Source organism: Anolis carolinensis, chromosome 5, assembly GCF_035594765.1.
Source record: "Anolis carolinensis isolate JA03-04 chromosome 5, rAnoCar3.1.pri, whole genome shotgun sequence".
NCBI lineage: Eukaryota > Metazoa > Chordata > Lepidosauria > Squamata > Dactyloidae > Anolis > Anolis carolinensis.
Genome location: NC_085845.1, coordinates 183,763,299 through 183,835,387, shown reverse-complemented (window position 1 = coordinate 183,835,387; position 72,089 = coordinate 183,763,299). Strand labels below are relative to the sequence as shown.

The 72,089-nt window shown below is 39.7% G+C and overlaps 1 protein-coding gene across 2 annotated transcripts; it reads right to left on the bottom strand.

The window, feature by feature from the left end:
• Positions 1–13,392: 13,392 nt before the first annotated feature.
• mtpn (myotrophin) lies at positions 13,393–47,329 on the bottom strand. Of its 2 annotated transcripts, none has more exons than XM_008121775.3 (4): positions 46,919–47,329; positions 22,861–22,974; positions 21,701–21,784; positions 13,393–16,153 (listed from the first exon to the last, which is right to left on the bottom strand). In XM_008121775.3, exons 1-4 carry the CDS (start codon positions 47,003–47,005, stop codon positions 16,067–16,069), a joined length of 372 nt encoding a protein of 123 aa, XP_008119982.1. In that variant the 5' UTR covers positions 47,006–47,329; the 3' UTR covers positions 13,393–16,066. The 2 variants fall into 2 exon arrangements, with proteins under 2 accessions (XP_008119982.1, XP_003228247.1); XM_003228199.4 differs by having other exon boundaries at positions 46,934–47,317.
• Between the last annotated feature and the right edge of the window lie 24,760 nt (positions 47,330–72,089).

Below are 72,089 nucleotides of genomic sequence, written 5' to 3'. Positions count from 1 at the left end.
ATCAAATAGCTCCTAAAGTTGTTTTAATTTCAGTTCCATTCCCTCTGACATTTCATAGGTGAAAACCAGGACAAATATGGCCAAGTTATGGTATATTATAGTGTGGTCATGATGGCAAAAAAGAAAAAGGACACATCAACTAGTAGAGGATGCAGCAGTTTGCTTTAGTCTGAGCCTACAGGGAAGGACAAATTTTTGCCCTCTTTCAACTGAGTCAATGGAGTTGGAGTTCCTTTTGTCTTTCAATTTAGTTTGCACACATTCAAACAACTGGAGGGCAAATGGGAAAAGTGGGAATAGAAGAAAGATAGGGAGGCATTTTAAAAGTAGCTGAAAATGTGGGATTGCAAGACTATCAAACCGGGACAGTCAAATGGGGTGTAAAGGTTGAGTATAGGGGGAGGGAAACCAGTAAAAATTATGCAGGGGTCTGAAAATCTCAAAGGAGGCCTTTCTATGCTGCAAGAGAACAGGACTGGGACAGGAGACCCAAGTGAGGGAAAAGAAGCCATGGGTGAGCAAAGAATATGACAATGCCAGCAAGTGAGAGGAAAGGAAAAAGGGAAAAGGGAGTGGATTAGGGTTCCACTCCCTAGCATCAGAAAAAAAACTACATGTGAAGTGCAAGACCTCTAATGATGACAACACAGATCTGGGGGTAATAAACCAACTAAAGCCTCTGCTGCTTGGGATGATAAAGAGCAACCTCCTCTTGGCCAGTCTGAACTACCCTGTCTTTTCTTCCTCAGCTCTTTTGCCTCCAAGAGTGGATCCCAAATATCTTCTGGCTAGCCTTGGTTATCCACTATAGGTGGGGAGGGAGAACCTCTGGGTGGAAGACAAAGAAAAAAGAAAAAAAGAAAAGAAATCGGGTAGAAAGGGTGTGAGGGTGGGAGAAATGGTGTTGTGGGTGGCTAAGTCCTACCAGACTCTAGAACAGTGGTTCCCAACCTGTGGGCCACAGCCTAGCAGTGGGCCGCGAGAACAAAATACGGTCTGCAAACATCCTTCCTCTTTATTTATTTTATTTTATTCATTTTATGCAGTTTCTCAAGTCAATCCTGGCACAAAAAAATATTTAATTTTATTTCCGCTCCTTTCCGCAGAGCTAACCATTGCATTGGATAGAGAATATCAGCTCTAGATTATTAAATATGGTTTTCTGTGGGTGAGCAGATGGAAGCTACTAGATGGCACATGTTCTGTATGAGCTGATGTGCTCTATCCAATACAATTTTCTGAATCAGCACCTCAAATAACCAAACTGAATCTAAAGATGACCAAAAACTGATTCGTAACCCGCTTGATACTAATGTTGCAGAGTGATCCCTGGTCAAATGGGCACTGGTCAAAAAAAGGTTGGGAACCACTGCTCTAGAAAGACTTCAGGGACCCTGAGAAAAATAGTAAGCTTTCAGTTCCCACCCCTGAAAAAATCACTGGTTAGGAGCAACCTGCAAGACACATCTGTTGGGGATGCTATAGAATACCTTCTTGGTGGCTTCCATGACAGGCTAAAATGACCTTTGCTCCTTGTTGCTTTTCTGTCAGCAGGCAAAGACTCCTCTATTCCAACTGTTTTTGAGCCCTGAACATTTTTAAAGGGTTTTTTTTTCAAAAGGATACTATTGCACTGTATTAAACTGTACTTTCATTATTCCTAATTGTATGCTTTAAAATGCTGCTGACAGTTTAATTACATTTTAATATTTTGGCTATATTGTATGTGCTTTAATTGGTAAGCCATTCTGAGTTCTGGGCTTGCAGAAAAAATGGAGATAATAAAAATAATCAATGATCATCTATGCCATTCCACTCTGCTTCTATCTTAAATTGGATTTTTAAAGTCTCAAAACACATATTTAAATGCATATTTTCTCACAAGTGTGCATATTTCAATATTTTCTTCTCAAAATACATATTTAAACTTCCAAGAAATGTGCTGCCACATACTTCAATTGACCAGGGCTAGGCTGGGAATGATTAATTGCAAGACATTTTCCTTCAGCTGCCCTCAAATTATGGAATAACCGGCTAGAAGATATTCACTCGCCTGAGTTTAAAATAACAAAAACCATTCTCTTCCAGAAGGCCTATCTAGATGATTTTTAAATTATAAGTTTTTAAATTGTGAATTGATTCTTTTTACTATGCAGGCTTAAATGATGTTAATGTTATTTTGGAAGAGTATGTATTCTAAATTGACGTTCAAGCTTTTAATTGTATCATATTTGTTGCTGTGTATGAATTTGCCCCCACTTCAATCCACAGGAACAGGCAGAGCTCCAAGATCCCCCAACCTGTTGTTGTTCTACGTTTCTTAATCAGAATATTTTGAGAAATGCTGTGCATATACAAACTATTATAGATTCAGCTTGGAGAGATTTGTTGTTGCTATATGGCTTCAAATTGATTTTGACGTAGAGCAACCCAAGCATAGAATTGTTTGCAACAATTATTCAAAAAAGGTTTACCATTGCCTTTTTTAGAGAGTGTGATCTGCCCAAGGTCGCCCAGTCGGTTTCCACAGCTGGGCAAGGATTCAAGTCTTGGTCTTCCAGAGTCTAGTTCAACACTCAAACCACTATACCATGCAGGATCCCACTTAGATACTTACCTTAAAAGCAGGCCACGTTGCCGTGAGTCAATCTGTTTTAATGTGACACAAAAAGTTTATCGTAAGAAAAAAAAGTGACAAGTGACGACTACATCACTGCCAGCTGAATGACATCTTCTTTTGTTCAAGGAGATGGGTACAAAGAAGATCCACCCATACAGCAGCTTTTGTTAAGTTTGTACAGTGGGAGGTGTTTAACATGTAGTTGTGAAATTATTATCCGTCATAGAGACTTCCTCAATATGCTGATATTGTTGATTTTATACCCATACACAAAAAAATGTGACACTGCTTGCAAAAATTGTGTACCTCCCCCCTTTATCCATGGGCACACACATATATACAGGGCCGAGCCAAGTTATTGTCATATAAAGAACAAGATTTTACTGGTTTCCTGCAGAGAGAAACTAGCTGGAGCATGGCAATGATGATTTTAATTTCATTAACTTCAGTGCCCCAATTTGGGAGGAAGAGTCTTAACTTAATTTTGTCCTTCTCATTTTACCTGCTTTTAAAATATTCCAGTTTATCTTTTCTTCTCTCACTTTTCTACTTTTTTGCTCAGCTTCAACAGTTGCTGCAAAGTAACTTCAAATCCAAAGCTTCTCCCAAAGACCTTAACATTTAGGCTCTAAGATTTACCTGGATTTATCTACAATCAACCTGCCCGGTTTAGGCTGCTCAGAACAGGTTGTGTGTCCCATGTTGTAGTGCCCTTCAACAGAAGGGGACAACGGAAGGGTTTGGATGCTCTTGGCCTGGAACACCCATCAGTTTTACCCAACATAGATGATGATGAAGGATGCATCACAACTGAAGACATGATGGAGACAAAAAAAATTGGATAAAGTTTGTTTGGATTTTTGGAAGATATGTCTTCTCTTACCATTCCCCCTCCTGTTTGCAATATCATGTCCCATGAAACAACTTCAATATTTTTGTGTATTCTTGTTGTGCTAATAAAAAGGTTTTATCTCAATATAGGTTAAGCATTATACCCTGTCTAGCTGTCAAGTCAGCTCCAATGTGTGCCATCTTTTGAGGCTACCACCCAAGAAAGGAAGTCTATGGGTGCGTGATGAGAGGTTAATTGAGACAAATACCTCTTCTCCGTCTCAGTCTCCTCTCCTTCCGAAGACATGGCATGCTTATCCAGTCTCACGGAAAAGTAAATTGTCATCAGTCAATCTTGGCAGTTTAAAGCCTTTTACTGATATTATCTACAACTATTTACATAAAGACAAACTACTAACCACGTCTTGTCTCAAGCAGTTCATAATGGTGACAGAAAGCATTCGTTATCAGTAAAGAAAACACCTTCCACATTCCATTGTCTATGACATGTCTTCCTTCTATGTATGCAAAACGGAAGTCTCCTTCTAGCAGTAAATCAATGCTCTATGCAATTAACTACTTCAGCACTGGAGTGCTTACCAGAGCAAATTTCCACACTTACATTGCAACAATGAATTAAACTGTGATGTCTCATGGGCCTTGTAGTCCCGTTCCTAGTACTATTGTGGCAGACGAAGAGGAAAGCATGGGATTTACACCGTTTCAGCCAGAAACGGAGCCCCTGCACCTGCAGGCTGTTTGCCCTCAAGAAGTTAGCTAAACAAGCCTTGGGCAGAATTCTCCCCCGTTTTCTCGAAAGGACAATTATAATAAAGATAGAGGCGCTAGGGAGGCGAATCGCCGAAGCGCCAGAATCGCAGCCAAACAATTAGCTGATTAGGTCTGCTTCCCTTGGGAAATTCTAAGGAGTCATGCATCTGGACAGAGATGAGTTTCACTTCTAGTTCTCCAGGGAAAGTGTTCTTCTGGCGGGAAACGAGACCCTATTTAGGTGTTTTGCCGCGAAGGAAACCTTGCGGAGTCAATTCGTCAGCTTGAGGAGTGAGATCGTGTGTAGACTTCGTACTCCAGTTCCCTGTTTCCCGGATCAAGTTTCCAGCCTTGCCTTGTTCCACGGACTTCTATGGACTCAGTTCTTGTTTCATGTTTGCCTTGTTTCAAGTTTGATCTTGCCAAGTTTCAAGTCTTGCCTTGCCTTGAGTTTTAAACCACGGACCTTGCTTCCTAGATTCAAGCCTTGTTTTCCAGTTTCCAGCTTGCCAAATAGTGTGCGTTTCGGTCAAGTGGATTATAACTTTGGACTCTAATATCACATATTGGACATTGTTTTCCTGGACTATATTTGACCTTTCCTGAAAGGTCTACTTCTGAACTATATTCTACACTTGTTTTTATTGACTTTATATATTTCCTTAATAAAGATATTAAATAGATTCTGGTCTCTGCGCATGGTTATTGGTGTACTGCAGCCTGGGTCCTGACATAAACATTTCACTACATAAAAACATAACCTTCACAAAGTCTTCCCAGAGCATAGTATACTGGCCCAACAATTAAAATAGTAGCTAATCAGCAACTTCCATTGTATATGAACTTTACAAGGACCCACTTTTAGACATTCTTCCTGACATTCACTTGTTTGCCTGGTAGCCAATGGACAAGGTTGTCCACATATACAGCCTTCTCGGCCACAGTATTGGAGAAGAGCTTGGAAAAGTTTTCTTTCTTGAAGCTATATCTCACCTTTCTATCAAACTGAGATAAGAGGCAACTATAAGTCTTGGATGACAATTCCCAGAATCCTCTCAGCTAGCAAGGTTCCTGGGAGTTGCAATAAAAAAGTAACTTATCCATACTTTGGACTGGAGGGAGAACTATTCTAAACCTGGCTACAGCTAAACTAGGCCTCTGTTGAGTTCATTGTCTCTTGCAGAACACAAAGAAATTGTAAAAATCTCCAGCTTTATGAATATTTGTCAAGGACACCATAGTTTTTAACAGTGAAAGCTTTTGAGGAACTGCATTCAAGGAGAAATACAGGTGTGTTTTGCATATCCTGTGGCTGCTGCCAAAGAATACTGAATACAAGAATCTCTCTGTTTCTCAAGAAGCTTTGATTTTGATGATTGTCATTTCAGGGTTTTGTATTGGTTTAAAAAAAACATGCCCTTTCCAAAAGAAAAATCTGTCACTGCATCAAAAGATACGGGTTCTGTGTATCTAATGCATTTCCTTTTGTTCTCCACCCTAATATCCACCTTATAACTCAAAGAATCTGTAGAGTTTGTTCCAGGTGAGCGGCAGATTGAAGCAAAGTAGTTGTTCACAGCAGATACGACTCAATACTTTTGCATACTGACAATAATTTTTAAAGGCAGCTATTCCAAATCTCTAGGAGAGGGAGGAAAAGAAAAATCCCAGGTGAGATGAAGTTGAAATGAGAAAGAGGGAGAGGAGGAGGAGAAGTGGGGAAGAGAAAGCTACAGGTCAACCCGGAAAGGCTAAGGAAGAATCTGGTTGACAGAAGCTCATCTTTTGATGGCACACAAGGGATATCTCTGACATTAATTTGCAGTGCATTTTGCTCCCCACACCTCTTTCAGAATAGCACCTGTGACAGAGAAACCTTTTAAGCTCAACAAAGCAGGCACCAAAGCCCTCTCCTTCTCCCTAAGCAACCATCCGTTAAGTGAGCCCTGAATTTCCTTAATAGACAGGAGAGAATAACCAATTTGCGAGCCAACTGTTTGCACTGTTTGGTAAATCCTCCTAAGCACCTCATTATTTATACAGGCCAAGCAGCTGGAGAGTTCTCCACAGGCTTCCTCTTGATCACAAGATTATGTGGAATACAGATCAAGCAACGTTAAGCCAATGGCTCTTTTCCAGAATTCAAGTAAATGGTAGACCACTTCTGAGATTATTTAAGGCACATTAGAGCCAGTACACGTCCTCATTACATAAGGGCTTATAGAATGCGAGACCAAACTGTCGCTTCATAAATCTTGTGCCACAGGGAGCTGATTTGGAAGTAAGCTGCAAGAACTTCAGTGGGACATCTCTCCGTTTAAATGGGGACTGCAACTTCAGTTTTCTAATGAGCTATTTGTAGCTACTTCTTGCTAGCATCTTGGAACCTCCCTTTTGTTTCCTATTAAATAAGCACAAACCACTAAAAAGAACTGGAATTAATATTGTAAGTTAATTTCTGTGCCGACCTCCGTTTTGAGTTCCTCTAGTTCACCCTTCCCTAGCTCACTCTGACTTAGCTGGCCATAAGTAATTCTGACTTTGTGCAACCACTGCCAACTCTTTCATACAATGCGGGCTTGATTTTAGAAGTGGAGAAAACACTTCCGGAGTTACATTTGAATGAGATATTGAGTGAAAGGAAAAGCCAGTTCCTGCCATTTTGTCCCATTCTCCAAAACATCATGTAACAGGCAGGTACTGTTCTCAAAAGCTTTGAAGCTATCCAGAAAGGACACTTATATGAAATATCAAAATGGATCCTTGCTTTTGGTAATTTCTTTCTTAACATTTTCAAGCCATGGATGGTTGAGTCTGTGGATGCCCCAGCAGCAACTGTGCACCATTTGTTCAAAGTGGTTCTCATAAATGCAAGAACTTCTCAGCTCATAAACAAAGTGAACATGTTTATCGGCTCTTGGCCTCTCACACAAGAATGAGACCAGCAAAAACTTTGATCTCTAATGGGCACACATTCCTCCCCCTCTTTTTGCATTTGGCCCCCTGCTTCCTACCTCAGATCCAGGAGAATGAAAACTTAAGCGATGCAGACATTGATCCTGTACTTTTGCAAGCAGTTGAAATCTTTTGCCACTTCTTCTTCTTCTGGCTAGTGATCATTAAAAGAACGGACTATACAAACACAAAGATGCAGGAAATCTTTTCTGTCACAAAAAAAGGTGGATGAAAATGGTTACAGATGAAAACTAATCTTTCCCACAAAACATAGTATGTTGTTGCAGCTTTGCAGTTATCCATCCAGCCACATGGCCACACTCATGTAATAAAAGGGACAAAGAAATGCATGGTCAAATTTAACCCAGATATCAATGTGGAATGATACTTCAGGATGAACTGTATGATAGAATTTGGAAGATATATGATATTTGTACTTACCTCAACAAACAGGTCATTCTATAAACAGCCAGTGTGTGCTGTTTCTACTGTCAACTTAAAGATATATTTCTTTAATAAAGTAAACTAATGTCAATTTCTACTCCATTGTTTGATCATGTTTATAACACTGGTATTCTGTATTATTACATTTCTATACAGGTTGAGTATCACAGATTCTAAATGTGTCAGATGAGAACTTGAGACTCAGCTGGGAGTGGCTGCTTTCTTTGCATTTTGAGTACTTCTATTTGCATATATGTACATAACGAGTTATCTTGGAGATGAGACCTTAGTCTAAGCACAAAATTCATTTCTGCTTCATATACACTGTTTGAAGGTAATTTTATATAAAATGCTAAATAATTTTAAATAATTTTATGAATAAATGAATTTTGTGTACACTGAACCATCAGGAAGTAATGGTGTTATCCTCTCAACCAGCTATGTGCACGATTTCAGATTTTTGAGTATTTTGGAAAATAGTGTTCAAGGTAGCGAACACCATTTTAAAACTATCACTGATATACAAGAAGATTTTTCTCCAAAATGGAGACTCAAGGTGCTTATAACAGTGAAACCAAATATAGATACCACAAATATACTTTAAAGTTTTTTTAAATGCAAGTAAACTATTCACAGAATTAAAATAACTTAAAACAAAGCAGAATATCACTGTTAAATTACTGAAAGCTCATGCAGTTAATTTGCTAACAGACGGGCAAATAGGTAGCTACTCTTGCTTTCCTGGGGAGCAAATTCTGACATGCTAGGAACATGTCCTCTTCTGGAAGTCATTAAATGTGTCTGTGAAGGTAGTAAGCTTGAGATACAGGCTTGTACACGCTGAAAATGTCCTTTAGACAACCTGGAGTTCAGCACCTTAAGAACACATTCACAGTAGATAAAACAAAATCCTTACAATCTTGCTCCATGATACTTTACCTCAGTATATGATACCTTTTTAAACCAATGAAAAGCAATATTTAAAGAATTTAAAAATATTAAAATATAAGCAGCCTTTACTACGTTCATCCAGAGAACTCAGCTTTCTGCCTGGTATACTAATTGTATTATCCAGTTGGTTTTGATGTAAACATGTGTTATCCTGTTGGTCTCAATCCATGACAGAAGCATTGCCTAAGGAACTAGACTGACACAAGACATTTGCCAGCAGAACTGGGCAAGAACTGGAAAAAATAAATTGTCCCTCATGATACTCTCTCACATCATTCTCAATGCTTCCCAGATTTGGAGGGTGTGGGGCTGCAAGTGGGTTGGAAATAGCTGGAAATCTCTGCATTCTATTGAAGGATACAGCAGAGGGATACCCACCCTCTGCTGATACTGTCTCGGACTTCTGTTCTTCCCTCTATTCTTTAAACATTTTTATTCCAGAATATGAAATATGAAACAGACTCTTTGCTTCCAAGTGCCAGTAAGTATCATAATCGGAGAAAATTAGAAAATATGACAATTTTTTCTGAGTGCACTTAAGGACAAGTTAGGTTAATTACAAGTGAACTCATCAGGATGTTACAAAAGAAAGTAATGACATACCCTCTATTTTGCATTACAAAGCAAAGCCATAAAACTACACTGTGTCATAGCTTCACTGCATCTCAGGATTATGAAGGAAGAGTGAAGTGTCTCTTCTTGCATAACAGCAGGCGTATTCAACATTAGCTCCGTCAGTGATAAGAAGCTATGCTTGGAAAAGTTTTTATAAAATTAATTGAAACACAAGAGCCTCATAGTTATAAACCTAAATGCAATATTGGCAATCATGTGCTAATGTTGGTAGCTACAATGAATCATTCGGACTAAATTATTTTATGACAATTCTGTTAAGAACTCAAGAAGTTTAATCTTAAACACTTCTGATCTGCACAAATTTGAAATTGCAGATTTCCATTCAGGCAAAGCAATATGTTTGTCAGTTTCTTCAAATCTTATTCATCCCCAGGACATATGGTAGGTCATTTTGCATGTCCTTCTGAACTCCAAGGACTTATTTTTTATGGGAGAGGAAAATACTGCAGTGAGATGGAGACAAGAAAGTCCATTAAGCAGAGATCTGCCTTGCATCTTTTGGACCCAGGTGCTTTTTTCAAAAATCTTCTATTATCTTTTTATATAGCAGTGCTCTCCTTCAACAGGATGGTTCATACACTATCATCTGCTTTTCATTCTGGGCGATTATGTACACTGAATACTTTTTTAAAATCTCTGTACCCAAAGGCAAAATTCTAATTCTTGTACAGGTCACACATACTTGCATAGTTCATTTTACATCATTAAATTCAATGGAAGTGGAACGAGAAATGCAAGAGGGCAAGAAATTTGGTTCCCTAAAAAAAAAAGAGAAAGCTGAAATAGTTCCAAAATCTGTACTCATGCAGAATGAAAGCATTCACAACAACCTACTCAGAGTCTGTTACAATATGGCTATTTATACAAGACAACATTCAACAGAAAAGCTTCCAAGATTCACTTCTGTACGCTGTTACAATTCTCTGGAATATAATTTTCATGCCTTCCATTCTTTGGCTTTTTACAACACTCCTACTGAATTTACAGCATTCCTTTTTCAAATTATACTACTTACCCACCACACTACAGAATGAACAGAGACCCAAATTCTATCACTATGGAAGACTGTAATCTCTGAACTGAAACTTAAATAGCTGCTTCCCAGTTTGTTCTCATAACTTAACGGTCTACAGCTTTACAGTATATTACTCACGGTAGCACCATTGAAAGTGTGTAGTGTGATTGGAACTATATAGTATTACTGACAGAATGTAAAATGCCCTCACTATCCTGCATTATTTGGACCTCCCAGAATTTTACACATATCTGAAAAGCATTTAGGGTTTTAATTGACTTTTGCAACTAGAACATGTGTCAAATTCAAGGCTCTTGGGTTGAATCGTGGGTTGAATCCCAACCACTGTGTGGTTTTATGTGGACTTCCAGATGATGGACAACTCCTATATTCCTCATCATTAGGTATCATGACTAGAGCTGATGGCAGTTGTGATACAGTAACATCTGTAAGGCTGCAGTTTGTTCTGCTTAGTCAGGATAGTGGGGGTTGAATTTAGATACAAGGCTTGTGGATACTATGTCTGTCTTTAAAATGCCCCAGCCTGAGCCACAAGTGCCATTGGGTTGTAATTACCATTATTCTTAGTCCGCATGGCAGAAAATCAAAAGTGACGAAAATTGTCATTCAATAACATCTGAGGACCCAAATTAGGTAAAAAGTAAAGAACACTACGTAAAAAAATTATAGCTGGTCCTCTGTATCCACAGATTCTTCATCCACAGATTCAATGGCTCTTTGAAGAAAACCATGAGGCTGATGTGGCTCTCGATGAAAATGAGTTCGATACCCCTGAACTAGAAGCTGGCAGCATAAAGCTCACCATGATCACTGGAAAACTGTATTAGTTTGAAATGGTGTCTTTCTCATGGGCTTCCATGGATTATAGGACAGCAAGACAGTTGAAAAAAGAGCAATGCTGAATTGCAGAGCACACCAAGATTCCACACGGCATTTTACCATATTATCACAAGCTATAGTTCATATTTTGGTGCTGATTTTAATTTTTTAAAATATATTTTAAAATTTGTTTTAACAATTTTTTCTCCCTCTAATCCTCCCTTGCCCAATTAATAAACATAGACCCTATCCCTGTCAATCACCATACATACACTGTCTTCCAAATTATTACATGCTGTATGTTGCTCATAACCTTCAACAATCATGTTTCCAAAATTTCTTTTGATCACATGAAGTACAATATTGCCTTGATTAATGGATTCCAAATAGTTTCAACCATATCTTCTTTTATGTCCCTTCTTGCCAGTCTTAACCTCTTCATTTTTTTTTTCTGAATGAGCTATGAACCATATCCTATTTAGCCACTTTAGTATTGAAAGATTTTTTTGATGCTTTCAATGTTTTAGTTATTTCTAACAGTGAGCACTTAACATAAAGATGATAGGATCCTTATCTGGAGAGCTTTCATTTTAATTTAAATTTAATATAGAAAAGGAACACCAATGCCCCTCTAAAATGATTTTTGCCCAACATTTGATACAGCCACCATAATTTACATTTTGTTTGGACAAATTAGCCCCAAACACTGATTATAATGGAAGTGTTTATGATCTTACTGAACTGCATGCAGTCATATTTATACACTTGTCACAGTACAAGGCTAAGGTGAAGTGAAGGATTGGCTGACTTGTCCACTAAAATGTTTTGAAAAAACTCAATTCAGAATATAAATATATGATGTCTACATTTCTTAAAAATCTACATAGTGAATTAAATATCTTATACACATTAAAGAATCATAAGAACAATTTTCAGAAAACAGCTGTTTGGTTCTAGTTAAATCAAGTCACATGTAAGTTCCACTGAAATCAATTTTTCATGAATTTGCTTAAACTGGTGCCGTTGAGAGAGATTATGAAATTTGGGACCAAGCACACTCACCATAATATGGAAGAGTATCACATGATCTGTGTGTTAATTTTTAGAAATATATACAGGCAGTCCCCAAGTTACTAACAAGACAGGTTCTGTATGTTTGTTCTTAAACTGAATTCGTTTGTAAATCAGAACAGGTACATTTTAAAAGTGTAACTCCAGCCATATACCTATAGCGGGGGGGGGGGGGAGGAAGAGAGGGAGAGAGGGAGAGAGGGAGAGAGAGAGAGAGAGAGAGAGAGAGAGAATGAATATGAATATGCTTTGGATAGCATAGGGAAGGGTTAACACCCCTGTGGTGTTTGTTTTGGTGTCTGGGCAGATTTCACATTTCTGTCCCTGACAATTTAATTTTCAAAAAATGTGGCTTGTTTTAGAAACAATGACTGATGATAAAGCTTCAATGGAGACACTTTTTTCCCATGAAAACTCTTCCAGTAGTGAATTTCCCTTTCTAGTAGATTTCTTTCACTTCCTATTGTTTCACCTCCATTCTTAACTATGAGTCATTTATAAGTCGAATCCTTGTAACTCAGCCACTGCCTGTATAGTTCTCCTTCATGGTACATTTTCCCCAAACTAGGCTATAGAATAAGACAGGTTAAGTGTGTGTGGTTCATATATATGCCTACAAATTAATAGCTGAGAGGTACCTTATAACAAGTATACATCCTTAAAGCCGAAACATAATGACAAAGTTTTGTTGTTAGACTAATTGCCCCAAACTGCCATAACTGCTGAGCAACCAGTAATTCTAATTCACATGTTGTAAACACATGATTAGGAACCTTTTCTTGTAGCTTCACCAGGCTCAAATACATTCAAGTATAAGCTGTGAACAGTAGGGCGACAATGAAGGATTTCAAATACAAATATATGCTTTTCAGGATTCTTTTAAGGAAGCCACAATATGATGGGGCCAGTTTGAATAATGTCTCCGGGGACATGCAACAAGGAAGGAAAAAGACAGGTTTACTTTTTCTTATATCAGCAACAGCATGATGATCATGTATCACATTCAGAAGCCAGTGTAGTTTCCATTTACAGCTGCAACCTTCAAATTGTTTAAACAAGCAAGAAAGACATTTCCCAGAATTTTAGGACAGTCTAACTGGCCATAAAATGACATCAGGAGTGATTGGTTATAGCTCAACACAAAATCTAAATTAGATGTCAAGGTCTTAAATACAGAGTACAGCAGAACTCTAAGAAAGATGGTTGAGAGAGAGAGATAACTTTGGAAAAGGTACAGAGGTAAATAAAAAAGACTGAATTTTCTATAACACAATTCAAGTTTATTCCATTCATTCTTGCAACACAAACACAGTATCATTTAGCAGTCTGATTTCTATGAACCATGATAATGATAAACCAAACTGTGTCAAAATAGTTACATTGTGGAAAGGTCAAATATCAAAATGCACAAAGCACTACTTTTCTTCTGTCACTGGGTAGAAAGATATGATTGTTTCTCCATTTATAAAATATTAGACTGTTCTGTTTGAGATTTTGCATGCAACACTGCAACTGCTCAACTAGGACATTCCACTCTTACCAGCTTCTTCTATTGACCGATTAACCCATTCAGTACTGCACTGAAGAACAAAAACTAAGTTATGAAAGCAATGCTTATACAAAGGGAAGCAAAAAGCTTTAAGACTGTAAGACAGAACTTTAAAATGATATCTGCAAGGAGGGAGATTACTGCTGGATTTAACTTGGAATACTTTTGAAACCTCATATTAGATAAAGGGCCTCAAAAGAGTTTTTGCAATATAAGAGCAGTATGAGACATTGGTAGCTACCATTTTTAGTTCTGCAGAAAAACAGAATATCAATAGCACATGATCTCTCAGTTTTAAAAAAAGCCCAGTTAGTTTTTTCTTAATGTTTGTTATAGAACCCAGCGGCCTAGATGCAGTGAACTGCAGAAACACTTCACTGGTTTAAAGAACAAGTATTGTGTATATTTTAACAATTATGTTTAAATGACTAAAAGTTACTTGATAACTATTCATCATAATCAATTTTCCTAAATGAAATGTGTAGGATGGGGAGTGAGATGACTATGGGGAAAAAAGATGTAAGTAGGTAGAGCAGCTCAGACACTGAACTGCTAGAAAAAAAGCTCAAAATGATTCAATTTTATATAAGGACTACAGATGACTTCTGTAATACTTAGCTATGAAGCAATAGTTAAGAATTTCACCTTTAAAACAAAAAAAATCATTTCATTTCATGTGAGAAGAATTTTCAAGTGGACTAGGTCAACTGTAAGCAACAATATCTGGATTATAATCTAATCAGATTTTGAACAGCACTTTGGCTGTAAAACAGAAAAGAGAACATGTGTGCTTACACACACTTGGCATGCAACACTTTTATTTTAACTTCACATTCCTGCCTTAGCTAAAAAATAGATTATATGGTTGCACTTGTAAGACTGTGTTTAGATAATTAACTTTGTTCACCTCATAGCATGAATATTATGGGTGGTAATAAGGGGCAAATAAAATTTTGATTAAATTGTAATATTAGTCACAATTACACATTGCCTATGGAGAATGTATTCTTAATTCTGTTTTGACAAGACTATTACAGTAAATATTTGCTTGCATTCTTGAATTCAAAGGAAATATTTTAAAAATTGGAAAAAAAGAATACATTCAATACAATGAAATGTGTGGACACCAGAATAAATGGATGACAATCGAGATACAATATTGCACAGATAGATGCAAAGCCAGTGGAAGTTTCACTGGGAAGTTTTTAACATTATGATACAAAACCTACCCACATTTCTGAATATGAATATCCAATTGCCCTGGCATCCCTAAATCCACATATTTGTATATTACAAAGCCTTATGCATGAAATGTCCCTTAAAAAGCTATCATGAAGAATATTTGCGAAATGAGCTGTATAAACAAACAGGCTTTACCAGGCTGTAAATGCAACATGTCATTATTTCCTTTGGGAACATGACCCTTCAACCTGTACTATTCTTCCAGACCCAATGCCACAATAGTGAATTAGAATTCATTTCAAAAATTCATGCAATTTATGAGATAAAGGTTAAAGCTAGGACAAAGAAAGCTTCTGCCTTCTTTAAGAAAATAAATGAACTTAAATTGATAGCAATTTCTTCTTTAGTAGTTAAGATGTTTTGTGACTAAATCGTGAAGGGAAAAACAATCATCCTCTAGCACCAATGGGTCTGGAGCAGTCAAGTTTGTTCCAGTATATTTTATGATGTGCTGGGTGAGGAAGTTCCATCTGGGCGCCTTTAAGGGTAACTCTTTTCCATAATTAAGCATTGTGTATCATCTGGCTGGTTCTCAACTAAATGTCTTGGATGGTGGAAAAAAAACCCATGATTTGGATCACCCCGCTTAGTACCACTGGCTGGAGATGTAGCCCTACTTTTACTGTACAGTCCTTATTAAAACAGGCAGTCACAAATTAGCATGGCATCCAGTTGTTAAGTACTTGGACCTTAGAAGCAAATGACTGTTGCTTAAGGCACAAGGACTACAGAAAAGCTGCTCCACTGCCTTGATTGGTAGGTAGCAGCAGAACAGCACTGGGCAACCCCTGCCTTCACAAGTCGGAAAAAATACAGAATGGAGCATCCATCTCACAAATTTTCAGCATGTCTTAGCAGAACAAGAGAAGCTCATTAGGTTGCATGTCAGATCACATTCTTCTCCTGATGCTCAAGAAGGTTCAATTTTGGGGAAAGACTGTACCCTGAACAAAGTCCTGACAAGACATCAATTATATGGATTTCTACTCTCTCTTCTCTGATAAAGGTACCTAGCTAGTCTGATTTACTGTGATTTTTCCTCCCTCTCCAATATTTAGCTGAAGAAGCTGGAAGATACAAAGAGTGATAGACAGGCAGCAGTGTGAGGCCACAGGAGAGACATTAGATCTCAGTCCATCCGTCACTGGAGAAGAGCTTTGATTGCCTGATTGTCAGTGGCTTCAAAGGCAGTTAGTCCATCTGGCCCTCTCACTGTCTTATCAGCACCCTGTAAAGAGATAAGAGCTGTCACTTTAGAGAAAGAGGTGAAAGAACAGGTTGCTTACCTGTGTAACTATGGTTCTTCAAATGGCCATCTGTGCAAGAGATTCCTAAACATTTTCATTTTTTTTTTTCAAAATTGCATAGATACAAAGTTTCCTATGTGAACAAGGGGGATTATATGTACCGAAACACTTTGTAATGAGAAAATGCTGGCACACGTGTAGTCATCTATCTTTGTGGAGCCTCTGGTGGCCTAGGGGATAAAAGCCTTGTGACTTGAAGGTTGGGTTGCTGACCTGAAGGTTGCCAGGTTCGAATCCCACCCGGGGAGAGCACAGATGAGCTCCCTCTATCAGCTCCAGCTCCATGAGGGGACATGAGAGAAGCCTCCCACAAGGATGGTAAAACATCAAAACATCCGGGTGTCCCCTGGGCAACGTCCTTGCAGATGGCCAATTCTCTCACTCCAGAAGCAACTCCGGTTGCTCCTGACACGGAAAAAAAATCTATCTAAGCTAAGTATTTTAAATAATTTCTGTGGTTTTCTTACTTTACAGTTTACATGGAATTTCTTCAGCTAGGGTTGCACATGTTTGATTAGTACTGTATTTAAATATGAGCTTTGAAAGAGGTAACTTCCAAACCATTCAGCATTGGAAAGATAGGTTTTAAGTAATTCCACACTTCACACAGCACATTAAGTGTAGCTTAAGCAAATTTGTGAAAACTTTATTTCATTATCCTATGCACACACTTTTACATCTCAGGTACTTAAATAATCCAGAGGGTTTTAAAAGTATTACCACACACCAATTTTAACCAAACTATCCAGCAACAGTTGTCTTAAGGTGCCAGCTAAGATTCAGGAAAACATTATCTGCCAGAACTCAACAAATGTAAATAATAATATCAGCAGCAGCAACAACAGTTTAACCTCTAATATGGACTAAAATCAATTGCTTGCACTAGCTAGAATAGATTGACTCAATAGAGTTTACATAAATGTTGGCTTACCATTCAGCCACATTGGATATTTTCTAGGCAAGAACAGCAATTGGCTTCACAATCATGGCCAAGAATAGAAGAAAGTGAATTAAAAATACTTTCCAAATATAGCTATACTCACTACTCATACTCAAGCAATCTGTGCTTCAATTAAAATGTATATACATTAGAATTCGGTCATGTATTTTGCAAAGACTAGTAAATAACACCAAAGACTCAAAGTATAGTTTATGCTGAAATTAAAAAAATACAATAAAAATGGAATCCAAGTAACTATAACCTCCTTTGGAGCTCTTTATAAAATCAGCCTTGTGTAGCATTCCCTGTACTCCAACGTGCAAACTTAAAGCAGTCTGAAAATATTACATTCTCCAACAGTTACTATCTGGGAGATGCAACAATTTAAGAGATAATTAAACTTTGAAAATTCCAAATCCTTTAAAATACTTCAAACACATGATAGATGCAAACAAAATGCAGATTGCTACCACAGTCACATCTGTGCAATAATCTGGGAGCATTCAGACTGTAAAAAGAGCAGCCACAATTTGCAGGAAGCCAAGGGAAGAATAAATACACATGCAGAGCACAAATAATTGATTAAAATAATTATTGTAATTATTCTCCTTTCTGTCCAAGAGACTGAAAACCTTTCTGGCTTAATTCTGCCAGGAATCAAACACCCAGGACATAGAATTCTGTGAACTTTACTTAGACAAGGAATAAAATAAGAGCATGCACTATGTTGATAGATAAACCACAGGGGAACAATATAAAAGTTAGAAAGTTATGTAGTCTAAAAGGACTATCATGAATAGGATGGAAGATGATTAACCTTTTTTGTTTGGCCAGTATAATAATGCAAGAAATTTCTTTTCAGTTATTGTCATTAATATACGTTATCAAAATGTAGATAGGTAGAGAAATGTGTGTGATGGAATAATAACACTTTAAGACTGATCTATAGAATCTGGGAACCACTTTTGTGATGTTGATAACTTGCCATTTTTCAAACTAAACTTCTTTAATCACAAAATCTACAGAGATACTCGCAGGAACACCTTAGCAAGCGGGAGTCCAAAAGTGGCAGGCTAAAACCTGGAATCTCAAGCCATGGCTGATACCAAATGAAAAACTTCCCCCTGGGCACACAGAAGACTGGGCGAATTGGAAGGTGCTGAACAGACTGCGCTCTGGCACCATGAGATGAAGAGCTAACCTTAAAAAATGGGGCCACAAAGTGGAGTCCACGACATGCGAGTGTGAAGAAGAACAAACTACAGACCACTTATTACAATGCAGTCTGAGCCCTGCCACATGCACAATGGAGGGCCTTCTTATAGCAACACCAGAGTGGCCAGGTACTGGTCAAAGAACATTTAGCATAATGCCAAGTTTTTAACTTTGTGTTTTTGAACTGTACTCTCAGTCCGCTTCTGATACAATGAATAAATAAATAAATCACAAAATGTGAAGCCAAAACAAATCGAATTACTACAGGTGTATTGTGTAGCAAATGAAGGATTTTGTAAATGCAATATGTGATAGCATGGATATTTTAAATACGTACAACACATGTAAGATCATGTAGATTTCTTTGTTTTCAGCAAATACTTTTAAAATTCTATCACCGCTGTCCTCATTTGTTGTGAGAAGGAAGGGCATGTTTTCTACAGTTCTACAATGTACTTGAAAATATTATTCATCATTTGCCATGTTTCTGGACTGCTGCTGTCTGTGACTTAATGCTTTCTGACCTGTCAAATGCTAACCCTGGGCAAAAACTGAATCCAGTTTGCTGCAGTTGGCAGACAAGCAGATTGGGGGAAAAGGCCAGTGGAACAAGACACAGTGAGCGTAGTTCGTTGTATAGAATGTTTAAAGTAGGGATGGACAAATAGCAGTGCACAAGCAGTATATAGCTTCTGTTGCTGTTTTTTCAGCTACAGTTCTCCACTTGGGGTGTGGGAGGAGAGAACAAAAAAGGGCCTTTTTAATTTTGAGGGTCACCAGGAAGTATACGTTTTATGCTTAAATAGCACACAGGAATCTCAAACTCTCTCTTTTAAAAATCCATTTTTAAAATCAGATGCATTCCTGAGCCTGCTGTATCTAGTGGTGGCTCCTTGATTTGGCACTTGGATCTTTTGAAACTATAACGACTATATTAAAGGGACAGGCACTTTCTGGGTGAAAATGTGTTCCCGTTGCTAGGAAGACAAAATTATTTGTGAGATTTATAACAGCTTTCAGAAGATATGTTCAAAGGCATCAAAGGCCAAATACCAGGCAGCAGACTTTTGCTATAACATGTATTTATAGGTGTGATCCTATATAAAACCTTGTTTAAAAATCAGAGTAATGTGAAACTATGTGAGCACTCTGCTTTAAATAAAACCAAAAAGCTATCTTTATTATTTGTGTCTTACTGAAAGTTACCCTTTTCTACACTTTTAGATCAGATTTGATTATATACTGAATTTCTGTTAGATACCTAAAAGTCAGAATTTCAGAATTTTGCTTGATTTGAAGCTTAATATGGGCTAAAAATATGACCTTGATTTTAAGCAGTGGTAGCTTTTCTTCTCAGAGGAAAATGATGTTATAGTCAGTAGTTCTCCAATTATTGATTTTGGCGTGCATACAGTAACTGTACAAATGCTGGACTACAAAATCTAGGTGGGCATGAGAGCTAAATTATGTTTTGGAGATTCTGTCACCCTGGTCTGAGTTCTGATCCATGCACACAGAATGGTCTAATAACAGTTTAGAAGAAAAGTTGCTTTTGTCCTTCAACTTAGATGGCCTTTCCATTGCTTTATCTACTTTTGTATTTTAAAGATGTCAGGCAGGTTGAAGCACTACAAGCATACAAGTGCGGCCCAAAGATATTTAATGACTCCACTCTGTCAAAATCATAGCTGTAATAGACTAGAGCCAAACACTATGATTAGTGTGTCAGCATCATCTGAGAACACTCAATCACCTGCAATCTTAGCATTTGAAGTTTTCCAAGTACACCTTATTTTATGGTGAAATAACAAATCTATTTCAACCTGTCACTTTTTACATTTTGGAGGAAAAAATATTTCAGGAGAGTAGTATCACGGAAGAACACAAAAGGAACAAAGGGTGAAAGAAACAATATACAGTTTGGGTGTTCATGCAGTACTTGCAAAAACAGCTTTAAGTTGAAAAGAATAAGCACTGTTTCTGTTAAATTGTACAGTGGTCTTTATGTTTATATTCACATTATATTATGAAAGCTATATAGAATTCTTTTTTAAAAATTGCTCATGGCAAGTTGAAATGATGCATCTTGACCTTTAAGGCAAAGAATAAGAGAAGATTCCTATCTGATGTAGAAATTTCAGCAATGCTGCTAGAATATAGGGAAGCATTCAAAAGAGAACTGGAATAATGTTTTTAAAAGGTCCATAAGGCTAGGTGATTTGAGAATGATTATTTAGCAATAAAATAGTATGGCAGAGGAATATCATCATGCATGATTGGCAACAGTTTGGTGGTAATAGCAAACAAAACAAACCCATCCAAAATGGCTACAGCAGGGTCAAAGTAGACATTTGGCATTCAGCTTGTGAAGTGGCTAGCACAGGCAAGGAAAATTTATACCTCCCCTATCCATTGCTTTTTCTCTGTATGCCCTTCCCCACTTTGCAGGTGTTCGACAGCAATTCATGGATGCAGCAAACACATGCCTGGAATCGTGATTGGGGAAAGGGATTGTAGAAGATAGGAAGTAGTTATTTCATCAGACGTAAGATGTCAAAAGCTATGTAGCTTTTTAGTAATAAATTTGGGCAATATCACAACTTATTTTTAACACAGCTGATTCACACTGATGTGATTAAAATACTTTGTAAATTGAGGTCATAAACTATTGATCTTGATTGAAAAAAACTGAATCTCTCCAGTAAACTGCCTCTGTTTTTTTCATTGTTTTCTCACCAGTCAATGTGAAGTTTGTAAAACCTGATAGATACTTAAAATAAAAAATTACTGAGCAAGACTGGCATCATGAGTAATTGTGGAGACCAATGAATCCTCAGCTATTTCTATAAGGATTCTATAAAATTAAATATTAAAATATTAATATAGAATATAAATAAAGCATTATAATTAGAATTTACAACACTACAATATTTTTTCAACAGAAGCAAAGAGATGTCCTGCACCTGTGAGAGGAAAGGTTCCTAAAAATGCTTGTATTTTCCAGTTTGAAAAAGCTGTAGTGCCTATACAGAAAGATCTATGCAAAGTAGAATCTGTGCTTAGACAATGGTTATCTGGACACTTTGATGACCAAATCGTAGTAAAATAGCATAATCAGTTTATAAACTGATGATCCCAGGATGGCTATTACTAGGCAATCTCTTATTTTGTCTCTTTTAAAATTAAAACCCTATAGATGTTACACTATTTTACATAGTACCTATAGTATATTCAGCATTTTATTAATGTAATTATTATGACATTTTGGAAAACAAAATGCAAGTCCTGTATCAGGCACATTTAAAGTTCTCACCTTTGACAGGAGCAACTTCACACAAGAGACATGGCCTTCATAAACTGCTGAAAGAAGTGGAGTGATATTGTGTTTGTCTGGAGCCTACAAAAAGAAGAATTGAAGTTGAAGAATTCTTAGTGGACCATGTATAACTTATTATAGACTAGCTGTAATACAGCTGTAACAGTATTAAAACAGAATGACATTAGAATGAATACACAGAACGCTGGATGCACAAGAAAGTGTCACAATGCTTTTCTCTTACTTGGTGAAATAGAAATCTAATTCTTGGCATCTTCCAAAAACATGCTATTGTCCAGAAAATCTATTTATAATCAGTTATAACTAAAACCAGAATACTTCCTGCCTAAGCATTTGACTAAATCTGTGTTTAATGAAAATGTGGGTGCTGACAGAAAAGGCAGTAGGCAAGAGACTGTTTTGGTCCTTTACTCCACAAAAGCCTTTCCTTTACACACTATACTCTTGAGAAAAGCTTAGTTTCTATTTCAGATTATGGCTCGGGAAAAAGTGACTTTACATGGTGATCAGGGAGAAAAGCACAAGCATTCTTTGCTCATCCTTCCCTACAAATAATGCCATCACCAGCCATGTTTTTTAAAAAGGGAGGGCAGGGAAAATTTTTTGCCTTGTATCAAAGAGATCCATCACAAGGTTAGTGAAATATGTGACTTCAAATGAGCTACGGATATATTTCTACTTCTCAAAATAATAGAAAATATGAAAGCAAATTTATTTGACCTCTTAAGATATCACAGTGGATTATATTATATGCTATCATTAAGGTAAAAACCTCTACTCCAATAATATGTGTGATATTCTGTTGAACTGTTCCGATATTTAAACTATCAAGAGTAACCACCAACACAATGAAGATTAGAGATAGAAAGGTTCCTCAAACTACTAAACATAGTAGAAGGAACATTATTGTCAATAGCATATACTCACTTGCCACCATTTCTCTATTATCCACTTTCTGTATTATTTTAGAACACATGCAAAACATATTTGATAAGTTACAACACTAAAATAAAAACAATTTGTGTGTGCATTGGGGCAATCATGCCTCAATATCATTATGAATGTTAAACACTACCATTTGTCTCCAACCCCCAAACAGAACTTTGTGCAAGCCTGACTGATTTTAATAAACATACATTAATATCAGCTCCCTTTAGTAGAAGGAATTCCAGGATCTCGAGCTGTCCACAATCTGTTGCATAGTGAAGAGGTTTTCTCCCACCTTCCAATGTCCGATTAACATCTTCACCCTTCAGCATTAAGAAAAGTTAATAATTTTTAAAAATATCCCTTTGTGAAATGTAACTTTTTGTTATCACAGCAATAAAATGATACATAATCAAAGGGGAATTCTCAATTGCTTGAATACAAGCCGGTTCAAGCAATAGGACCTTCATCTTCCTTGCTACAAAACAAGAAACTGATGATGAATATTTATTTATTTATTTATAGCATTTTAGCCCCGCCTTTCTCACTCGAGGGGACTGAAGACGGCTTATACTACTGGCAAAATTCAATGCCCCAACAAAATCAATAAAAATCAACAATATGTTTAAACAAACACATTATACAAGCTTAAAAGCATATAATTACTTAATTCCATTCTTCCAAAAAACAAAAACAAAAAAAAGGCTACTGGGAAAAGGAAGAATGGAAACAGTACCATAAGAAAAAAAAATCTTAAAATTCCATTCTAAACCATTATTTGCAAACAGTAAATCAAGGAATAAACGCATAAAATGATATTTCCAGAGGGTATAGCAAAGTTAAGATTGTTGGCAAAACAATCCTATGTCAAGAATCTAGGTCTTTTTAAATCTAGCAGCACCATGGAAATTGGATTTATTTTAGCATGAGTTTTTGTAGATTTCATACCACTTCAGACGCACTAGAGCCCTGGTTCCCAACATAGGCCACAAGGGGATTTGATTTTTAAGGGGGGAAATTTGAAAATGTGTTATTAACAGTGAATTCATTTCTTATGGTTCTAGGGGCCTCATATTTATTTATATATCTACCTGGGCTGACATTTGGAGAGACAGATCCAGGAGCAGTCCCAGGCTGTGAGCACAGTCTTTCAGGGGGAACGTAACCCCATCCAGAACTGGTTGACACACCTCTGACCCCAGATGAGGACCCTTTATGGCAAACACACCTGTTTTGTCTGGATTCAGTTTCAATATGTTTTTCCTCATCCAGCCCATTACCTGCTCCAGGCATTGATTCCAAGGAGACATACTATCCTAAGATAAAGCTGTTTTTGAAGATATGGAGAAATATATTTGGGTGTCATCAGCATACAGTATGAGAGTGGAATGGTGAGAGCATAGTTAACTAAAGAGTGCATTTGCACAGAAAAGTGAGATAACTTTCATTCCAAACACCCCCACTCCCCTGAGTGGTTTTTTCTGAGTGGTTTTTTAACAGTACAAACTACTGTATATACTCCAGTATAAGCTAACCTGAATATAAGCAGAGGCACCTAAATATTTGAGAAAATTTATTGACTCGGATATAAGATGTGGATGGGAAATGCAGCAGGTAATGGTAAATTTCAAAAATAAAAAATAGGGGCTAATAAAATTACAGTAATTGAGGCATCAGTAGGTTAAATGCTTTTGAATATTTACATAAAACTGTAATTTAAGATAATAAAACTTTAATAAGATAAGACTGTCCAACCCTGATTACCTATATACTCGAGTATAAACCAACCCAAATATAAGCTGGCCAGGACCTTCATTTGAGTATAAGTCAAGGAGGGCTATATTTCAGCCCTAAAAAGGGCTGAAAAACCCGGCATATACTCAAGTATATATGGTACACAAAATACATTAAAATCTTTTTGCTTTGTATATGAATGCAGTAAAAAAATCTGAGAAAAATCAAAGCACAATTATTGCTTTCATAGATAAGTCAAGTCATTTGTATTGATTTTCTTTAAAAAAACAAACATCAGCCGCAAGAAAATTAACGTCGGTGATAGAATATTCTAACCTAATATATGCAATGAAACTGGACACTTAAATTACCCTGAATTCAATGCAGATTACTCAAATCCATTATGCCTTGAACATTACTACTGCCCATGTGATAGTTGTTCTATTTCATTACTTGACTTTACCAAGCATAAAGTGTTCTCACTTTCATTTTTATACAACTCTTCCTGCCTACCATTCAGAGGTAGTCATCATATTTTCCTAGCCAACTGTTCACAATCTAAAGGTCCATCAACTGCAATACTTGTTGTAATTATTCACCTAGAAATCACATTTTACCGCTGTATCCAGACAGTTCTTTTAATTTTCACGTTGCATTTGGACTCCAGAACTTATGTAGTTTGACATCTTTAATTACTATGACTCAATGCTATGGAATCATGGGAGTAGTAGTTTGGTGAAGTTTTTTTCTCCCCCTTTTCAATTTCGAATTAACATCTTCACCCTTCAGATCAGTAGTGTCTGGCAGAGAAGGCCAAACTCTCATGATTCTGTATCATTGAACCATGGCGGTTAGGGTAGTGTCAAACTGCATTAATTCTATAGTGTAGATGCACCCGCAGACAATCTGTCAGCTTGATCTTACAACAGTTCATAAACTCTGAATACCTTAAAATGGTCTTCTTATAACTCCACATTTTGATAATATTTTTAGACACAAAACTGAGATCTACAACCTTCTCCACAGGCATGCCGTTAGTGTATTTTAGGTAAAGGACAGAAAATGGCAATGCTCTATTTTAATTAAAAGTACAGTACAAAAAATTACATGGGTAACCCAAATGGTGGAAAATACACACCATTAATATGAACACCAAGGAATTATGCATATATGTGAAATAAAAATGATTGCCTGGTGGTAGTCATTGCTTGTGGTCAATAGATAACATGTTTTAAGAGCTCTAACTCTAATAACTATACACTGAGACACAATGGACTACAATCCCCAACTAGAAATTGGCTGCACATTCTAAGAATGCAGTTCACCATTTTCCAAATATGGGCTGACCATGTTTCTTTAATAAGCAAGGAGAAAGAACCAACTCACAAAAACCCTAATCGTTACTTCTTTCTTGATTGAGAATTCTAGAAATGCTCAACATACCTTTCAGTTCTAAGAATTCAAAGACTCAATGAAAGATACTGTGCTTCTCATTTTGAGTAACACTCTTGATAAAGTCTAATCATTTAAATTCCTCTGTTCATCTGCCATCGCAAATTATAGGAGTGAATTAAATTTTATTGTCTTTATCCATTCAATGCACTATGGCATCAGCCCATTAAAAACACAATGAATAAATTTAATGATAAATCATTTAATTGTGCAACTCTCAGTTTATAATTTAAAATGCTTATTACTTTTCATTCCAATTATTAAGTCAAGCCAACTATCTGTACTTCTGACTCTGCCTTTTACATTTCTCTATTGTTCCACTAGAACATTATTTCTTTTAAAACTGAATTCAGTCAAATTGTTACAGAACGCTCATCAACACTAATGCCTTAATCCCCTGAGACTGCTGGATGCACACCTTTTGGTCTGATACCTTTTCTGAACAGCAATACATCTAATTCTTCACAATCTCACAAATAACCACTTAAAGGCTCTTTTCACAACATTTTTTTATCCCCTATAGGTAACACACAACCTGTTAAGAAAAATATGTGTCTGGATCAGAAAAACTTAATTCATAACTTAACTTAATTAAGACATAACTTAATTCAGGCTAGAAGAATGTCAAAGCTTCAGGAAGAAGTTGAAATGAAAGTTTGACCACTAATTAAAGTTTCTGAAGTATCTCAAGACTGGAAACATTTTCACAAAAATCTTACATTATCTCAAGTTTCCGAGCTGGCTATAATAGGAAAAGATTTTAGGAGGTCAAACCTTACTGATGGGGAAAAAAGTTAGAGAAGATACAAAGTACAAAAATCCAGTATGTTGCTATAGACCAGGCATGGGCAAATTTTAGCCTTCCAGGTGTTTTGGACTCCCAACTCCCACAATTCCGAGCAGCCAACTGGTTGTTAGAAATTGTGGGAGTTGGAGTCCAAAACATCTAGAAGTCTGAAGTGTGCCCATTCCTGCTATACACTAATAGATCCCTTCCTTAATCTGATGCCTCCTGAATACTCTAAACTATCACTCACACCACCACAAACCACAATCTGGGAATTATAGTCCCAAATTGGAGGCGTTGTCTTATCAATGTACCGATACACCCCATAGTTTAACTTGGGACACATATTCAGTTCCTTTTATGTCAAAGAATATGGCAAATGTTAGAGAGTGCAACAAAGAGAGTCTGTGAGATATTGAACCAGAAGAATTACAATGGTAAAATTTACACTAGGCAGATGGAAGAGTTTTGGATAATCTGATAAATGCAAAACCAGATGATTTAAGGCAAAGAAAATGTTTACATACTGGACAGATAATATATTTGTCATTTTCCTTTGATGAACAGAAGGCAATGGAACATTGTGTGTGCCACATCACGTAAGTGTTTAAATAAGAAAAGCAGGACAATCGGGTCTCTTCACTTTCTGAACATCAGGTGGAGAGCAGATTCAAGGAACCTTGAGCAAATAACTTTACAAGGTAAAATTCACTGATGCATTATTCTATTTTATCTAGTGAAATAGTGCACACCCAGCTATCTGATTTGGGAAACTAGCAGGTACCAGTCCCATATTTATGCCCACTGGCTACATTGTCAGAAAGAAGCACCCTTTGGCTTAGGAATGAGAAAATAATAATAATAATAATAATAATAATAATAATAATAATAATAATAATAAACTTTATTTATACCCCGCCACCATCTCCCCAACGGGGACTCGGGGCGGCTTACATGGGGCCATGCCCAGAACAATACAATATCACATAATATAAATAAAACAACAAATCATAACACATTAAACAATACAATAAAAGATAATATACACTACATTAAGCAAAATCAAAAGAACAATAAAACCAAGGGCGGGCCACATGAACACTGGGTTAAAAACTTGGGGTGAGAAAGGGAATAAGAATAAACCACAGAAAACAGGGTCATAAAGTAGTGGTGCAAAAAGTCAGTGAACCATCACTTTGAGTACACCTATGCTAAAATACAGTTGTTTTAAAACTAAGATATCATTTTGATTCTAACGTTATCTCAACAGTCAGATAAATGTATTCAACGGACATCTGAAAACCAGTAGATTTATTGAGAAATGTGGGTTAAAAAGAAAGAAAAATTACACCTATATTGTTGAAACTAAGTCTCATTTCCCATGAAAAATGGTTTTTCAGGTTTTAGTTTACTACTACCCCTAACCACACAAGCTGCACCTTCCAAAGATGTGGAGATAGTTATACAAATATAGGCACATAAAAACCTCTAGTATAGGATATTTTGCAATGCAGTCCTGTGGAACAGATCATATAAGAAGGGACTCCACCCTGCGAGGAGGAGAAGGACGAGGCTTCCCTCCCGGGGCAGCTGCAGGGAGGCCGGTCAGGAAAGAAAGAAGTCCACTCCTTTCTTTGTAGATGAAATATGTTAGGCAATGTATTTTAGCAACCCTTGATGTTCTCACAGCTACTAATCTAGAAGAGATCTTATTGATCATCTAGTTCAGGGGTCCCCAAACTTTTTAAACAGGGGGCCAGTTCACGGTCCCTCAGACCGTTGGAGGGCCAGACTATAGTTGAAAAAAAACAACCCTATAAACAAATTCCTATGCACACTGCACACCTCTTATTTTGAAGTATTAAAAAACCAAAAGGAAGAAATACAACCTCAATATTAATGATAATCAAAAAATAATAAAGAGGGTTGGAAGAGACACCTTGGGCCATCTTGTCCAACCCCCTTCTACCTTTGTGCACCAAAAGCACAAGCAAATTAATATAATTAAAATACCATTATAAACAAGCAAAGTTATAGAAGATGCGCAACAGGTGAGGGAGGAGGTGGGAAAGGCAGAGGAGGGAGCCGCCGTCGCGGGGGGCGGATAAATGGCTTCGATGAGCCGCATGTGGCCCCCGGGCCTTGGTTTGGTGACCGGTGATCTAGTTCAAGGGTCCCCAAACTAAGGCCAACAGGACACATATAGCCCTCCAAGGACATTTGCCTGCCCCCACCCTAAATTTTAGACTTCAGAGTCGCCCTAAGTCTGAAACAGCTTGAAGACACACAACAATCCTAATTAACATGACTATCTCATCAGCCAAAAGTAGGCCCACACTTCCCATTCAAATATTGGTACGTTTATGTTGGTGACAAATTTTCTCCAATATAAATAATATATGTGCAGTTTGTATAGGAATTCATTGATTTTTTTCCCCAAACTATAGCCCCCCTCCCCAACAGTCTGAGGGACCGTGAACTGGCTCTCTGCTTAAAAGGTTTGAGGACACCTACTCTAGTTCATTATTTTGCTTAATGCAGAGAATCTAGTTAAACTGCTTTTATCATAAAAAGTCATGATATTCAACTGAAACCTGGCTAGAACTCAAACCCATCAAATTTAGTCTTGTTCTTCGGAGCAGCAAAGAAAAATGTTTGACTTCCAATGATATCCTTTAGCTACTGGAAGACTATTATCTTTCATTCTCCCAAACAAGCCTCATTTTCATCCTGCTGACCAGCTTCTCCCCCCCCCCCCCCTGAATTTATGTGGTAACATTCTTCCTTAAAGTATAGTGGGCCAGGACTAAAAACAAAGATTTAGATGACATTTGATTATCAAGCAATTTATGTAACATTGTGAATTGTTTGGCTCATCTAATCACATAGATTTAAAATCAAATTATAGAAAGTTGGCAAACGGTGCAATCAGGTAAAGGCCCTTTCTGCGTACCATATAGCCTACAGAGGATTGATTTCTTTTTGTGTGACCTCAGAGAAAGTGACAGAAAAGTAGATGAATGCATATATTTCATGTGACTGTGATGCAAAGATGAAAAAGATATTGCAGTTTATACTGAAAATTACCACACATCCACAAATCATTAGAATGTTTCATTACATTTTTATTAGCATGTAATGGATATGTCTAAAAATGCACCTTCCCCCTTCCCAACACCAGCAGACAAGGTATTCGTTACTCCAACTTTTACGACTTCTATGGAACACAACTACTGATCCATGTACAAACATACCACTGTTAACAAAGGCTGTGATGAAGAAGTTGTTAATGAAGTCTTTGAAGAAGCTTTTTGATGTTTAGCTTTGCCCAATCATCTCACTAGCTGAATTTTTTTTCCCACCAGGATCAGCACTGGAAAGTTGGAGGAGGATTGGAGAAAAACATGTTCTTGATGCTGGGTTGCAGCAACATATCTGTAGAAAGCAATGAAATTAAACCTGAACTAGGAAAGAGGGCCCTCAAAATCTGTTACTGAATATGTGAGAACATGGAAACAGAAACAGGAGAAACGGGGGAAACAGATAAGCTCTCAGCATGCTTTAAAAAGCACTGACCTGTAAGTTTGACTACCAAATTACAAAACTCATCCCTAGACACATTTTGGAAGGACCATTCAAATTGTCTCTAAAAAATTCAGAATGTTTCTGTATAATTACGCAAGGCTTTTTCTGACTTGGACATTTCATTGCACATCTGCAAATTGTTCTGATTAAAATGTTTTCAGAAACATGTTGAACTCCTCCTTCTTTTTCCTCTTTGTTGTAGGAAACTATCCCTATTCATTTCCATTTTATTTCTGCCTGAGTACTAAATTTGCCATTATAGTAGCAACATCCAGGAACACACTTATTTGTTAACTGAATTATAACTGTATTGCTTTCTGTATTACATGAAACAGCAGTTAAATGGTCGCATTAGCTCAGCAGCCAGTGCATTGTGCATTATAAAGACAGAAGTTCCCGGATCACAGAGAAAAATACTGATTTTAATCTTTAAAAAGCATACAGTTCAGAATACAGCATCCTCTCTGCTGCTTTTACACTTATCAATTAGTAGGAAGGATAGAAGCACACACATCTGTAATAGTTGTGTACGAAAAACCCTGCTATAGGAGCAGATTGCCATGCTAAACCTGTTGTCCTGTTTTACAGTTGGTAGAGGTAGAGAAGGAAGAAAGGAGAGAAAGTAGGGCAAGAAAAACGGGGAAAAGAAGGAAAGAGCGAGGGAAGGAAGGAAAGATAAAAGAGGGAAGGAAAATGGGAGGAAAGGAAGGAGAAAAAGAAGGAGGGAAGAAAAAAAAAGAAGGAAAGAAGGAGAGAAAGACCAAAGGAAGGAAAGAATGAGGTAGAGAAGAAAGGAAGACAGGAGGGAGAGAAAGAGGAAGGAAACAAAGAGGGAAAAGAGGGGAAAAAGCGGTTGAGAAGGAAGGGAGGAAAAATTACATTTATCAGAACCCAGCTCCTACTCTTTTCTTTCATTACCATTAAACCACACATGCCCACAGCAATGCGTGGCCAGGTACAGCTAGTTTTGTCCATAAATATATTTTGTCTCAGGAGAGCTCCAACACTAGATGTAATCTGAATGGCTTAAGACGTACACACATTTGCTGTTTAACACCTTATCTTCAGAAATAATTCACCCAGTTCGGCATTTGGTCTTAAGACTACCCAGAATTTTGCAGCGAGGTCTCACAGCTGAAGGTTCCATGTTTGATGACTCTGTATAACCTCTTCCTGATCTTAATTACACTTTTAGCTACTGATATTTCTGGTGACAGAGAGCTGTGTGCAACAGGTCTTACTTTATTTGCTCATTTCTATACCACCGTTTCCCAATGCAATACTGAGGCGTTAAGACTGCTGACAAAATATTTATCATATTTCTGTATTGCCTCCGAGACAAGGGCTCTCAAAGTGATGTACAAATAAAAACCAATTAAAACAATAGAAAGATAAAAACAATTTAAATGCATTACAATACTATTGAAAAACTCATAATAGCAGTCTAAAAGTCATTCTAGAATCCAGTGTTAAGACATCAATTTCAAATACTGATGCCAATATTATTGTCACGACCCAGGCTGCAGAGCACCAATAACCATACACAGAGGCCAGAATCTATCTAATATCTTTATTAAGGAAATATATAAAGTTAATAAAAACAAGTATAGGAAATAGTCCAGAAGTAGACCTTTCAGGAAAGGTCAAAATTAGTCCAAAAAAGCAATGTCCAATATGAAATAGTAAGGTCCAAAGTTGTAATCCAATAACCGAAACACTCACTTGCCAAGCAAGTGAGGGGAGATGACAAGGTCCTTTAGTCCATGAACTTGAGCAAGGCTAGGAAATAACTTGATTCTTGGCACACAAAGCTTGATTCAAGGCAACAAGGGAACGAGGAGCAAGAACAAGATCCGTGGCAATTACTTGGCGAGGTCCGGGAAACAAGGCAAGATCCGGGGAGAAAACAAGGCTGAGAACGAAGGCTTGGAACAGGAACAAAGGCTTGGAAGCAGGAGTAGCTGTCCACACACGCTGCTCCGGTAGCTGTCACGACCCAGGCGGCAGAGGCACCAATAACCATACACAGAGGCCAGAATCTAACTAATATCTTTATTGAAGGAATATATAAAGTTAATAAAAACAAGTATAGAAAATAGTCCAGAATTAGACCCTTCAGGAAAGGTCAGAATTAGTCCAAAAAAGCAATGTCCAATAAGAAATATTAAGGTCCAAAGTTGTAATCCAATAACCGAAACACTCACTTTGCCAAGCAAAGTGAGGGGAGATGACAAGGTCCTTAGTCCATAAAACTTGAGCGTGGCTAGGAAATAACTTGATACTTGAAACAAGGCTTGAACGTGGAACAAGGTAACTAAGAACAAGAACAAGGTCCGTGGAATAACTTGGTAAAATCCGTGAAACAAGGCAAGGATTAGTCCTGGGAAACAAGGCAAAGTCCGTAGGTAAACAAAGGCTGGGAAGCAAGGCGAAGGCTGGATAGCAAGGCAAGGCTTGAGCTGAAGCGAGGCTTGAATCGGAGCGCGCTGTCCAGACACAACTCGCTCCGTAGGCTGACGAATTGACTCCGCGAAGTTGCTACGCGGGCAAAACACCTATATAGAGTCCAACTTTCTCACCAAAGCGGTTCTCTGGGAATCAGAAACGAAAGCTAAACTCTGAGACCAGATGTTAAACTCCTTAAAGATTCTCACGAGAACCAATGTTAATTGGCAACATTCTTAGCTGCTATCCTCGCACTCCTGCGCGAAGCTGAATCCAAACTTCTCTGTTGTTTACAAAACTCCCGGCGCAAGAACACGGGAGAAGTAGGCTCTGGGGTTGTTTGACATACTTCTGGGGCACAACTTTCTTGCAGGTGCAAGGTTTCCAGATCTGCCTGGGAAGGATCTGGCTGAGAGGAATCCAGTTCAGACTGGGAAGGTAAAAAACCCAAGTTTTCATCTTCATCAGGGATTACAATGTCCTGAGCAGGACTACAAGGCCCATGGTTCATCACACTATCCCCCTCCTCAGGGCCCCTCCCAAACTGGGGTCCTCTCCCCGAGGCGCGAGGTCGCGGTTTGGTGGGATAGGTCAGATGGAAGCGACGGGTTAGATCAGGAGCATGGACTGTGGAGGCGTCTTCCCAAGAGCGTTCCTCAGGCCCAAAACCCACCCAGTCAATGAGATATTGTAGGCGGCGGCGATGAAAGCGAGAATCCAAAATGTCCTCAACCTCGAACTCCTCCTCCCCATTCATCAAAACAGGAGGGGGGGCCGGTTGGTCTGTATCAGGACGCACACCATCCGCCGGAAGGAGCAGGGAACGGTGAAACACTGGGTGAATGCGCATTGAACGCGGAAGTTGGAGTTTGAAAGTCACGGGGTTTAATTGCGCCACCACTGGATAGGGGCCAATGAAGCGGGCATCTAACTTCCGGCATGGGCGGTGGGAGGGCAGAAAGCGAGTGGACAGAAAAACCCGATCTCCTACCTTGATTTCGGGGCCCGGCTGGCGGTGTTTGTCAGCGTGGCGTTTATAGTCCTCCTTGGCTTGGTCCAGTTGCTGGAGCAAAAGTTGTTGCACCGCTGTGAGTTCCTGCAGCCAATCCTCTGCTGCGGGAACTTCTGAAGTTTCAATGACAGGGGGAAAGAAACGTGGATGGAAACCGTAGTTTGCAAAGAACGGCGTTTCTTTTGTAGAAGCTTGAACTCCATTATTGTAGGCAAACTCAGACAGTGGTAACAGAGAAGCCCAATTGTCCTGTTGGTAGTTTACATAACAGCGAAGATACTGCTCCAAAGTGGCATTGGTGCGCTCCGTTTGCCCATCTGTTTGGGGATGATGAGCTGAAGATAAGCGAGAGTCTATGCCCAGTAGTTTTTGTAGTGCCTTCCAAAAACGAGAGGTGAATTGAGATCCACGGTCTGTGACTAAACTCTTGGGCAATCCATGTAGTCTGAAAACATGCTGAAGAAATAGATCCGCAGTTTCTTTGGCCGTGGGGAGGCCTTCGCAGGGAATGAAATGGGCTAACTTGGTGAATAGGTCCACCACCACTAAGATCGTGGTGAATCCACAGGAAGGTGGTAGGTCAGTGATGAAATCCGCGGAAATTATTTCCCATGGGCGAGATGGGGTAGGAAGGGGGTGCAAAAGCCCTGAGGGCTTCTCCCTTCGTATCTTGGAGCGCTGGCATACTGGGCAGGTGTTGACATATTTTTCCACATCCTTGCGGATCTTGGGCCACCAAAAATCTCTTAGGATCAAATGCATGGTTTTAAATAGTCCGAAGTGTCCTGCTGGTTTGCAGTCATGACACAGACGAAGCGCTTTTTCCCTGCCCGGTCCGGGTGGGATATAAACATGATTTCTATAGCAGAGCAGCCCATCTTTAAGCGAAAAGGGAAAATGCAGACCTTGGCGAAGTTGGTCCTGCGCCCAGGCATCTGCTTGCTGACTAGCCCTGATTTCTTGAGCACAGATGGGTCCTGGAGTAGGGGAAGTTGAACCAATGGGACTGGATTTGGTGTTCCCCACTGTGAGCGTGGCAAAGTTCTCAGGTTGTAGCAGTTGGGATTCAAAGGTCTCCTTGCGTCCTGCAGCGTATTCCGGTTTACGTGACAGGGCGTCTGCTTGCTTGGTTTGAGCTGGGGTCACATAATGGATCTGGAAGTTGAAACGTTCAAAGAATAAAGCCCAACGTTGCTGCCTCTGATTTAGTTTGCGGGCAGTTCTTAGATGTTCTAGATTACGATGATCAGTGTGGACTTCAATGGGGAATTTGGCCCCTTCTAGCCAATGTCTCCAAGTTTCAAAGGCTGCCTTTATGGCCAGTAGTTCTTTTTCCCAAATGGTGTAATTCCTCTCTGGTGTGGTTAGTTGACGAGAATAAAAGGCACAGGGGTGGAGGTGATCTCCCACCGGTTGTAAGAGTACAGCCCCAATTGCCACATCAGAGGCGTCCGCTTGCACCACAAAAGGGGTTCCAGGATTTGGGTGCTGTAGAATTGGCTGGGAGGTGAATAGTTTCTTCAGTTGCTGGAACCCTTTCTCTGCTTGATCAGTCCAGCGGAAAGGCTGCTTTCCACGGATGCAGCTAGTGATGGGGTCGGACCAGCGGGCAAAATCTGGAATGAACTTGCGGTAGTAGTTCGCGAACCCCAAGAAACGCTGCACCTCTTTCTTGTTAGTTGGCGCCCGCCATTCCAATACTGCTGAAACTTTGGCTGGATCCATGGAAAGCCCTAGAGGCGAGATGCGGTAGCCAAGGAAATCTACCTCTTGTAGATCAAAAGCGCATTTTTCTAGCTTGGCATAAAGTCCATGATCCCGCAGTCGTTGCAACACCATTTTGACGTGGTTCTCATGTTCTGATTGTGATCTGGAAAACACCAAAAAATCGTCCAGGTAGATTATCAAGAATCTGTCTAGATAGTCCTGAAAAATATCGTTGACAAAATGCTGGAACGTTGCGGGAGCTCCGCATAAACCGAAATTCATAACTCGGGACTCGAATAATCCGAATTTAGTCTGGAAGGCGGTCTTCCACTCGTCCCCTTCTCTGATGCGAACTAGATTATAAGCCCCCCGAAGATCCAGCTTGGTGTAGACCTTGGCTCCTCGAAGTCGGTCCAGTAGATCCGAGATTAAGGGCAGGGGATAGCTGTTCCGCTTGGTGATATTGTTCAATGCTCTGTAGTCCACCACCAAGCGTAATTCCCCTGACTTCTTCTTCACAAACATCACTGGGGAGGCGGCTGGGGATTGAGAGGGTCTGATGAACCCCTTGCGAAGGTTTGTCTCTAAGAATTCCCTGAGAGCTTCTTGCTCTGGTTCAGTCAGGGAGTAGAGATGCCCTCGCGGGATCGGGGCCCCCTCCACCAAGTCAATGGCACAGTCATAAGGTCTATGTGGGGGTAATTTTTCGGCTTCTTTCTCATTGAATACATCCCAATACTCGGAGTACTTCTTTGGCAAGGTGATGATGGGCTCGGAGTCTGTGGCATGGCATACCTTGGCTACGAGGCAATGGTTTTGGCAGTACGGTGAAGCAAACTGCAGTTCTCTGTTGGACCAGGAGATGTTAGGGTCGTGGAGTGTCAGCCATGGAATTCCCAAAATCACAGGGAAATGGGGAACCTCGGTAACAAAGAAGGAAATCTCTTCCATATGTTCCCTTATCCACATCCTGGTGGGTTCCGACCACTGGCTTACGGGGCCCGTCTTGAGGGGACGGCCGTCTATGGCTTGCACCACACGGGCATTCTTGAAATCATGATATTGTAATCCCAGAGAGTCGGCATACTCTCTATCGATGAAATTGTTGGTAGCTCCAGAGTCTATCATGGCGTGGATCATGACGGGTCCCCTTTTTGCTGACCATAATGTGACCACGAGAAGGAACAGGACCCCGGTTGGCGGCTCTTGGATGGATTTTTTGACCGGGTTGGCGAGCCTCTCTACACCCGGTCGTTGGCTTCCCCCGCCGGCTGTGTGCCAGTCGGCTCAGACGCCTTCGACTCCGTGGAGGACGCCGCCGCAAGACGGGCGGCAGGCTTCCCTTTGGCTGGGCACTCTCTGGCGAAGTGGCCCCCGTTCCCGCAGTACCAGCAGAGGTTCAAGCGTTGACGACGGGCCTTCTCGGCGGCATCTAGTCTGGGACGCACATTGCCCAACTGCATCGGCTCCTCCTCGCCTCCTCTGGGGTATGGGGTTGGCGGCGGGGGTCTCCACACCGGACGTGGCTGAACACTGGCGGGAGCGGGGGGTTTTGCCCCGGCTCTACCGCCCTGGCCTCGAACCCATTGTTTCCTGTTGGCAATCATGACTTCAGCCCGTAAACATTGATCAATGAGTGCCTCGAGGGTCTGGGGAGGATCCACCTTGGAGATTTCTTCCAGCATTTCAATGTTGAGACCCTCCCGAAATTGTCCTCTGAGGGCTACATCGTTCCAGCCGGTGTTGTGGGCCAGCACGCGGAACTCGGCTATGTACTGAGACATGGGTCTGTCTCCTTGAAGGAGGCGCCGGAGTTTGTGACCGGCTGCCTCCAAATTGTCCTCGATTCCCCAGGTCTCCTTAAGGTGATCCAAGAAGCGTTGTGCTGAACTTAGGTGGGGGGAGGCTTGATCAAACAGGGCCGTCGCCCAGCTAGCCGCTGGTCCGTCTAGAAGACTGTAGACCCACGCCACCTTGATGTCTTCTTGGGGAAACTCGGCATCACGGGCCTCTAGATAAGCTTGACATTGGCGGCGGAAAACATGAACCTTAGCAGCTTCTCCAGAAAACTTGGTAGGCAACGCCATGGCCGGGAGGCGAACTCCGCGCTCCCTCAACCCTTTTATTTCTCCATCCTGCGCGTTGAGTCTGTCACGGATGCGGTCCACTTCGTCCTTGCTGATGGTGTAGCTGAGCGGCTGTCCAGCCGGCGCGGCTCCGGTAGACATCCTGGCCTCGGTTAGTTGGTGCTTATGGGTGGCGGAGTCAAACTGTCACGACCCAGGCGGCAGAGGCACCAATAACCATACACAGAGGCCAGAATCTAACTAATATCTTTATTGAAGGAATATATAAAGTTAATAAAAACAAGTATAGAAAATAGTCCAGAATTAGACCCTTCAGGAAAGGTCAGAATTAGTCCAAAAAAGCAATGTCCAATAAGAAATATTAAGGTCCAAAGTTGTAATCCAATAACCGAAACACTCACTTTGCCAAGCAAAGTGAGGGGAGATGACAAGGTCCTTAGTCCATAAAACTTGAGCGTGGCTAGGAAATAACTTGATACTTGAAACAAGGCTTGAACGTGGAACAAGGTAACTAAGAACAAGAACAAGGTCCGTGGAATAACTTGGTAAAATCCGTGAAACAAGGCAAGGATTAGTCCTGGGAAACAAGGCAAAGTCCGTAGGTAAACAAAGGCTGGGAAGCAAGGCGAAGGCTGGATAGCAAGGCAAGGCTTGAGCTGAAGCGAGGCTTGAATCGGAGCGCGCTGTCCAGACACAACTCGCTCCGTAGGCTGACGAATTGACTCCGCGAAGTTGCTACGCGGGCAAAACACCTATATAGAGTCCAACTTTCTCACCAAAGCGGTTCTCTGGGAATCAGAAACGAAAGCTAAACTCTGAGACCAGATGTTAAACTCCTTAAAGATTCTCACGAGAACCAATGTTAATTGGCAACATTCTTAGCTGCTATCCTCGCACTCCTGCGCGAAGCTGAATCCAAACTTCTCTGTTGTTTACAAAACTCCCGGCGCAAGAACACGGGAGAAGTAGGCTCTGGGGTTGTTTGACATACTTCTGGGGCACAACTTTCTTGCAGGTGCAAGGTTTCCAGATCTGCCTGGGAAGGATCTGGCTGAGAGGAATCCAGTTCAGACTGGGAAGGTAAAAAACCCAAGTTTTCATCTTCATCAGGGATTACAATGTCCTGAGCAGGACTACAAGGCCCATGGTTCATCACAGTAGCTGACGAATTGACTCCGCAAGATTCCTTCGGGAGCAAGGAACCTAAATAGGCCTCGTTTTCCCACCAGAGAACACTTCTCTGGGGAATCAGAAACGAAAGTCAATCTCTGTGTCCAGATGTATGACTCCCTAAAATTTCTCATGGCAGCAGGCTTAATCATCTGAATGCTTTGCTGCAATTCTCAAGCTCCTGCGATTAGCTTGTTGCACTCCTTTTTGCTGGAGATAATAATTACGGCGCGAAAAAGGGGGAGAACTCGACTCAGGGCTTGTTTGGCAGATTTCTGGAAGACAAGCCTCCTGCAGGTGCAAAGGCTCAATTTCTGGCTGGGATAGTTCCTTTTCTGGCTGAAATGGTGGAAAACCCAAGTTTTCCTCTTCATCATTCACAACAGCACTAGGAACGGGACTACATGGCCCATGAGTCATCACAATTATTTTGGCTGCCTTCTGGTAACTAAAGTGAGGGAGGCAGTCTAACCTCAGTTTGTTTTACACAATGAAGGCACTACTCCAAAGAAAACCTGTGTACCTATCAGTCTAACTTCAAAATGTGTTGTGACAAACAACAGGGTCTGCTCTGAAGATATCACATTTTTGGCATGCTCACATGAGGAAGGTTGCCTTTCAGATATCTCATACAGGTTTGTAGGGCAACACTGGGACCTTGAGTTGACCCTGGAAGCAGATTGGAAGCCAGTAAATTTCTTGCAGGACCAGTGTTACGATTTCTAAAATGACACCTTGTCACTATATTTTGTACTTGCTGCAGCTTCTTCTGAATACTTTTCGAGGGTATGTAGTGTGTTATACTGGTAGTAATCTAATTGAGAGGTAACTAAGATGTGAACCACTATGGCCAGACCCTCCCCCACCCCCAAGAAATGGTGAGGTAAATACAGAGGCACTACTGAACACTTCAATGACATGACTTTCAAAAATAATTGCGGGATCTATGAACACCTCTATACTACAAGTATGCTCTTTCAGAGGGAATGCAACTCCACCTAGGACCGACTGTGAACAGAATTGCTGACAGGGCCGGCCCTAGGTAATTGTGTAAGCAAGCAGTATTTTTGCCCCCCCCCCAAAAAAAACCCAATCACTGAAAAATAAAAGGTAGAAGGTAGAGGTGAATAGTATATGTGTGTATCTTATATATACATAGACATACACACAATGTGGAGAATATGTGGCAAGGTAGACGGATAGGTAGGGAGCTATGGTGGAGGAACCTTCCCGGGAGCAAGGCCCAATAATAATAATAATAATAATAATAATAATAATAATAATAATAATAATAATAACAACAACAACAACAATAATAATAATAAATCATCCCAACAAAGGATTCCCCCCAGTCAGGAAGCAGCCAAGCTTTGAAGCTGAAAGGCTAATCAAGGTGGGCAACTGAAACATTCACACCTACCTCCAACAAACAAGAGTTCTTTCTTTCTCCCACCCTGGACCTTCCGCAGATATGTAAACCCCACTTGACTATTTTCCAACAGACCTCACAACCGCTGAGGATGCCTGCCATAGATGTGGGCAAAACGTCGGAAGAGCCCACAGCGGCGCTGGAAGTGGGCCACAGGCTGGGAGTCCATGAGGCTGCGGAGCAGGTGGGCCATAGTCCCTACCATCCTGCCCAGGCGGGGCGGAGGCCAGAGAGGGAGCTTGCCTTGCTTTTCCCTTCGCGCGTGTGGAGGGAGGGGAGACCATGACGCGTGCGCCCCGCATTGCAAGAAGGTGGAGGAGGCTCCTGTAGGAAGGTGCCCCACTGACAGGTGCAGCCACCTTAGCTCCTTAGCCCTACTGCAGGTCCTTCTGCCTCTCCTCCCCGCCTCCATTCCCTGGCCTTGAGGCCTCCTTCCTGCCCTTCCCTTGAGTCCTCCTCCTCCCAGCTCGTCCTCGTCAGCACTGTACTTGCAGAACTCGATGAGGCCTTGAGCCAGGAGGGCGATGGTCTGCCTGCACTGTAATCCCAGAGGCCTGCCCGGGAAGCCCGGGCCGCTGCCTCCGCCTCTCTCACCAGGCCCGGAGGAGGACTCAAGGGAAGGGCAGGAAGGAGGCCTCAAAGCCAGAGAATCAAGGCAGGGAGGAGAGGCAGAGGCACCTGCGGTAGGGCTAAGATGGCTGCACCTGTCGGCGGGGCACCTTCCTGCAGGAGCCTCCTCCTCCTCGTAACGTGGGGTGCGTTTGTCCTGGTCTCCCCTCCCTCCATGTGCACGAAGGGAAAAGCAAGGTGAGCTCCCCTTCTGGCCTCCGCCCACCTGGGCAGGATGGTGGAGACTATGGCCTGCCTGCTCCGCAGCCTCATGGTCTGCCTGGCTTTTCAGCATCCGCTGTGGTCATCCGCCTCCGCTGCCCTTGACGCGCCTCAACTGCACCCACTAGAGGACTGCGCCTTCAGCAACCACGTAATTTGCGGTATGGCTTGAGCCGCCCCTGCCTACTGACCAGCAGCAGCACTTCAGTCTTGTCTGGGATAAGTTTCAGTCTAGCAACTTGCATCCAGTTCTTCACCATATCCAGACAACTCAGTTCTACCATATCCTCCAGATACAATAGTCAATCGTATCAAATACGACTCAAATATCCAGAAGGATCAACAAGAACAGACTCCTCCTATCAAACACCTGGTGTGGGTTATCCACCAAGTGATCAAAACTATTTATGTCCTATAACCAGGCTTGAATCTAAACTGGAATGTGTCCAAGTAATCTATTTCAAACAAGGAAGCTTGAAGTTGCGTTGCCACTTTTTCTCTAGGTGGCAAAGGAGAGATTTAAAGACTGGGATATTAATCAAGGGCTCTAATGAAGGGGGTTTTTTTCTAATAAAGGTTTTACAATTGCTTCTTTTAGAGAAGTTGGTACATAATCTTTCAAAGAAGAATTTTCAACCTCAACTATCCAACACGTCTGCCCTCCTTTGGCATCTTCAGTTAGCTGGCATGGATATGGGTCTAATAAACAAAAGTTTAGTTTCATCACTTTGAGCAACAGTAAAATAACAGTAAAAATCTATAAAAGTTATTTTAAGACAATTGAAAAATCCATTAAATTAAAACAACTTAAAATTCATTGAAAGACAAAACAAAAATGAAAAAGATTGAACTTCATTAAACATTCACTGCTGTCAATTCCTCAAAGCTTCTATCATGTATTGGTAAAGAGGGAATCATTCTAAAGAGGGAGTTCCAAAGCCTAAGCACAACCACCAAGTTGACCCTTTCCCTTGATCCCATCTAATATTGTAATACGATATAATACTAATAATACCATATAATATTAATTATATATTATATTTTACATGAAATATTACTAATAATATTACAATATATTGATACAGTACAATATAGTAATTTATTACCAGTATTGTACTATGCTAATATAATATTGTATGTAAATTTAATTTGTAAGCCACTCTGAGTCCCCTTCGGGGTGAGAAGGGCGGCATATAAATGTAGCAAATAAATAAATAATAAATAATATGTTCTGGGAAAGAGATGAGACTTAGGGTCCTTCCTCAGAGTCATATAATGTGATTGGAACCTATATAAAAATGGAGGCTACATTAGGCCTCCCCAAGCTGGTCTCCATGGCAGGATATTGGCCAAACAGCACAGACATGCTGAAACCTGTTCATCAGGGCCAGTGGGAATGAGCAGTGCCTTCCTACCCTCCCTGCACTTCAAGCTCCCCCTCCCCCTGACAAAAAAACCTTTCTTATACTTAGAGTACAGATATCTATATCACAGAGTACATGGGCAATAGTATGTTATTGTTAATTATTGGAACATCAAATATGCTGTTATGTAGTCAATATTTTAATATACAACATTTGAATATAAATCTTATCTCTATTACAAGTAAATGTCTGTATTTACATGAATTTAAAGTGAAAAACATCAATCTCCTTTTAGTACAAGCAATTCCGAGGTCCAATATATTGACAAGATCTGTCTAATTGTTCAAAAACTCAATCTTAAGTTTCTTGGAGGACCGTTTGTTACATCAGAAGTTGTAGTAGTATCAGAGAAGACTTCTAAAAGGTTACAGAGGTTACTACAAGGTAGCCCGGGTAGTATTTCCTTGTTTCAGTGTTTGTTGTGAGTACACCTTCCTCAGGTAATTCGTTCTTCTCAGTTCCTTTCAGTATTGCTTGGTATTTCAATAGGAGGTAAGTCTCTGGCGCTACATACATATATATGAACAACATTAATATACACAAAAAAGATATGCCTTAGCACCCTCTATATTGCATTATATTAACACAAGACTGAAGCGTGAGACTAATAAGAAATAGAGTTGTGTACGTATAACTTGTGTAGGGAACCACTGGCTCTGATTTGAATATTCTATTGCAAGCAACCACTGATAATTCTAGTTGACCTTAAATGCATGTTATAAGTAACAGGTGAGATCAAGCTTTCTCATTAAGGCCCTGAGGAAACAGAGTTTGAAAGTTAAAAGTCCAAAAGGCTTCTCTCTGGAGGAGTAGTTTCTTAATGTCTGAGTTTTAGTGTGTAGTTTTTCCAAAGCACAGAATTTAAAAATATGACATGAATGTTTTTTTTCTCCCTAAAGAGAATATATAGAGTCAGTACTTTCATTCCTAATCCTGGAATGGTGTTCATACATTCTAGTTTTTTTAGGATCTGGTTGCCATCCCAATGTACAGTAGGTTGCAGGGACACGGAATTACATATATTGCATTTTCAGAGGAGCAAGTTCTGTAATTCTGTACGGTAACTTTAATATTTTGAGTTGGATATATGAAATACTTTGTATTTAAAGTTTGTCAGGAGCAATCACAGTGTCTGCATGCAAAGTTTCCATTGATTGTTTTTTGGTTGTCTGTGCATGGTGTTGTAATAGCCAAATGGATTATGGGTTCTTGGGATCTCTTGTGAGCTACGATGGGTACTTTTTGACAAAGACTGAGTTTTTGAACCATTAGACAGATCCTGTCAATATATTGGATCTCTGAATTGCCTGTACTAAAAGGAGATTGATGTCTCCCACTTTAAATTCATGTAAATACAGACAAAAAAACTTTACCATCACTGCAGGGTCTGAACTTCCTGAATCAGTGTCAGCCAGGACACAACGGAGCTTTGAAGCAGTAAAGCCCTTCCTTCTTCCAAAGGTTCATCAAGTTCTGAGTAAGTGCAGAACACTGTATAATAGTTTGACACCACCTTAATTGCCATGGCTCAATGCTATGAAATCATAGGATTTGTAGTTTTACAAAAGTGCTGGTGCCATACCAAACTATGAATCCAAGGATTTCATAGCACTGAAACATGGCAGTTCAAGTGGTGTTAAACTGAATTCTGCAGTGTAGATGCACCTACCATACCACCTCACTAGTCATATTCTCTCCATGTGGCTGCTAAACAGAGCTGAAAGCTTTGTTTCCCTCCCTCCCAGCCCTTAGAAAGAGAGTAAAAATGTGGCTGTGGGAGCAGGCCTTTGATAAATAATGCAGTGCAATAATTTTATATGGAAATCATGCAATGGATTATGGAACAGCTTTAGACCTTCTCTTTGGATGACGTGTCTCATATTGGAATGTATTTCAATTATGTTTTTATGTCTGTTTCAATTTTAATAATTTTATTCTGTGTCTGTGTTTTACACCCAAGGCACTGCTCAGGTGCCATTTATAAGCCGCCTTGAGTCCCCTTCAGGGTAGAAAAAGATACAAATATTGTAAATAAATAAATAAATTTCATCCATTCTGCTGTGGTGAGTTCTCATCTGCAATATGACAAACTTATTTAGCAGGGTAGTGGGAGCAGGAATGGCCCATGTCATACTTTTAGAGCTGCAGGCTCTAAAACCACATTCCAGTTACTTTACAAGCTCCTGAAAATTAAGGGTGACACTATGTTCACATTCCCCTTTCATGTAGGGAAGCACTAATAAAATAGCAAAGGGTGGGAAAGTTTCCAAGTCGATCTGTGATTAGGGTGAGTGTGCATGCGCCTTCAAATGTTACCTGTCAACTCATGGCAGTACCATTAATTTTACAGGGCTTTCTGGGGCAAGGAAGACTCAGGACCTTTCAAGAAGGCCCTATATCCCAGGAACTGATCCCAGGTTTTCTGTCTATCCTAGATTATCTAGCAGTATGAACTCATATAATCCAGTTTAAAGCAAGAAACCTGGGATCACATCCTGGGATATAGGATCTGTCTGAGGGTGGTTTTGCCAATTCCTTCTTCTGAAACATAGTCCACAGAACCTGATATTCATCAGCAGTCTCCCCTCCAAATACTAACCAGAGTAGTGACCACATCTCCCCTTATGAACTGCTGCAGACTCTAAGATCTGTCGGGGAGGCCCTCCTCTTGGTCCTGGCCTTCCGTTTTTGTGCGTTTGGTGAAGATGAGGGAGAGGGCCTTTTTGGTGCTGGGCACCTGGATCTGGAACACCCTCTTCAGCACCCACTACAACACTTTAGGAAAGAGTTAAAAACTTGTTTTTTCCAGCAGGCATTTGATAACATTTAGACAGCAACCAGAACTGATTGCCAATCACTTAGCACTTTATATCTGCATTTTGTGGATTCAGCTGGGCTGATATATTGATTACATAGATCTTTTAACTGATTCTACTTTAATAGAAGCTGTTTTATGCAATTTATATGCCTGGTTTATATAATGTTACTATTGTTTTCATGCCGATGTATTTTATTTTATATACTATGTGTTTTACATATGGCACCTTTGTGTGCTATTTTGTAAGTTGCCCCAAGTCCTTATGGCAGATGGTGAGAAGGTACAAATAAAGTTTTATTATTATTACATTCACATTCCCCTCTTTCATGTAAGGAAGCACTTATAAAGTAGCAAAGGGTGGGAAAGTTTCCATGTCAATCTCACCTGTCAACTCATGGCAGTGCCATTAATTTTACAGAGCTTTCTGAAGCAAGGAAGACTCAGGGCCCTTTGGGACAGTCCCTATATCCCAGGAATTGATCCCCGGTTTTCTGTTTATCACAGATTATCTGTCAGTGTGGACTCATATAATCCAGTTTAAAGCAGAAAACCTGGGATCATATCCTGGGATATAGGGCCTGTCTGGGGGTGGTTTTGCCAGTTCCTTCCTCTGAAACATAGCCCATAGCGTGTGGTATTCATCGGCAGTCTTCCCCTCCAAGTATTTATTTATTTACTATATTTATATACTTCCTTTCTCACCCCGATGGTGACTCAAGGTGGTTTACAACATATTAATGGCAAAAAGTCAATCCCAACATACATATAATAGAAAACAAAACATAATAACTAAACACTAACGTATAACTATGTGGAGCCCCCATAGCGCAGCAGGTTAAACTGCTGAGCTGCTGAACTTGCTGACTGAAAGGTTGCAGGTTCGAATCCGGGAAGCAAGGTGAGCTCCCGCTATTAGCCCCAGCTTCTGCCAACCTAGCAGTTTGAAAACATGCAAATGTGAGTAGATCAATAGGTACTGTAACGGCGCTCCAGGCAGTCATGCCGGCCACATGACTTAGGAGGTATCTACGGACAATGCTGTCTCTTTGGCTTAGACATGGAGATGAGCACCAACCCCCAGAGTCAGACACGACTGGACTTAATGTCGGGGGAAACCTTTACCTTAACATAGAACTATAAATTAAAATCATTAAAACCATTCAATATATGTATAACATTTAAACACTAAGACAAGGCATTAAAACATCATAATGTTAGTATTAAAAACACATAATTAAGAGTAGAACTTTTTTTAGTTTTCAAGATTAAACAGGGCTTGACTAGTCTCCTGGACCCAATGTGAAACATGGTCTAAGCAGGAGGTTGGGCGTGGACTAAGACCTCTTCCGTCATTCCTCCACTAGTATGAGTTAGATCTGGCATTGGCAAACCTGGGCCCTCCGGGTGTTTTGGACTTCAACTCCCACAATTCCTAAATGACGTGGGCTGTTAGGAATTATGGGAGTTGAAGTCCAAAACACCCGGAGGACCCAAGTTAGACTGAGAGCTCTCCACAATTCCTAAATCTTTAGGGAAAAAAACAAAGCTTTACTAATCCCCAGTGGAAGCGGTGATCCTTCTCCTCCAACACCACACCCCTCGCGGATATATTTCCGGTGTCGGCGCTTGAGTAGGTGACGTAACACAAAAGCACCCCAGAGCGGCCTTACGAAGAGGGCCAAGTGCTAAAGCAGAAGCGGAGGGAGCCCGAGGCCCAGAAGGAAAGGGCGCCGGGCTTCCCTCTAACCTCAGCGTGTAGCCTGGTTTCTCTCTCGCAGACACGCACCGTCCCCGGCCTCACCTTGCCCACGTAGTCCTTCACCTCGTCCAGGTCTCCGTTCTTGAGGGCCCACATGAACTCCTTGTCGGACATGGCGGGGGGTGGGGCTGAGGGGGGAATGCGGCGGCGGCTCAGGCGAGGAAGAGAAGGAAAGGCGGGGCCTAGGCTTTGCCGGAAAGGGGCGCGGTGGCGGTTAGGCCTCTCTCGCGGCGCCTCACGGGCGTGACTCCCTTCCAGCGGCTCTTACTCAGGGAGCGGGGGCAGGGCCGAGAAACCCGACGCCCGGCATTAACCTATTGCGTCCGCCTGTGGCGCGTGCCTACCTACACTTCTAAGGGGTTTCCGTTCCTACACCACTTCCGCTCGGCGACTCAAGTAAGGCTGCGCATGCGCTGTGGAGTAAACGAGGGGAAAAAAAAAACCACCTTCGTGTCCCCGCCTCCTCCTCGTACGGAGGAAGGATGAAAGGAAGAGCTTATTCCATGGCGCATGCGTAGAGAGGAGCGTCAAGTCGCTCCTGGAAACCACACCGAGCTGGAGAAAGATTGCGCGCATGCGCTTGCAAGAGGCGTGCTCTTGTTCATGCTACAGCGGCTGATAGGAGCACGCATGCGCAAATACCCAGGTTCTCCCTTACACCATGCAGCCGTGGACAAGTATAGGGACCCCCAAACGCAGCATTGACCAAACACGTATCAAGGAACATGAAAAGGCACTGCAGACTAACCCAACCAGAGAAGTCAGCCAAAGCAGAGCACCTGATGAACCAACCTGGACACAGTATATTATTTGGGAGCACGGAAATGCTGGACCACTCTAACTACTACCCTGTTTCCCCGAAAATAAGACATCCCCGAAAAATAAGACCTAGTAGAAGTTTTGCTGAATTGCTAAATATAAGGCCTCCCCCGAAAGTAAGACCTAGCAAAGTTTTTGCTTGGAAGCATGCCCAGCGCCTGCCAAACAACACCAGAGAATGCAGGATTGGTAAATGTACATACCAGTTGTACATGGAAATAATGGTAGTAACAAGAAATTCTTGATAGGATTCAGAGTTTGTCTGGTTATGCTGGTTTGTGATGACAACTACTGTAGAGTATATAATAAATGTTCATTTTTTGTTCAACAATAAATGTGAATTCTTCTTCATGGAAAAATAAGACATCCCCTGAAAATAAGACCTAGCACATCTTTGGGAGCAAAAATTAATATAAGACACTGTCTTATTTTCGGGGAAACACGGTATTATGTCAGACTACACAGAGATGCCATTGAAATCCACAAGTAATTTGGACAGTTTTAACAGAAGGGAAGAAACCATGAAAATAAATAAAATCTGGCTACCAGTATTTTTAAAAAGTCTAAAATCAGGACAGTAAATAAAGAACAACACTCAGAAAACGGAAATTCCAGGTATGAAACAATCATGGCCAGCTAACCACACAACAAAGGATTCCCACAGGCGGGAATCAGCCAGGCCTTGAAATTGTAAGGCCATTAAATGCTAATCAAGGTGATTAATTGCAACATTCACACTTCCTACAGACGAGTTCTTTCTCCCGCCCTGGACCTTCCACAAATATATAAACCTCCTTTGCCTAGTTTCCAAAATATCTCACAACATCTGAGGATGCCTGCCATAGATGTAGGTGAAACGTCAGGAGAGAATGCTTCTGTAACATGGCCATACAGTCCGGAAAACTCACAGCAATTCACTATGCAAGTTTATTTATTTATTTATTTATTTATTTCCATCATTTCTATCCCGCCCTTCTCGATGCCAATATACAACAATACAAAAGAATAAAACATAAGCAATTAAAAACAGATTTAAAATAATACAAAATACTTTAGCCATTCATCCACAAAAAAGAAAGTTCTACTAGTGACAGGGACGGCACTGATAGTTTTAGATGGTTTTCCATTTGTTTATAGTGGGATTACATCCATTTTTACTCTGGATTACGTCCTGATGGTACATCCTGGGTGCTGGCCATATAGCAAAATACAACATCCAAATTTCACAAAATGCATCACAGGCAATCTTGCATAAAAGCAACCTTTGGAAATGGGTTTCCTCACCAGGCAAAGATATTAAAAACCATACAATGAAAGGAAAACAACAAGAACAACAAAGATTCGGAAGTGGCCTCGTGCCCAGTCCCCTTTTAAAAATATATTATTAAATGTTTTCATATGCAATAAAAATAAGGCAAAGATAGAAATTATACCAAAAAGGAGACATACATGGTAAATAATACTGTAGATACAACCAAGAAAAGAAAGAAAGAATTTCCTAGCCATTATAAAACTAAGTCATGTAACTTCTTCAAATGTAATTAGCATTTATGCACTCCTGCTACTTAAACCAATTTACTAATTTAATTATTAAAATCTACAATCTGTGTTTTTATTATTATTTGATACACAACAAGATTAGTACACAGCAAACAAGATCACTATGCTGGCTGTTGTATTGGATCACACATCAGACACTTCAGAAGTGTCTAGGACTATGTGATGTATCGGCGAATAATACTTGCAGATCTGAATAGGGCGGCCTTTTGCAGCTGACATGGTAATTTTATCAGTGCCAGTTGTTTTCAAGTGCTGGCCAAGGTCTTTAGGCACTGCACCCAGTGTGCCGATCACCACTGGGACTACCTTTACTGGCTTGTGCCAGAGTCTTTGCAGTTCGATCTGTAAATCCTCGTATCGCATCAGCTTTTCCAGTCGCTTCTTGTTGATTCTGCTGTCACTTGATATTGCAACATCGACAATCCATACTTTGTTTTTTAACATTATCATGAGGTCAGGAGTATTTTGTTCCAAAACTCTGTTAGTCTGAATTCGGAAGTTCCAGAGTAGTTTTACGTATTCGTTTTCCGTAACCTTTTCAAGGATGTGATCCCTCCACCTCCTCCTCCTCCTCCTCCTCCTTCTCCTTCTTGTTCTTCATATTGCACTTTTCTCTCTAAAAAGACACTCAAAGCAGCTTGCAATAAGACTAATACAATGTTGTTCTCATTAGGTAAAGGGTAAAGGTTTTCCCCTGACATGAAGTCTAGTTGTGTCCAACTCTGCGGGTTGGTGCTCATCTCCATTTCTAAGCCGAAGAGCCGGCGTTATCCATAGACACCTCCAAGGTCACGTGGCCAGTATGACTGCATGGAGCTCCATTACCTTCCTGCCACACTGGAGCGGTACCTATTCATCTACTCACATTTGCATGTTAGGTTGGCAGAAGCTGAGGCTAACAGCGGGAGCTCACTCTGCTCCTCAGATTTGAACTGCCAACCTTTCAGTCAGCAAGTTCAGCAGCTCAATGATTTAACCCGCTGCACCACCGTGGGCTCATTACTCTGCCAAAAACAAATACAGTAGAGTCTCACTTATCCAACTTTTGCTCATCCAACGTTCTGTATTAATTATGCAATGCAGTCTGCCTCCCACCTGGATCCACAGCTGTTTCTCTAGGCAGGCAAGGATCACAGATTTTTAAAAATCTTCACAGGACTGAACTTTTTACAGATTTAAGTTCTGACAATGTTCCTACTGTAAGTTCATTTTATGGAATTCTATCTTTATTTGTAGTCAATTTTTTAGTAGTCAATGTTTCCAATACATTGCGATATTTTGGTGCTAAATTCATAAATACATTAATTACTACATAACGTTACAGTATATTGAACATTTTTTTTTCTGTCAATTGTTGTAAAACATGATGTTTTGGTGCTTAATTTGTAAAATCATAACAATTTGATATTTAATAGGCTTTTCCTTAATCACTCCTTATTATCCAACATTTTCGCTTATCCAACGTTCTGCCTACCCATTTATGTTGGATAAGCAAGACTCTGCTGTAAATAAAAATTAAAGCTGCCTAGTCTTTAAAAAAAAGGTTGGCCATGATTTTTCTCAAATCAAAATTATTAGTGTATCAGCTAAATTTTCAACAGTCTTTCTTGACTTGGTGTAGTTGTGATTTCCCACTTCTGAGCATGTAGTCATGTATTGTAGTAGTATTCCATATTTCTTCTGCAGTTGATCCTCCACCAATCCCAACGAATACAATTCAAATTTCATTTGGAAATTAGCTTTCATGTAATTGACTCCAGCATTTTTAAGTCCACCACATGTGGTAAAAAGGCCCCATCTATTGCTTGCATTTCAAACATTCATTAGAAGGGCTTTTATGTGTTTTGGCTAATTTTTATGGTATCAGTATCAGCAATATACCACCCTACTGAAAATCTCTTTAATAACATAATGTAAAGCTTTTGGTATCTTTCAGCTACAATGTTGTTCTGACTGTATGTTGCATCCAAATGTTATGCCCAATTTATCATAAATGTTTTTAGTTGTTCTTCCATCTCAAGTTTTAACAAATGTTTATCCAAATTGTATCTGTTCTGGGAGGAATAATAGGCAGTAACATCAGCCACAACATCAGAGCTACATTTAGTTTCTATTCCCCCTCGCATATATGCCACTCTATCCCAGTAACACTATAAACCAAATTTTGGAAAAAAAATATGTTCCTGAAATCTGTTTGAAAGTGTTATTTCCTGTTTAATTGCGTGGTACTTACTTGTTATTGTTATACGCCATAAACTTCAGTTTTGTGGCTGCCACAAACTATGTTGAATTCGTTGAGAGTCTGAGATATTTATTGAAAACTATAGCAAAATGTGCTGCAAGGTGTCTCGCAAAGACAACGTTTTTGCAGTGTAATACATTTTTCCATGATTTTATGATAGAAGCAATTAGGAAATGACATTTAGAATCCAGGAACAAAATGTGTATTACATAGTGTTATGGGCTCCTACTCCCTACATTACAGAAACACTATGCAAAAGGATTAATGGACACAAATCTGGCTTTAGAAATGGCAATACCACCAAACCAATTGCAGAACATTTCAACCAATCTGGACATACAGTAAGGGGTTTGCAGGTCACGGTCCTTGAACAAGGAAATTACAAAAAAAGACTGGAAATAATTGTATTCACAGATTCCAATTAATTTGCAGAGGCATGAACAAAGACAATGGCTTCATGGCACACTACAAATATCTCCGCTTCTACATATGGAACAAAAAGGGATCTCCCCAGAGAGAATTTGAATTCAAGGAAACTGACTTTTGGTAAGGAGATTAATTGCTTCCAAATATTAACACTAAATGACCATTGCACCGATCTGAAAGACCTGTAGCTCACTGAAAATTTAGGGCAAAGGACACGATTCACATCTTTCTCCTGTTACATTTTAGCCGACTCTCTCACTTTTAAAACATGCATCATTTCACAACACAGTAATTCAGTTTTATGAGCAAACCAGAAGTAAATCAACCGCTTATAAGAGATACAGATACATATGTAAATTGTCATAATGAAATGTATGAGGACACAACATATATGATTTGAAAGGTAATAACATATTTCCAAGATTTTTGGAGGGTGGAATATACTAGTTCACTACACTAATTAGCACCTTTGCTGCATAAACATGCATGTAAATAGGTGTTGCTTATTTCACATAGACTCAGATGCTTCTCCTTCTCCTAATAAGTGCATTTATTTCCCTAGTAAGAATGCAGTTCTAGGCATGTCTTTTCAGAAGGAAGCCACTTAGCTTTCAGTTGGTCTACCCCCCCCTGAAATTGGGTACATTTGAAAATGAGGCTGTCCAGGTATTATCGGTGGCACAGTGTGTTAAAGCACTGAGCTGCTGAACTTGCAGACCGAAAGGTCCCAGATTCGAATCTGGGGAGCGGAATGAGCACCCTCTGTTAGCTCCAGCTTCTATCAATCTAGCAGTTCGAAAACATGCAAATGTGAGTAGATCAATAGGTACCACTCCAGCGGGAAGGTAACAGCGCTCCATGCAGTCATGCCGGCCACATGACCTTGGAGGTGTCTACGGACAACGCTGGCTCTTCGGCTTAGAAATGGAGATGAGCACTGACCCCCAGAGTCGGACATGATTAGACTTAATGTCAGGGGAAACCTTTACCTTTACCTTTTACATTGAGGTTATGCCAGCATAGGGAAATTCAAGGCTAGTTCAGATGGCACAAGTGTCTTGTGCCTCATTCTAACCTATGCCAGCCAGTCAATTTCTCAATTAGGACAACACTGTAAATATTGTGACTGAATCTTATAATTTCCCAACCATAGGAAGAACCATAGCAAAAATCCAAAGGAATCAGGCTCTATAATAATGTAAATATAAAATTAGTTAGCTCTTTAGCACTCTCATTTAGTAAACATAATTAAAAAGTTAATTTTGGAGATAGGTTAATGGAGAAATTCCAACATAAAAACCATCACTAGGGTTGAAAAATGAATTAAAGTGCCCTCATTTGGGCAAATTTCCAAGTCAATTTATAGCCTAATTGTTTTTATTCATTTAGTTCCTATCAGTGGGGTTGCTTACTGTTGAGTAAACAAGCAAAGTCTTCTCTTCAGAAACTTTTGTCTCTGGAGCTCTTTGTGCTGACTTCCCCAATTTATCTCTCTTTTTATTCAAATATTTGCAATAGTGGTTAGAAATGAAGCAAATCCATTAACACAATAGTATTAATAAAAAGTAATGAATTCGTATTTTAATAAAATAAGGTTGTCCAACAGAGGTTCTATGGTATTCAAAAATAAGTTTTCATTGAGATTAGCGGAACTCACATTTTAGTCGGTTGACCTACAAATTGAACTTTTGTATTGGTATCCTCATTTTTCTTGGAGGTAAATCCTTCTAACTTGAGTGGAACTTGCTCCCTAGAGCAGGATTGAAAATCATGTGACCCACCAGATGTGGAACTGCAGCTACCAGCATTATTTTCTACCCATCAGCTATAATGACTAAAGCTACTTGGAATTGCAATTCAGTATCTGGAGAGCCATAAGTTTCCCATCTTTGTCCTAGGGTTTATTTACCCTAGGGAAAAAAAACCTGTTTGGCACCATATCTTCCTGGTCTGCATTGGTAGTGTTATTTATAGTTTATAAGTATGTCCCTCAAAGATAATTTTCATGCTGATGTAAAAGCGTCTGAAAACACATGTTGTTAGATGTGAAATACAACTTCTGCTATGTGATCTCTGTAGATCATAAATACTAGAAATTAATACCTTAAAATACAACTGCATTGTTACAAGAAAGCATCATTTATGCAGAGTGACTCACCAGCCACGCAAACCTCATTAATAGGCTCTAAGTGTGTAAAGAATCTTTGAGGTTTCTTGAGTTTCATTCATTCGTTCTTCTTTGTACTATTGAACCTTGAAAATGTGAAGAGCTTCAAGCAATTTTGAAACAAGAATGCTTCACGGGTTAAGTGCCCATTAAAATGAATAAGGATAGCTAAATTGGTTATTTGCAAGAAATAAAAAAGCCCGGATTCTTTTCAGTCTGAATAATTATTGATAGCAAACAAAGGAACAATCTTTTTCCTGTTACTCTTGTTTTTTCTAGCTTGTTAAAATAATACTTGTTAAAAATAAAGTTTAGAGTTGGGACTTGTCAAGTATATTTTGTGTTTTTATTTGGTATCCTGATATACGTAAAGGTATGCCCAACAACCTATACACATTCTAATAGTGCCAGAATGTTGTTATGGCTTTAGGATAAGTTTTAGTTCTAATTTGCTTGATCTTATTTTTTTCCCTCATGGCAAAATAAACAAGTTTTGGATTTCACAAGAAAGAATCAACATACCAAAATGACACAAAAACATTTACTTCTGCTCCCTAAGCCTTGCCAGAAATCGTCATGCCAATTAGCCCAAAACATATCCCAGAGCCATGATGTTATTTCATTGCAGCTCCTTATTATAACTGGAAAAACTCTGGGAAAAATATTTTGCAGAGAGTTAAGATAACTTTCAATGTTTCCGAATCAACTGGAAACATTTAATTCATGTAAGTTTGTGCTTGTGGTTAGGGTTAAATCCGTCTGGTACATAAAGCGCTTGGAGATTTTCCAAGTCCTGTCAAAGCATCCCTGTCCACAGATCAGGTTGCTTTATCTTCTACTGGGTCTTGGTTTTGAAAGTCCCTCACTCAGTGGTTTAAGGAGTGTGATGAAGTGTCCTTCTTTGGAGGTTTTTCAACAGAGGCTGGATGGCCATCTCTTGGGTGTGCTTTGATGGCTCTTGTGGTCTCTTCCAACTCTATGTTTCTATTCTAAATTTCTCTTTGAGAGTGTAATCCTATGAATTTCTATTTAAGGTACCTATTTCAAAATTAAACATTTTCAGTAGGGATGCAGAGTTCAGGTGGATTGATTAGTTGGATTTCCAAGGGCCTGGATTTTGGGAATGAGATTCTCTCAACACCTCACCTCATTATACTATCTGGATCCCTTTCTAAAACTTAAACCTTTGGCTGACCTTTGGTCTGAGCATAAGATTGATTCTTTTCTGGGGTTCTCCCATCAAGACAGTGGGATAAAACAAATTTTAAGCACTATCCAACAGGTACAAATTGAGTATTTCTCATTCAAACGTTTTGAACGTGTTAAGGATTTTAAAAAATTGCATATATCTAATGAAACATCCTGGAGATGGAACCCAAGTCTAAATACAACATTTCATATTCACCTTATGCATGTAGCCTGAAGATAATTTTATAGAGTTTCAATAATTTTTATATGAAACAAAATGTGTAATCACTGAACTGTCAGAAGGCAAAAGTGTAGTTAGTTCAGTCAACCATGAGGACAAATTTAGGTTTTGGAGCATTTCAGTTTTTGAATACCTCAGTCAGGGAGCCAGCTTTGCTTTCTCCCCAGCTGGGAGAAGTGGTGGCAAAGCAAATTAGATTGGCTGGCATGAGAGCACTCCTTGAGCATAAAGCTCAATCATTTCTCCCATTTTCTCTTTTATATAGATCTGCAAGATAGATGAGTGCCTCTGCCAGCTGAAGTCCAAGATTTTCCATCCTTAGTGCATAGGGCTTTGTATACATTGATTTCAAGGAGGAAATTGGATTAACTTTAGCCCATGTAGTTCTGTCACCTTATGTAAGTTTCCTAATGACACTCTACAATTTATTTTTGAACAGAAGCACCCTCAGCACTGAGAGCCTTCTCAGCAGTTGCTATGGAGTTATGGAATACTCCCCATTACAGTAGTTTTTTCTCTTATATTTTAGGTCTTATCTACACTAGTAAAAAAAAAAGGCCATACTCACCCAAAATCTGCAGTCTTCACAACACAATTTCTTGTAAGTATCAAGTCTTTTTGTCCTTAACTTTGCTCCATGCTGAGCAAAGCTGGGGGATACTTCAGAGTTTGCATGAAAATCTGGAGTATTTGTAGGCTTTGTGGTAATCTGGACAGTTGGATCAGGTCCATTTCAGCCCGATCTGTTGTCCACAGGCACACCACCGCTATCACTCTACCCCTGTATATTGGGAACGGGGTAACTCTGATCTTTAGTGGCTCCCCTCTTGCCAGGATCATCGGACCTGCCGGCAAGGAGCTTGGGTTCCCCTTCTAAGAGCTTCCTCTAATCACCTGGATATTGCTGGTTTCAGAATGTGGTGACTATGTAATCAATAAGAAGGATGGGACTGTTCTACCCACTCTTTGGTGATGGTATGGGCACTCTGCTATGACCTTAAGAGGTGACAGGCCAAGCATTCAAAGAGACCTCTGTGGCCAGTAAAGAACAGCACTGACAACATGCAGACAAGGGTATAGCCCAGAGAGGCCAATGGAGTCTCAACCCCATTGAACTGTCTGGACACTTACACAACCAGATGTTTCAGACTAGTGTGTGTGGCTGCCATCATGGTCACTCTGAGGCCAATCTAGAATATAATGCTCCAGACTGGTCCAGATGTGGCCCTAGACTTGAAGGAAAATGTTGTTTACCTATTCATCCATAATTTTTATTGATCCAGGTATCTCTTAGTGGGAATAATTGCTAATATTGTTTGCTTATAGCTAAGGAGCTCTTGTTTTCCTTCAGCATATTTGTACTGCTACTGCTTTGAGCTGTTTTTATTTCTTCTTTTTCCTCACTTCACAATAATAGTGTTCTTAAACTCTTGCTGTTTGAATTTGTGTGAGCATATTTTTTAAAGCATAGAACAATATAGGCAGAATAATATCAGCAATGAACGTTTTAAAAGTTATGATTGCAATAACAGTCACAGAGATACAAATGTATACATTTGGTTTATCAGCTGATAGATTAAATTTTTGAGGGAGGAAGAAGTAATCTTGTATGTGATACAGAAGATGGAAATGGCAACCTTGAAGCTCCTATTTCTTTTTAAGGCTACTTTTCTTTTTAAGACTACTTCCTATGTTTGCAGTAAAGCTGACAAGCACTATGATAAATTCATTCTAGGTACTTCAGCTGCTGATGAAGGCCTTTGAATAGAATACATAGCATAATATACTGTCTATACTGTGCTGAGAACAGCAAAATCCTTTGCCAGCAAGCAAATACTGTACCTTGTATGCACTTGCTGCACTGTTATAGAAAGTAGGAAAGGTTTTTCTCTTGAAACTGTCAAAGACTCAAACAATAATTTGTTCCCTCTTCTTCCTATAGTTCCCTGTCTTAATCTTTCCCTTACTTATACTTTAGGGCAGGAGTCCTCAAACTTTTTTTTATAGAATCATAGATTCATAGAGCTGGAAGAGACGTCATGGGACATCCAGTCCAACCCCCTGTCGAGAAGCAGGAAAATTGCATTCAAAGATTCATAGTGGGGTTCATGGTCCCTCAGACTGTTGGTGGTGTGTGTGTGTGTGGGGGGAGGGAGGTTTGAAAAAAAAACATGAATGAATTCCTATGCACACTGCACATATTTTATTTATAGTGCAACAAACATGAAAGAACAACACAACTTTTTAAATGAAGAATAATTTTAACCAGCATAAATTACTTGTATTTCAAAGGGAAATGTGGGCCTGCTTTTAGCTGATGAGATAGTCAAGTTAATTAGCATTGTTTATGTTGTGTGCCTTAAAGTCCATTCAGACTTAAGGCAACACTAAATCTAAAGATTAGGGTAGGGCCAGGAAAATGTCCTTTGGGAGGGGGCATATCTGTCCTTAGTTTGGGGACCTCTGGTTTAGGGCATGACTTGAGAGTAGTTTTATTTATTTCTGTCAAAATTGATCAGAAGTCCCCATTCTTGCTTTTATCCAGAGTAATCATTTGAAGAATCAGTTCTTTTTTTTATTATTCAGTGTTATTTTCCCCCTTTGTCTCTCCTCCAGGTTTTTAAATTAGCTAAAGGACTTAATTCCTTAATCACTTTACTATTATTTTTAGCACAATTGTCCAATTCCAGCATTCAAAATCGACCAAAAAGGCAAAGATTTATACAGTACAGTCTCACTTATCCAAGCTAAATGGGCCGGCAGAAGCTTGGATAAGCAAATATCTTGGATAATAAGAAGAGATTAAGGAAAAGCCTATTAAACATCAAATTAGGTTATGATTTTACAAATTAAGTACCAAAACATCATGTTATACAACAAATTTGACAGAAAAAGTAGTTCAATACGCAGTAATGTTATGTTGTAATTACTGTATTTATGAATTTAGCACCAAAATATCATGATATATTGAATGGCAAAAGGGAAGAGGGAAAAGATGAGAATCAAGCCTCCTGACATCACTTTACTGCCAGCATGTCAATACAGAAGCATACAGTATCCATCATTCCAAAGCAGGCAAAAAGAACATTGCTGGATTGAGAGCTTTTGACCCATCAATAGCTAGAGACAGGAAAATCACAATGGAGAGGCAAATTAGTATTGTCATATGTGTCATATGATTGGAGTTGCAATGCTGGTTTGCCTTCCTCATGCAATAAAGTCTTTAAAGTAATTCCCACTCCCCATGAAATGTGGTAATGATAATTCAGTACGGTTAGAGATATTCAGCTGGCAGTTTTCACTACCTCACCAAGCTGTAATACCTGGGACTCTTTCGGAAGCACCATGGCAGTTAGCATGGGATCAGAACAGTGTTAAATTGGATGATCGAAATGCCTCATTCTTTCCCACATCTCTGAATTAGGGCATATATATTAATTATTTATTTATTTACAACATTTATATCCCGCCCTTCTCACCCGAGGGGACTCAGGGCAGCTTACAAAAAATGGCAAAATTTAATGCCCAAAAATGCAATCATAAAAGCAAAAAAATACATATAGATCCATTAATAACATTGTTAAAACACATTATAAAAACCTTAAAAACATATATATAATTAATCCCATTCACCCGAGATCTTCATGCTTCATAGGAAAAATATGTGAAGAAGAGAAGGAAATTGAAATCTGAACAAAAAGTGTGTTGAATGACAGAAGACACTGAGGCCACAGATACACCAATTCCTTTTCTCATATCATTTGCTTTTGTTCAGGTGTCTGGATAATAGGTGCCAGGTCCTGGTAAATATGTTGTCTGACATAACTGCCTCAAGCCAAAGCACATGAGGTGCTTTATAAATAATAAATATTCTTATTACCAACATGATATGCTTGCTCAGTTTTGCTGAACTAGGCAAGGCTTTTCTCACTGAACATGGAATATGACAAAAAAAATATTACCACTAGCTAGGGATGGACAATTTTGCCTGTTTCACCTTTTCCTGTATTAAAAAATGTTTAAGGCTGCAGTTTTTTTTCTCCAACACTGAGTATGAAGACATTTAGTGCAGTTCTTCAAAAATGCATTAAAATGTACCGATCCCAACTTTACACTGCCATTAAGTTCCATATGACAGCCATTCCCAGTGTATAAGGAACTAGTTTGTACCTGTCTACCAAACAAAAAGGATAAAGAGTCTCTCTGCAAAAATAAATAAATAAAATAAAGAAGAAGTCGTTAGCCAGGCATAGTTGAATATCTGGGATTTAAACCCAGACATTTAAGAGTTAGGAATCAAAGCCTTGGATCTGGAATGACAAATCTGTCAGGCTGGGTTTCTTCCCATTCATTTCATTTTTAAATCTCAAATTTAATATTTGGTCCAACAAGAAGTCCAATAGAAAGTATTTTAAAGCTATCTTGGTATTTCTCCCTCCTGAGCGGAAATGATTCTTCTCATCTGGATGTGATTGGGAATAGAAAAATAGGCTTGCTTATAAATAAAAAATATATAGGTACACCTCCATTAACAAGCTTTACCTGTTTCAGGGCTTTACTTTTTAATAGAAAGGTTGTTACCAGCAGTCAAAATAATGTGGAAAGGATAGGGATAGATCCAACAGACAACAGCAAGTTTTTCATTCAAAATTAATAATATGCACACGTGAAATGAAACAGTCAGTTCAGATAAACTTTGTATAAGTAAATAAAAATACTTTCAGCTTTCCAGGCCACATCTGCGTGAATTAGGTTAACCTGGGGTATTTATTTATGCCCCACATCTGGCACATACTTGCTAAATCAGGGCCATGTGTCCAAATGATCCAGCCGCTCAGCATGTTGGGTCATCACATTGTCCTCAGTGTCACTGCCGTTGCTCCCCATCTGACATAGGGCTCCCTGTGAATACCTGGCTGTCGTGATTATACCTGCTGATTCTGGAAAGGGACACCTGCATGATCAGCAAGGAGGGATAGAGCAACCCTGGCTTTCTTGTTGGTTGCACAAGTGTCTCGTTCTGACATCAGGAGAGGAGACTGCAATGGCCAAGTGCTCACAGGAAGCAACATGGCCAGGTGGGAGCAGTTGTGATGGTATGGAAATAAGCCATCTCATTCCCCTGTGCTGATCAGGGGAACAGTGGACTGGACTGAAATTAACATGATCCATCGGTTCAGAGAGCTACAAAACTCAGATATATTTTGGAATTTCCTGCAAACTCTAGCATATTATCTGACTTTGCTTAAAGTGAAGGCAAGTCAGTTTTAGAGCAAAAGATTTGGGATACCTACTGGAAGTCAGTATTGCAATATGCCATTTAAATTTGCAGATTAAGATCCAACATGAGTCCTGATTTGTTGGTTTGTTTTTATTCATGTAGATAATATTAAGGCTTCTTCAAAAATAAAATGGATTTGTTTCCATTTCAGCAGCCTCCACATTTCTTATGATTTCCATTGTAATCTATGGTTCTTTTAAAGAGGGATAGCTGGCAAGGCAGGCTAATCTACCTTTTCTTTTTCTCTGTTTTGCTTATTCATGCATGCTCAGCAAGGTTTTAGAGAGGCAGGTGCTCTTTGCATTATTTGTTAAAGACAAATTTAAGGCGGACAAGGCTGCAGCAGGATGGGTTGCAGTAGAATCACATTCCTTTTTCAGCAAAAGCTTTATTGCATTGTTTCCTGTAGACAAACAGTGAAGCAACCAGGCTCTGAAAGCCTCTGTTGCTCCATTTCCTCTTTCTATTTTCCCAGTGCCAAGGCAGGTAAAAAAAATTCCACTTAGAGAGAAGAAAAGGAAGAAAAGAGGTGCTGAACTGTCCTAAGAAACTATGGAATAGGAGCTTTTTCCGAAGTTTCCTAACCAAGGCGTGTTTGTGAGCCACGTCTGCAAGAATAGAGAGACACCTCTATTGGTGTCTACCTCCTGCCCACCTTTGAATACAAGACTGTAAGAATTAGGTCACTGAGGGCACTCCCAGGCAGTACTAAATCATGGGTTTTAAATGGGCAAAAAATCCCAGGACTTCAGTCCTGGTATTTCTGCCCCTCTTGTTCATTCAGACTTGCTGCTTTGTTCCGAGATTTAGAGGCTCCCAAAATGGCCACTACAAGACTTCTGCTGGAAACCTTGGAGCTTTTTTTTCTTCTAAAGGAGAGATGCGGATATGCAGGGGTTTGGATACACGGACCACTGCAAAAGTTCCCTTATTTGTCCTGACCAGAGAAACTGTGCCCCCCAGATGCTTCATGAAGTATCTCCCACACAAACAAACCTCATGGGATAGGACCACTACTGCCCAAGTCAGCAGTACACGATCAAGCAAGAACACATACTTTTAAGCCAGAAAGTTGTCATTATGAATTATTTTTACAGCCTGGCTGCCTGGCCATCTGTCCAGACAGATTTGGTTGTGCACTTGTGGCATCAAACAACAGGGTGCTGTTCCTGGGTTATACATGTCTTTTCCTATTAGCCACCTGCATGACCTTGGCTCTCAGTATTTACATTCTTCTCCAGAACATCCATGGTGTATCCAGACAGCCTCTTTAATGTGGGAGTGCCCGCAATTAAAAGGAAGCCGTCCAGATGACATCCTAGGGAAACACAAATTAATTCGCCACAAGCCAGGAAAACTCTGGTTAGTAGTGAATTAATTTCATAGCCATTAGACACACACCTTTCTGAAAGGCCAGAGTCTAATGGGCTATAGCCCTGTCTGGACAGGCCCACGGGGAGTCCTGGGACTTTCCTGCGGCCTGTCCAAACACCCATCCTGAACCTTCTGGGCTCAGAAATGTGAGATTGCCCCCACCCCCTCCCAAAACCCCTTACAAATGGGGGGAAACAGTAAAAATAACTTAGCAGCCTCCATTAAGCCTTACAGCACAGTCCCTGGTATGTACCATTACGTGCAAAAAACCTAGGCGGTGTGTTGACTACAATCCGCCCCAAGCCAGGTTTTTAAAACCTGGGCTGAAGCTGACTTTACTGCTACTGGAACCGCCCCATATCCCAACAGCCAGTACTAAGTTTTTGCCATTTAGTAAACTGTATACATGTTGTCAGCATACACCCAATGAGGAACCACATGTATAACCCGACAACCCATCCTGTTGTTCCCTGGCACACGTACACCATGAAACCTGTCTGCACAGATGGCCATACAACAAGGTCTGAGTAATTACAGTAATGATGGCATTCTGTTTCTGGTTTGAAAATGTCTTTTCCTGTGTCATTGTGTACTACTTAATGTGAAAGTACTTATTGCACCCCAGGAACTGCCACAAACTTCATTAAACAGGTGAAGGATGAAGTTCCTCTTCCCAGGACAAAAATTTTGCCTTCTACTCAAGTGCAACTTTTCTTTTCAGAACCAACTAATCAGGAATAAGCATCTAAACCCAGGAACAAACCCAGATTAAAAAAAAATCCCATGATTTCCAATTGCAGGGACATACAGACATGTGAATATCCAGATATTCAACTAAAAACTGCGATATTCCCGCACCTGGAAATCTCGCGTTTTTTTACTTTTGTAGCCGTTCCATTTGGGTTTACAGGGAATGACGTCTGGCCACCCTCCTGTTTGCTGCGGAAGCTCCTGGGATAAAGGTACTGTATGGACGGGTCCTGAGTAGAATAAAGGCCCACAGTTTTTGAACAAAGAACTTCAGTTTATGATCGTTCAAAGCCATTAATAGGTCTGCCTCCAGGAATTCTTTGTGGGATTTCTATGACGTGCTGTAATACCTTCTAAAACATAATTATGAAGAAATACCCTCTTTGTCTCAGAACACTTTCTTTGTTCACAGTCTAACACCTAGTTTTAGCATTGTATAGGAGAGAGAAATGTCTTTTTCTGTCCTATTTATAGTTTTGAAAACCTTCTTTTATATTCCCCTTGTTTTCTGCCTTTAATCCATTTGCCACATTTAATTGTCATGGCTAATAGTCCATGAGACTTATCCCTCATGACTTCTCTAATCCCTTCTAAAGTGAAGACAAGTGTAATACTTAAAGAAAAGTCACAGTGTATCCTCCTTCAGTGTGAGGCCATCTTGGTAATTTTCATGGCAAGAATTTATATCTGTAAGTCAAAACACCTTACTGGTTCCTAACCCCACATCCTTTGATTAGGCTAAGACTTACTCATTTTTCACATTAAAACACTCTCAACACTGGCACCCAGCTTGTATCATGATCTTTCCTTGGGGGCTCAATTGGCTCTGTTGAAATCTTCATTCTGGAACTAAATTAAAACATGTTTTCTTTGAGGCCTAAATGATATTGTGCAAAGTGTTGTGGTGGTGCATTCTTTTCAACTATTTTAACTTGTCAGTTTGTTTGAAATGCTTTCAGCCATCCATGTCCATGAATTCTGCATCCTTGGATTCTAGGGCTTGAAAATATTTTTTAAAAAGCCAAAAGAAAACCTTGATTTTTGCCATTTTATATAAGGGATATCATTTTATTATGCCATTATACATAATGGGACTTCATCCACAGACTTTGGGATCCTCAGGAGGCTTGCTGTTCAAAAGCTTGCTGTCCTTTCAAATTTTTTTAAAATTTTTTTTTATCTACTTAAAACTGCTATTATTTGTACACCTACATAAGATCCCATGATATAGGGCATACTATGGATTATACAGTGAAACAAATAAAGAGTAATATCGGTAATTGACTCCAGTTTAGGAAAGAAGGAAGAATTGTGCAAATTTATATAACTCATTTTTCATCCATCAAGTTAAGAGGGAAACAAATATATCTTTTCATTGATGATGTCAATTAGTGCTTCTAACACTGATCTGATGGAATTATTATGTTTTTCTCCATTGAAAATGAATTGGAGAAAAACATAATAATAGCATTTGTTTCCCTCTTAACATGATGGTTGAAATGTAGCTTATACAAGTTTGTATCATTCTTCCTTCATTCATAAACTGATATCATTAAAAGTGAGATTCCTCTGAGGTCTCGGATTTTGGCGTCTTGGTTGTCTCTGTGAAGGATTATAGGCTAGTACTAAAGCTCATGTTCTGTATACAAAAGTTCCCAATTTCAGTCTCTGAAATTTCTAATACGAGATTCAGATTGTACTTAATGGAGAAGACTTCCACCAAGGTCTTTTAAAGGCTCCTGCCAGTCAGAGTAAACAATGCAGTCCAGCTTATACAGAGCTAGGTAGATAAGTACTGATGTCATGGCTGGACCAGTTGTACTAGTTTCCAAAAGGGCAGACATGTAGTCCTCTGAGAATCTAGAATTAGACTTCATAATCTGAAAATGGAAAGTGGTAAATGCCTTAAGGACGAAGAATAGGGTGAGCTCAGGGCTTGTTGCTGTTAGTGGAGATGAACTAATATGAATATATTGATATGCATGTATCCAAATGAACACACACACACACACACACACACACACACACACACACACACACCAGTCCAGTAAAGAGCCACTCCCTGGAAGGAATGCTAACCTACTACAAACAAGTCCCACACAGCATTAACTTTGCCCTCCAATGACAGCAAAGTGATGCCACATGGAGGGCTGGCTAAAACCTTGCCTTTTACTAAGGGTAAAAGGTTTTTAAAAAACAGTTTAAAGCCCAGGATAAGAGCACCTATGAGTACAATTATTTAAAGTCAGTCTAAACAAGCCCCCATTTAAATACCTCAGGTAGAATCTAGATACTCTAATTGCTTCTGTATTCAGCCTGGCATAATATTTGTGTAATAATTCTTTCATAGATTTATGACTTGTCTGTGTATCATTGGATAGCTAATGTATAATTGGATACAGTCTTGAATAATTTTTAAATCTTTTAGTTTTTTTAATTTACTGTAATGTTTGATTATTCTTGATTTTTGTCTTGTATATAACCTGTATTTGGTTGTCTAATAATAATAAAATTGGACCCGTGCTGCTGATTTACTGATAAGGCAGCCTCCTATGTTTCTAAATTCTCTTGAAATCCACCTGAGCTGCCTGGTAATTATTCATCTGATAATGAATAATAATGTATTTGCTTATTCAGGTTGTTATTCTATGCTTCTAACAACCTCATCATACGGGGCTAAAATAAGCGGCATATGCCAATCTAGCCCCGGTCACCCATGGAGCCGGCCGGCTCCCGTCAGACAACGTCATGCTGGCTCCATGGGTGAAAGAGGGCAGAACCGGCGTGTCGCCGCCACTGCCACGTACACCACGCTTCCCCCATGGGATCAGCTGCCAGAGGAGCCTGGCGATGCAGGGTGTGGGGCATTGGCTTCCCTATGCCCCATGGTGCAGCAGAGTGATGTGGGACACTTTTGGTGGCCATGCAATGAGGTCACAGGTGAACAGACAGTAGGAAATTGCATTTTAGTGGAGTCATGTACTGGATGTGCTGTGATGAGGCATCTCAGGTTTTTAAAATAAAGGGCTCTCCTGTAATTTGACTGATAGTATCTTTATATTGTGCAGAAACTTGCTTTTCCCCAACCCTCCAAATGAAGCTTCTGTTTTAGGTCTAGTGAAAGGACAATCTCCCATGTGAAGTAAGGCACAGAAAGGGCTTGGCCTCCCATGACTTTTGCATCACTGTACTAACTGGGCAGGGATGGCTACAGGTTTTCATGTCTTGGGGTTGGTAAGCCCATTTGGAGCTTTAGTCTGAACTTTAAAGAAGTTTGAATATCCCCATAGCTTCAGCATATTGAAAATTTGAAATTGAAACTAAAACTCACAATGGATTCACTGCCACCAATGACACCAAATGCTGTTGTCTCTGGGACAATAGAAATGTGACACATTCAACACATGTATGATAGTATGAAATGAAAGCATCCTACAGACTGCATGAGCTTTGTTTGCAAACAAAATAAAATGAAATAAAAAATCTCAATGTCCCATCTCTGACAGGGTTTGGTAGCTACTGCTGAAAGACCTTAGAAAATCACTTCCAGCCAGAACAAATAGTACTGGACTTAATAGCCAAAAAGATCAGAGTCAGTTTGTTGTTTATTCATTCAGTCGCTTCCGACTCTTTGTGACCTCATGGACCAGCACACGCCAGAGCTTCCTGTCTGTCGTCATCACCCCCAGTTCCTTCAAGGTCAAGCCAGTCACTTCTAGAATACCATCCATCCATCTTGCCCTTGGTCTGCCTCTCTTCCTTTTTCCTTCAATTTTCCCCAGCATCATGATCTTTTTCAGGCTTTCCTGTCTTCTCATGGTGTGGCCAAAGTACTTCATCTTTGCCTCTAATATCCAGTGAGCAGCAGGGCATTATTTTCTGAGGTATGGGCTGGTAGGATCTTCTTGTGGTCCAAGGCACTCTCAGAATTTTCCTCCAACACCACAGTTCAAAAGCATCTATCTTCCTTCGCTCAGCCGTCCTTATGGTCCAGCTCTCACATCCATAGGTTACTACGGGGAATACCATTGCTTTAACTATGCGGACCTTCGTTGCCAGTGTGATGTCTCTACTCTTCACTATTTTATCGAGATTGGCCATTGCTCTCCTCCCAAGAAGTAAACGTCTTCTGATTTCCTGGATGCAGTCTGCATCTGCAGTGATCTTCGCACCTAGAAATATAAAGTCTGTCACTGTCTCCACATTTCTCCCTCTATTTGCCAGTTGTGATTCAGTCTGGTTGCCATAATCTTGGTTTTCTTGGTGTTTAACTGCAACCTAGCATTTCAAGTCCTCTTTCAATGTACAGCCCATTGTGGAATTGCCTCTGTCCTCTGTGATCGATACCTGCAGAGTGCCAGCCTCTATTTTGAGTCCAATGATAAATTTCATTTTATGGAAACAGGGGCCTGTAAAATATTTTCTAGGATTGGTTGCATTTTTAATTGTAGCAAAATATTTTTTCCTAAAACATTTTAAATGAAAGTTTCATCCTAATAAGAGTGGCTAGAATCTTATATCACAGCTATAAATGTGCAACATGGTGTTCCACATCTCTGACTGTTATGTATTCCTTATCCCTATGTTATCTCTAGTTTAGGGGCTTCTCCAGTCTTTACATACCAGGGAGCAGGTTCTGCAATCAACAGGGGCCTGTTCCCCTGGTACCTGGAAAGCAGCTGACTGTTGTGGCCACCTTCTATCACATGGGAAATCTCTGTCATGAGAGGAAATTGCAACAGAGCCCCCATTTCTGCCTGTTGCAATGGGGATAATGCACATGCAGGGATGGGAAGAGGCAGTCATCTGTTTCCCAAAGGACAGTGGAACAGACTCCTGTTGATCATGGCAGCTGCTGACCAGTAATTGGAAGGGGAAGTTGCACTAAGATTCAACATGTAGCAGTTAAATTACAGTGCTTACATATACATAAAAACCACACAGGATTCTGGATGATGATGATGATGCTAATAATAATGATGTCAATCTCATGCTGCAGCCACTTCTGTTCATGCTTGTCTCAAGCCTTGCATAATGCCGGCAGGAGGTGGGAGCAAACATGTTGCGCTGACATTCATTATGCAGAGCACGAGGCTTCTATTCTAGTAGCTCTCAATACCAGGTGCCACTCTAGGTGGCAGGTGGTAGGTTTTAATCAGCAGCTTTGCATTGCTTCATATGTTAGCCTTGTTATTTTTATCCTTGGTGTGTTTTTGCTCCACTTCTTATTTGAGCAGTTTCTAAATTACTTGATAATTAATGCGGCAGCTCTGCGTTCTTGAATGCAGAGATGAGGCTGCTACAATCCTTTCAGTGACAGCTATTTATAAATGTGGCGTGGCCTGTGTTTTCCTCCCCCATGTTTTGCAGCAGGGAACATCTCTCCTCCCCTTCTTCTAGCCCGCATCTTTCACAAGCAGATTTCTCTTTCTTATACACTTTGCACATTTTCTTGTGCTGTCTTTAACAAGGGAGCTCAACTCTGATCCAGATGGGGGGAGTGTTGGATCGCCATGCCGCTTCTCTTTCTCAGATTAAGCTTTGCTGCAGCCAGATATCGCAGCATTAATTACACCTGCATGGCTTCCCAAATAATGTGAACACATGGGGTGGCAATGCGAGAAATGTCCTACTGTGATTACTAATGACTTTGGCCATTGGTCAATTGCATCCTTAAGGTCCCTTATTTTTACTGAATTTGCTCAGCTAGCAAACTTGATGGTGATTGCTATTGATCTGCTAATAAGAACCATTGCTGTTCTGTGTAGAAATAATTTAATCGCAGTTCGCTGCAGGTATATTTGATGTCTTTATGAAACCCATAGATTTTGCAGGTTCTTGGAAATTGTAGTATAGCTTGATTCCCATTTGTCAAGAAGGGTGAAGTTCATCCCAAGTGCAGCAGGGTGGGGGTTATGCAGCCTCCTTGGGGCCGGGATTTAACACAGCTGGTAAATCACCAGCAGCAATAAGATCTACCAACCAAAAGGTTGCCAGTTCGAAGCCCAGGTCAGGGCGAGCACCTGATTGTCAGTCCAGCTCACTGTTTACCTAAACAGTTCGAAAACAGCGCAGAGCTATAAGTAGAGAAATTAGGTACTGCTAAAAAGCAGGGGAGGTATTTTACGACACCATAAAGAAAAGACCAGAAATGCTGGTGACCAAAAGGAAGGAGGAAGTCCTGATGGCTGGATTCGAGTACAACCTCTAAGGCACCAAAGCTGGATGTCGACATGACATACCTCCTTTCTGTCTGTCCTGTCTGTCCAAACGGCATTGAATGTTTGCCGTGTATGTGTACTGTGATTCACCCCAAGTCCCCTTGGGGAGATAGGGCGGAATATAAATAGCTATTATTATTATTATTATTATTATTATTATTATTATTATTATTATTATTATTATCCTATCATACTATACAATTATTATGGTATAATTCCACTTTGACTTCAACAATTTATGGAATTCTGGGGTTTAAAGTTTGGCAAAGTACTAGGATAGTTCTGTGAATTCTAAATGCCCCTCCATAAACTACAAATCCCAGGATTACATAGGCTGAATCCATGGCCACTGTGTAGTGTGAAAGGGTTCCCATTGTTAAGCTGTACCTCCCAAAAATCCTCACCATTAGAGGTTGGCACAATTCATACTGGGAGTTGTAGTTGGAATGTGGCACAATTCCTAGTGTTCTTTTGGAGTAAATCTACCAAATACTTCTGATGCTTTAGTAAAGATCTCTTTGTTTGCAAAAGTACCATCTGCAGAGATATTGTCAGAGTGTAGAGGTCAGCAAACTCCAGTCATCGCTTAGGTTTAAAACAGCATGCCTTTCGTCTTTTGGCCATCACACACAAGCACAGCATTAGAAAGGTCATTCATCTTACATAATCCTTTCCAAAGGTAACCCTTCCCAAGCCAATTCTTCTACATCTCATGTGACACAGTTATATGACTATGATTCCACTTTAAGTGTTACAGAAATCTTGGTGTTTAGGAGGGGATATTTAAATCAGGCATCTTGAGTTCCGCACCATACAACAAAGTCTAGGATCATAGAGGATGCTGCTATGACAGTCACAGTGGGATTATGTTATACAGTTATCATGTAAAAGGCCCCTCTGTATTAACTAACAGCCAGTTACACAGATCAACTATTGAGACCCCTTCTCTACATAAACACTTGCCATGTGATAAGTAGTAGAAAAACCTGAATCCACACAGTTTGCGTGGTTATTAACCTACTTATTTATATCTTAGCTTTTCCTCAGAACTGGGAATCAAAGCAGCTCACAAATAAAAACAAATAGGATACTGTCAAAAAGTAGAAAAAGTCCACATTAAAATGGAATTAAATCATCAATAAGAAGAATGCGATTAGAGTGTTGCAATGCTACTCTGCAGACCAGAGTTTGAATTCCAACTTGGCCATGGCAATCCACTGGGTAACTCCTTTGGAGGTTTTTTTTTTAAAAAAAGATTTTTATTTAAGCTTTTGATCATATTATTTGCAATTGATTTCATCTAGTGCATATACACATAAAAAGACATCACTTAGTCATATTTTTGAATATTGGTGTTAACAATGATATACACTTATATAACGCATACATTTATTATTCTTATGACTGCACCTTATCCTTTTATACATGCTATTTAATTGACTCCATGTTGCCACTCCAGGACAATTAAATAAAGATTAGAAACCATACTTAACAATAGACTTTGTTTTATCTGACATTTTCCATTTATATTGTAAACTCAAGTAGAAATATAAAAAGCGGTTTATTTTAATTGTCAAAACCTGTTAAGACCTAATCCTTTTTTCCAAATACAATTAAAATGGTGTCCAATTGTTCTGGAAGTTCTGTATAGATTTGTCTTTCAATATACAAGTGACTTTATCTATCTCTTTCAATTAAATCAATTTTAATAACTATCACCTATTGAATTATTTTTCCTGATTTCAAATTTTTTGCATAAATAATGTGAGCAGTTGTTACTGCATTTTGGAAAAAACTGTGTCTTTCCCCCCCTATACTTCCATCAGCTAAACTCAGTAGAAATAAATCAAAGGCTATGAAGGTATGAGGAGGAATTGCTGTCTCTTTCATTATGGTGATAGGTTTTTCAACACATCTGGTTTTAAATCATTGATCAATTTCTTAGGCAATATCTGCATTCTAATAGATGCATATTTTCCACTCGATTTAACTTTGAATTCATTGCTGCATTGAAATCACCACTCCCCAGATTTTATTCTTCTATAAATCCATTAATGACTTTTGTCAGCTTTTTAGAGAACAATGTCGATTAGTATTAAATTCAACATTCAAAATAGTTTTTTTTGACAACTATACATAATATCTTTTCAGAACACAAGCTTAACATTTTCATGTAAAAATTCTGCCATAATACATGTACTATGGAAAAAAAATAACATCAGATAGTTCCAAAGGGTTCTTCATGTCTTTCTTCAGGAGGAAATTAAACAAAATGTTGGAAATTTAGATTTTATAGTGGTCAAGCTTTCCATTTTAAATGTGAAATCCCCACATTGAAATCGTCTTTCCTTCTAGAAACCTTTCCCCCAGTGTTTCCCAAACTATGAAGGGTCCTTTGACTGAAGGTATCCTGTCAGAATGTCCAAATCAGCCATCTCTGCCACTTTCATAATCCATTCTTCCACTTCCGGTGTTTCTTCCAATTTCCAAGCTCGTCCATTTTCAAAAATGTGTTCTTTTAAGCCATTCCTGTATTTCTCAGTTAACTATCAATATTTGAACCACCCTATATCACCCGGTGGCGCATGACTGGTGACTTGAAGGTTGGGTTGCTGACCTGGAGACTGCTGGGTTGAATCCAACCTGGGGAGAGTGTGGATGAGCTCCCTCTATCAGCTTGAGCTCCATGTGGGGACATGAGAGAAGCCTCCCACAAGGATGGTAAAAACTTCAACACATCTGGGCATCCCCTGGGCAGCATCCTTGCAGATGGCCAATTCTCTCACACTGTTTCTCAAGTCACTCCTGACATGAAAAAAGTTCTAGAAATATTATTAAGCCAGATAAGAGAAGATAAAAGGAAAAGGGGCCTAATTTTTTTAAAAAATTGCATTTAAAGTATGTGTTTTTGCTGATGATATTATGTTAG

Excerpts from the sequence above, each read along its gene's own strand:
- mtpn (XM_008121775.3), bottom strand. The coding sequence starts at position 47,005 with ATGTCCGACAAGGAGTTCATGTGGGCCCTCAAGAACGGAGACCTGGAC. Across the intron at positions 21,785-22,860 it reads TAAAGGGAGCTGATATTAAT|GCTCCAGACAAACACAATAT; the intron begins GTATGTTTATTA and ends TTCTTTTTGTAG. Across the intron at positions 16,154-21,700 it reads TGAAGTTGCTCCTGTCAAAG|GGTGCTGATAAGACAGTGAG; the intron begins GTGAGAACTTTA and ends ATCTCTTTACAG.